The 71,886-nt window shown below is 40.4% G+C and overlaps 2 protein-coding genes across 4 annotated transcripts; both read right to left on the bottom strand.

The window, feature by feature from the left end:
- Window positions 1–545: 545 nt before the first annotated feature.
- NACA (nascent polypeptide associated complex subunit alpha) lies at window positions 546–13,519 on the bottom strand. 3 transcript variants are annotated; one of them, XM_072655087.1, is made up of 8 exons: window positions 12,850–13,519; window positions 12,335–12,406; window positions 3,574–3,659; window positions 2,514–2,591; window positions 2,056–2,202; window positions 1,575–1,703; window positions 1,014–1,136; window positions 546–670 (listed from the first exon to the last, which is right to left on the bottom strand). In XM_072655087.1, exons 2-8 carry the CDS (start codon window positions 12,402–12,404, stop codon window positions 656–658), a joined length of 648 nt encoding a protein of 215 aa, XP_072511188.1. In that variant the 5' UTR covers window positions 12,405–12,406; window positions 12,850–13,519; the 3' UTR covers window positions 546–655. The 3 variants fall into 3 exon arrangements, with proteins under 3 accessions (XP_072511188.1, XP_072511189.1, XP_072511187.1); XM_072655088.1 differs by having other exon boundaries at window positions 12,689–12,863; XM_072655086.1 differs by lacking the exons at window positions 12,335–12,406; window positions 12,850–13,519 and adding an exon at window positions 4,908–9,958.
- An 18,314-nt stretch (window positions 13,520–31,833) lies between these two features.
- Window positions 31,834–51,982, bottom strand: PRIM1 (DNA primase subunit 1). The gene is made up of 13 exons (XM_072655089.1): window positions 51,745–51,982; window positions 47,101–47,258; window positions 39,499–39,605; window positions 39,349–39,422; window positions 38,423–38,559; window positions 37,889–37,947; window positions 37,383–37,492; window positions 36,694–36,785; window positions 36,146–36,284; window positions 35,088–35,157; window positions 34,798–34,892; window positions 33,503–33,601; window positions 31,834–32,931 (listed from the first exon to the last, which is right to left on the bottom strand). The coding sequence occupies exons 1-13, from the start codon at window positions 51,845–51,847 to the stop codon at window positions 32,912–32,914; spliced, it is 1,263 nt and encodes a 420-aa protein (XP_072511190.1). The 5' UTR covers window positions 51,848–51,982; the 3' UTR covers window positions 31,834–32,911.
- Between the last annotated feature and the right edge of the window lie 19,904 nt (window positions 51,983–71,886).

Here is a 71,886-nt window from a genome sequence, read left to right on the forward strand (position 1 = left end):
TTGTTTTTAATAAGTGATTATAGTCTAATTAATTAGTATGCTCCCAAAGATCACTTTACCTTTACTGTACAATACCTCTAGTGCCTTCCCTTCACCATAACAGCAATAAAGCCCTTGGTCCTCAGAGGATGAGACCACCAAAGAATTGTTTGCAAGAGAGAAAACAGGGCATACTTTACAGTCTTTTAAGACTATGAATTAAATGAAGGTTAAGGGACTAAGAACACTTCCCCCAACCCCAAATGATGATTCAAGGCTTGCTGGTCAGATGTTTAACTAGAGGAGCAAAGAAGTGGGAAAAAAATCTGAATAGGCAGAGGAAAAAACATTGTCTAGTAGGAAGACGTGTTCACTTCAAGAAAAGAAAGCCAAATATTCCAGGTGTCTTACAAAAAGCGGGAGGGCCTACAATATGAACAAAGAAATTGAAGCCTGCATTTCTCCAACTGGGGCTGATTCAGAATACTGGTACTAAAGTAATCTGTGTCAGGCTTCTGAAGTCTCCACATTCTTGTGGGGTACGCGCAGAACAAGCAGCTACTGGGTTCATCCAACAAGAAGCCACAACTTTATTGATAGAAACAGTACAAATTTCAAACCAGGTTGCATTTAATCTTCTCTGAAACACTGAAAAAATGTCTTTGTTTCCAGATTGTTACATCGTTAATTCCTGCAAAAGAAAAATGATAATCAGAAGAAGGGACAGACAACTTTGAAAACTTCAATCAACAGGGACTAGATACTAACAGCAAATAATGGGCCTGAGGATGAATGCTTTCCTGATGAACAGAGATCAAGCAGAGAGGCTAAAAGGTGAAGAGGGGGTTGGGTGCTGCCTAGACAGGCTGCTCTGCTTTCAAGGATACCAAGAGGGTCCAAAACCACACAAAGGTCGCTATGTAGTTCAAAATGTCTCAAAACCTCACTTCTTTAAGGTTAATGGCAGAATTTCTAAGTGAAAGCCTTCACAAAGAATCAGGGTAGAGTGAAAGAGAAAGGACATCAACACTTACCATAATTGCATTTACAATATCATTACTGTTGTTCTTTAGTGCTCGGACAGCCTTTGCTCTGGATACATTTGCTTGGGACATGACCAACTCTATGTCTTTAACTTCCACGCCTGTTTCGTCAACCTGGGGATAAGAGAAAACTCAAGACTATACCCATGGGCAAGAAAGAACCTGGTCCAAGAAGCTTCTGAGCTATCAGACAGATCCGATACCAAACTCTTCACTCAAAGTTAATACTAGCTAACTGGAATAGTAAGCCCTCAATAATGCTAAATGAGAACAGCTCTTCACATAACATGGGCCTAATTAAGGCAAGGCAATCATAGATGTAGAATAGGAAGGGGTCATCTTGTCCACATCTTCCCCTCTCCATTTTACAAACAAACAAACTGAGGCCCAGAGAGGTTAAAAGACCTAACTGCCAGTCCAATGCTCTATGTGCTTCGACACTGGGAATGGACTTCTGAGAATCACCACCACCACTTACAACAAAGCAGCTCATCAAGAAGGCTACTTTACAAGATCATTACAAAGACATGATAACCCCAATCCCGGTTATACCTCTTCCTCTTCACTTTCTTCTTGTACAGTTGGAGTCTGTGTGTTTTCCTGTATGTTTGAAACAGCCTCACCCTGAACTTTGAATTTTTCAGCAGCAGCTAGCTGTGCCTGCTGAGAGAGATCCTCAATCTGCAAAATGAGAAAACACAAAGATACTCATCAGTTCAGGCCATCCATCTAGAGCATTCAGGGGATCCTAGACAAGTCCAAGGGCCAGCTCTAGATTGCTTGCCCAACCCCATAGTTCTTTTTTTAATTTTTTAAAAATTAATTTGTTTTCAGTTTTCAACAAGTCTTAAATTCCACCCCTCCCCCCATGATGGCATGCGATTTTATATGGGTTCTACACATACATTCTTATTGAACACATTTTCACATGAGTCATGTTGCACAGAATTAAAATAAATGCCAACCCCACAGCTCTGTGACATATGAAAGGACAACTTCAAAACCTCTGGCTCAGTCACGGAGCCCAGCTCACCTTTGCTTCCCCAAAGACTATATAGGTATCTGAAGCTGGGCTCTTGTAGACATCTGGCTTTGTGATTACAAAGAGGATATTCTTAGATTTCCGGATTGTGACTCTAGTGACCCCTGTCACTTGTCGAAGTCCCAGTTTGGACATAGCCTGCAAAGTGAAGGAAAAATATGGAAACCAAAATTCTCAGCTCAAGAAGGGAGATGTGGGTGTAACACATATTAGAAACACAACATCTAAGATACAAACCACCTCTCTGGCACAAAAGACCTTGCCAACTGCTGAGAAGGAAAGGTTTGCCAGGATCTCTGGATTCTTTGGTTACCTTTGCTGTACGTGAGGCTAATTTTCTCTAATGTTAGAATGTCAGAGATGGACCCCATCACATCAGATGTGCTAATATCATTCTCCAAAATAATTTCAAGAAAATCCCTATTCCTTTCCTTTTGGCTCCTTCATACCTTTCGTGCTTTCTTTTCACTTCGACTCTGTTTTGCTTTACTGACTGGTTCCTCATCGATCTCTGCGGCTGCTGCCAGCTGGTAAAAGAAAAGTAAGATTTGAGTGAACTCCATCAAAGTCCTGGCAGTCACATTCCTCCAGAGGATGGTCAGTCCCTCGACTTGAGGGTCAGAGTTTTCTCAAAGACTCCTTTCCTCCAGCTCTCTGAGCTTAATTCTATAACAACCCTATTCTTCCAAGAGGAAACTTTTTATCCCTAGTAAGTTTTTATTGATATTTTCAGTTTCTTACATCACAACTTACATTTCATTACACCCTATGTTTTCCTCCCCTCCCCCTTTCACAAAGAGCTATCCATATGAAAAGGAGCCTTTTTTGGAGAGAAAAAAAGTCAGCACAACTGACTGATATATTGAAAAAGCCTGAAAAGATGTGCACGCTGTAACACCCATGGACTCCCCACCCCTATGAAGAAGTGAGTTGGGGGGATATCCTCTCAAATTTCTTCAATTAAGTCTTGCTTGATCTTTATAATCTTATTACATTTACTTTTGATTTTTTGGCGTGTAGTCATTCTTTCCATTTATTTTGTAGTGGATATTGCATACGTTGGTTTCTTGGCTTTGCTTACTTCATTCTGCTTCAGTTCATATAGATCTTTCCATGCTCTTATGTATTCATCACAAACATCATTTAACATTCCATTCCACTCATGTACCACAATTTATTTAGCCATTCCCCATCAATGGGCATCTACTATGTTTCTAATTCTTAGGTATCATATACAAAAAAGTGCTGTTATAAATATTTTGGCCTTTATGGGAACTTTTTTCTTCTATGGTGTATAAGCCCAGTATTGGAGTTTCTTGTTGAAAGGACATGGACATTTTAGTGACTTGATTTCCATCATTGCAAACTGTTTTCCAAAATGGTAGTACCATTTCACAGCTTCACCAACAACTTAGTGTGTTGCCCATCTTTCCACACCCCTCCAATATTCTTTGACCACTTGTCATTTGATCACTATCAGGAGGGATCTTTCAAGGGAAATGTGCCTACCTGGGCCTGTTGCGTGGTTGCCTGTGTAGAATCCTGTTCCTCAAGCTCTGGTACTGATTCATCACTGTCAGATTCTGTTCCAGATCCTGTGAAGACAAAAAAAAATCATTATTTTCTAATAATTACTTTGAAGAAGGTACCTGAAAAGGTGGTGGGAGGTAGCAGAAATCACTTACCATACCCAATAGACTAGCACATCATGCTGTTTCTTATGTTAGAAGCTGACTCCAAATGAGCAGATTTCTAGGAAGCCAGTTAGGCAGACCCCGACATAACTACTGTGGGTGTGCACACACAGCTTCATACATAAAAGGCTCTCAACCCCAAAGATGAAGGCAATCTGATAGATGCAATCAGTGATTGCTTTCCACCCCTTTATGTTTCTCACTTCTTGGCAAAGCCCACTTTATGTGTTCAACTCCAACCTCACCACACCCCCCAACTATCCTGAAACAAGTTTTGCAAGCAAGGTACAACCAGTGACCAAGTGAAACATGTGAAGCAAATTTAGTCTAGCTATACAGTAAGGAGGGGGGAAGGGGGAACAAGCCAGGCAGGGCATTTCTCCCTCTCTTCAAACAGGCAAGGAGTCATAAATAGCTGGTACAGGAGTTTGACAACTTTAAAACAGCTTTTCCCTAGAAGTTTGTATTAAATTAGTTAAAATTTCTCAGCAATGCCAAATTACAGTCTGATTAGCAACACCTTCACTGATACTGAAATCAATATATTCTTTCTCTTATGACTCCTGTGAAACCCCCAGTATTTTAAAGATAAAAATTTTCCCAACTGAAAAGCAAATCTACTGTACCATCTCACAGAGTAAAAAACTACTGAAGAGCAAATCTGCTGTACCATCTCATAGAGGGAAAGATAATTCAAAAAGTCCTAAAATCTAATATAGATTTATAAGAGTCCCTGGGCCTCAGTCACTGACAAATCTTAATGTGACAGAAAAGAAATCGAGGTAGCTAGAGACCCCAAACTATCATACAATCCCAGGCCCAGGGACGTGGTTAGTGATATGGGTAGAGATTAAGCAAATGACAGTGTGGTGGGTCTTGGTTTTCAAAGTCAGACTAGGGAGGCAAGGAAAGGAGTCTAGTTTAGTGACCATACCATATGAAGTTGCATGGGGCAAGTCCGAGGTGATGAAAACCAAGAACCCACACCATTTCCCCAAAGTCTTTGCATTTTAAAATACCATTCTATGATCTATGTTCAAACACAAGCAAGGATAGGGGAGAGTGGCGCATCCTAAGGTTAGTATTGGTGGGTGGCCCTGAGAAGGGTGCGGGCGACACACCATGCACACGGCAAACCAAGGCGAATACCCTTGTTGTTCTTCAAAACGGGCTGCTTGGCAGGAGGGATTGGGGCAGGGACCCCAGTAGGTTTGGGGGTGGGCATGTCCACCAAGACCGGCTGGAAAGGCACTCCCCCTGAGGGTGGTTCCGGGGGGATCAGAGGCGGCAGCTCGTCCTCATCAGCTGGGGCTTGGGGCTTACAGGGTGCTTCGGGCACCAGCCCAGGTGAGGACGGCAGAAGAGGCTGCTGTTTAGGGAGCAAAGGAGGAGGGACTGGGGAGGGAACAAGAAGCAAAGAAACTGGTGGGATGGGAGCTGGAGAGAGAGAAGCTGACTCAGCCTTAGTAAGGTTGGATTCAGAGGCAGCAGCTACTAAGGGAGAGGATGGGACAGGAGTAGGTGCTGTGAGATTCTTTGAAGGGGAAGTAGGATCTTCCTCCTTTTCAGCAACAGGAGGACCTTTAGAAGCCTGGGGAGAAGCACCTTTTTGCCCCAGAGGGGCTCCTGTAGTACCAATTTTAGTTGAGGGAGCAGGGGGAGCTACTGGGGAAACAGAAGTCCTAAGGGGTGAAGTTGCGTGACCTTTCTTGACTGATGGGCTTTTTGGAGTTGGGACAATAGGTGTACTCTTGGGAGCTGTAGGGGCAGCAGAACCCTTCTTTGTTGGTGGACCTTTAGGAGAGACATTGGCTCCCAAAGGTGAGATCACTTCAGAAGTGTGATTAGTGGCCCCTTTGGGGGTTACAGTCAATACTGTGGAAGGAGAAGTTGATTTGGGAGATGAAGGAACAGGGCCATCTTTGGGAGGTGGAATCATATCTGACAACGTAGGAGCCTCTTTGTGAGTTGAGTCAGGTAGAGCAGAACCCTTTTTGGGTAGGGACCTTTTAGAAGTTTGAGGAGAGTCGTTTATCCCCTTAGGGGATAGAGAAGTAGCAGCTGGAGGACTGGGGGCACCTTTAGCTACTGCAGGGGAAGTAGCTGAGCCCTTCTTGGCTGGGGACCCTTTAGGAGTCTGAGCAGAGATGGTGGTCTCCAAAGGTGAGGAATCAGAAGTGACTTTGGGGGACAGAGAAGCAGACTCTGGTGGAGCAGGGGCACCTTTAGCTGCTGCAGGGGAAGTAGCTGAGCCTTTCTTGGCTAGGGACCCTTTAGGAGTCTGAGCAGAGATGGTGGTCTCCAAAGGTGAGGAATCAGAAGTGATTTTGGGGGACAGAGAAGCAGCATCTGGTGGAGCAGGGGCACCTTTAGCTGCTGCAGGGGAAGTAGCTGAGCCCTTCTTGGCTGGGGACCCTTTAGGAGTCTGAGCAGAGATGGTGGTCTCCAAAGGTGAGGAATCAGAAGTGACTTTGGGGGATAGAGAAGCAGCATCTGGTGGAGCAGGGGTACCTTTAGCTGCTGCAGGGGAAGTAGCTGAGCCCTTCTTGGCTGGGGACCCTTTAGGAGTCTGAGCAGAGATGGTGGTCTCCAAAGGTGAGGAATCAGAAGTGACTTTGGGGGATAGAGAAGCAGCATCTGGTGGAGCAGGGGCACCTTTAGCTGCTGCAGGGGAAGTAGCTGAGCCCTTCTTGGCTGGGGACCCTTTAGGAGTCTGAGCAGAGATGATGGTCTCCAAAGGTGAGGAATCAGAAGTGACTTTGGGGGACAGAGAAGCAGACTCTGGTGGAGCAGGGGCACCTTTAGCTGCTGCAGGGGAAGTAGCTGAGCCCTTCTTGGCTGGGGACCCTTTAGGAGTCTGAGCAGAGATGGTGGTCTCCAAAGGTGAGGAATCAGAAGTGACTTTGGGGGACAGAGAAGCAGCATCTGGTGGAGCAGGGGCACCTTTAGCTGCTGCAGGGGAAGTAGCTGAGCCCTTCTTGGCTGGGGACCCTTTAGGAGTCTGAGCAGAGATGGTGGTCTCCAAAGGTGAGGAATCAGAAGTGACTTTGGGGGACAGAGAAGCAGCATCTGGTGGAGCAGGGGCACCTTTAGCTGCTGCAGGGGAAGTAGCTGAGCCCTTCTTGGCTGGGGACCCTTTAGGAGTCTGAGCAGAGGTGGTGGTCTCCAAAGGTGAGGAATCAGAAGTGACTTTGGGGGACAGAGAAGCAGCATCTGGTGGAGCAGGGGCACCTTTAGCTGCTGCAGGGGAAGTAGCTGAGCCCTTCTGAGCTGGGGACCCTTTAGGAATTTGAGGAGAGACAGTGGCCTCCAAAGGAGAGGTAATTACAGCTGTAGTGGGGACCCCTTTAGAGGATGGAGAAGACACAGCTGGTGTAAGAGGAGCCTCTTTCAGGGTTGTAGACACAGCTGGTGTACTATGGGCCTCTTTGGGGGCTGAAGGCACAGCTGGTGGAGTAGCAGGGGCCCCTTTGGGGGATGGTGGCACTGAAGTGGTGGGGGTCCCATTGGGGGAAAGTACAGCTGCAGCTTTTGGAGCAGTAGGGGCTCCTTTGGGGGTTGGAGGAAGCACAGCTGGAGGACTGGGGGCCTTTTGGGGGAATGGTGGTGTTGCAGCTGGAGCAGTGGGGGCCTCTTTAGGGGCTGAAGGAGGCAGAGATGGTGAAATAGTGGAGGCCCTTTCGGGAGATTGTGGAGGAGTCACAGTTGGTGGAGTAGGGCCCCCTTTGTGAGGTGGAGTCACAAGTGGGGAGGTAGGTGACCCTTTAAGAGATGGAGAGGCTGAGGCCAGATCAGAGACAAGAAGGGATCTGTTAGGAGTGACAGTGGTCTCTAAAGGAGAGGTGGCTGGGGAATCAGAAGTCTCCTGTGCACTTTGGGGAGTAACAGAAGCTAGAGTTAAGGAAGCAGGGATTGTAGTAGAGTCTGTCTTATTTGGGAGCACCTCTGGAGACTGAGGAGTGACAGAAGCCCCGACAGGAGAAATAGCTACAGCTGAGGGAATATGGGGACTTTCAGGAGATACAGGACCCTTTTTAGCCACTTGGCCTTCTGGAGCTGCAGAAGACAGAGGGAACTCCAGAGGGGAGAGAGCTGCAGTTGGAGTAATGATGGTTTCTTTGGGAGCTACAGGGCAAAGAGTGAGTGGAGTAGCAGGATTTTTCTTTATTGGGAAGTCCATTTGAGCTGAAGAGAAAAGAGGTCCCTGAGGAGAGGGCACTAGAGTTGGGGAGGTGGGGGCTAGGCTAACAGAGCCAGGGGGGCTATCAGAGACTACAAGAGGAGAGGCTAAAGGAGGAGAAGAAACATCTGTTTTGGCTACAGGGACTTTTGGAGTGCCAGAGACCCCTTGAGTAGAACTGTCTGCACTTGTGGTTGGAACAGTTAGTACTGTCAGAGAGGGGACTAGAGCAGGAAGAGGGGATCCCATAAGATCTTTTTTTGTTGAGGTGGTTTCCTGAGATGGAGAACCTGGTGAGGATGTCAAAGAACAAGTTGAGGGACTCTGGGGAGCCACATGGGCCAAAGGTAATGTAACAGGTACTTTCTTGGTTGGAGACTCTGTTTGGACTGGAGTAGAGAGCCCAAGAGGAGACACAGGGATAACCTGGGAATCTTTGAGATCTTTCAGAGTTGGAGAGACAGGGGTCTTAACAGGAGGGGCTGCAACCTGGACAACGGAAGCATCTTTGGGAACCACAGTGGCCAGAGGTAAGGCTGTAGGGATAATGGTATGATCCTTTGTGGGCTTGGATACTCCTGAATCTGAAGGAATAAAAAGGCTATCCAATGGACAGTTGCCTCCCTCAAGGGAAATGGGTTCAGTAGCAGTTACAGCAGGGGGAGCCAGCATGGCAACTTCTGAGGTTGTTACAACTGGAATAGGGGTTCCTTTTTGGGATGGAGTCCCAAGGGAAGGAGCTTTGGGTCCTAAAGACAGAGCAGGTGGAGACAAGGGGTAAGCAGGGAGAACTGGTGGAGAAGCGGCAACAAATGGTGGTCCGGAAGACAATTTAGGGGCTATGCTTATGGAAGAGGGATCTTTCTGAACAGGTGGCATGAGTAAGGAAAAGGGGCTCCCTACAGGCGAACTGGATATGACAGGAGAAACCAGAGGGTCTTTTGGAAATAAAGTGACAGGGGATCCTAGGGTTGTAGAGGAGGTAGTAGGTCCCTGGGAAGAGATACCTAGAGGAATGGTGATTGGAGCAGGGCTTTTAGGGTTTAAGAAATTATCAGAGTCTACTATCTGGGCTGCAGCTTCAGAGTTGGGAGAAACAATCTGTTCTGCATGGGAGACAGGAGGGCCTAGAAGAGGAGTGAAGGCAGCAGAAGGGGCTTTTGGAGCCATGGTTGTCGGAGAAGGGGTTGCCATAGGAGCAGCCTGGACTGAAATAGGTAAGGCAGGGGCTGTCTGGAGAACGGTATTTGACTCAGAGGCGAGGGGAGTTTCAAGATGTGGTGGGAGAGCAGTGACTACATCTGGAGGAGTATAAGTGCCTTTTAGGTCAGCAGATTCCTGAGGGGTAACTGTGGCAGAGGTGGAAGCCACTTTAGGAATTGGAATTCTAGGATTAGTAGGAGTCAGCAGAGATGTGATTGTCCCAGGTGTAGCTGGGCTCACTGGATTGGGTGAAGCACCCAGGCTCTTTTGAGCAGAGGAAGGGGCCAGGGCCACCAGAGACAAAGGAGCTGAAGAGGAAGGGGCACCTTTCAGGGCTGGGGAAATCATAGGGGAAGCCAGAGCTAGGGCGGCTGGGGAGATGGGAGGTCCTATAAGATCTGGGAGAAAGGCTGGTGTGGTTATGGTGGAAGATGGTGGCAAACTATAAGTAGCAGGAGCTTGGGAAGGACCAGCCCCTATTGGCAGGGATGCCAAAGGGGATGCCTGGGAAAAGGGTGCTACAGGAGGAAGAGAGAATGGGGAGGGTGGGTCAGGTGTAGTCAAAGGACAAAGGGGCTGGGGAATGGGAGAGAAAGAAGAAAGGGTAAGAGGGGGAAGGGGAGGAACAGGTCCAGGCTGTGCCAAAGCAGCGCTAAAAGACACAGGGGGCATAGCTGGAAGGAAGACAGAATAAGAGGGAGAGGAAAGGAAAAAACAAAGGTGAGTTATCCAATCCCATTCAGTGAAACATGCCCTCACAGAAAATACTTTCTGTTTTACCCCAAGTATTGAAGTCATTTCATACAAAAACTCATTTAGATAGGAGCAACATACATCACCAACTAACTTTCTCTAAATATAAGAGCACCATAGGGATTTTCCATAAGGATTTTGCCAAGTCCCTACAACGGAAACATAAAGTCAGGGGTGGGGGGAGCACTTAAAAAGTGGTTTTACAAAGTTAGCGTGGCATGCTGGGACTCTAAAGTCCAGAAGGCCTCTCTCTATTCCCCAGTTCTAAGGGCCCCTGACAAAAAAGCCCCCTTTCTTACCAGTCCATTCTTTCATACTGCCTATCCAAGGATCATAAACTAATAAAATCATGTTCATGTACCTGCTACTTGGTGTTCATAAGACGAATGAGCAAGAAAAAGTTCAGTACAAATCCAAGGACACCACCAGATCAGGAATCATCCCTCTGACCCACCCCAGGCCACAGATCCCCTCAAGTCAGCAAAATAGGAAGTCTAAAATCCTCTCTACTCCCAATTCAATACAGAATAGTGTGGAATTACTGAAAGAATATGGGAGCCTTGGGTTCTAGTTGACTGCTATCATATGGTCATGGAAAAATAATCAGTTTTTTTGGGCCAATATTTTCCTTTACAGAACACAAAAAAGTTGACCTAGATAATCCTTTATGTCTCCTTTTCATCTCTGGGATTCTATACTTACAGACAAATGTGCTGGGAAGGGGAAGAAAAAAGATATATTCCCTCGTTTGGCAATGTTAGCTCTTTACAGGTATGAAGATTAATCAAGACATTCCAGGGGTTTAATCTTAGTCATAAGGGTGTAGGCTGTCATATAATTTTGGCTCAACCTGTCCAACCAGACAGACTTCAGTTTGAAACTAGGGTAGGACACAGAAAAGGGGTGGGGGTAAGGGTGCAAAAGATTTAGAAAGGGAAACTGCATCCCCTAATTATTTGATGCTCCCCAGCCTTGAAATGAGGAAAAGAAGGTTAACATCAGGGACAAAGTCAGGCTCAGTCAAAGGATTCCTCTGAATACTGAACTAACACCAGTATTCAGGGAAGTATAAAACTAGACTAACAGAATACCTTACCAAGAAATCAGTTTACTCCACATAAACATTCAACTCAACCCAAAAGTTTCTACACAAAAATAGGGCGCTCCAACTAGTCCTCTCTGGAAAGCCTGTAGTTCAAAGCTTTTAGGCTTATAATTGAGATGCATCCATGTCCAACAGGAATGCAAGACAGAAACCCAAAACAAGAAAGTGCCCAACTCCTGCTTTAGCTTGAAATCTGGCCAGTAATACAGTCTCTGGACACCGGGATTGGTCTTCACTTCAGTGACTGCACCTGCATTGTTTAGTCATACAAGTCACAGCACCCCTCAACACTGAAAACCTTTTGTTCCAACTCGAGTCTCTTCACATTAGAATTAAGGTGCCTCCGTAACAAGAACTGGGACAGAAAATCCTGGGCAAGAAAACTAGAAGTCAGTTTTCACTCTTAATGAATGGGAGTTAGAGTAACCCAAAATTTGAGGAACCTATGAACTTGACAGCTCAGATTTCACAAATGCCTTCGATTAAATTCCATCATATGCTTCTATGGTGATATTTAAAGGACAGTAGATTGATTCTTCTGAGAAATACTGAAATCATGTTTTCTCATAGGCCTCCCCTGAACCCTTCCAACCAAGGACCCCGCATTTCTTCCCAGGAATGGTGGCAGCTGCACTTAATCCCTTCAGCTGTTGAAAGTCAGACTGGAGGAGAGGGAGAATTTTACCATATCCCAAAGAGCTCACTGCGTAAGACACTACAGGTTAGAGGGTCATATGACCCTTTCTTAACCAAAAATCCAGAAGCTCACTTTATATCGGACTGTGAAGTAGGGCCTGTAAGAAGCTGCAGGCACGAGAAACGGGGTGCACTTCACTCAGCCTAGTCACAACAAAATCATTCCGATTTCTTTGGCCTGCACCTCCCACACAGATACACACACCTGTCTATAAACCGGAAAGTAAAGAAAAAAGCCTCTTTATGGAGCCCGGTGGATATCGCGTGCCCAAGTTTCATTCGCAGCCCTAATCCCGGGGCACATCTTCAGCCCGAGGGAGGTCTCGCCATCTGTGGGCATCTAATCCAGACATGTGACGGAAGGCACCACGCCAAGTGACACCTAAAACCCTGATGCCACTTCCTGGCTGGAGCGTCACCCAAGCTTGGGAGCCACTTCCAGCAGGGGGAGAATCTTGGGAGCCTCGTGGGGGGAGGGGTCACGACAGCTCCTTCGGAAATAGGGGTGATCCCACCGGGGTCCTGAGGCCTGGAATGCTCGGGAATCTACCCTAACTCCACCCACTAGGTCTGTCGGAGTCGGGCCACCCCCTTCCCGGTCATTCACCCCACGGTACCGAGATCCCACGGGGGGCCTACCTGTCTCGGCCTGGGGCTGGGGCAACTCTTGCTCTGTGGCTGGGACGGTTTCTGTCGCTTCGCCGGGCATTTCTGGGGGGAGAGAGACCTCGAGTTACCGGGGAACCCCTCCTTCGGCTGCCCCCGCTAGCTCCCCACTGGGTCCGGCGCCGACTTCGCGCGAGCGGCCCCCGCGGACCAGGGGAAGCCGCCGGTTTCCAGCAGCGGCTGCCCGCCGACCCCCAGGTCCGCGGCGGCGGCGCCGTGACCCTAACCCCCTGCTTCCACGGCCGAGCTCCACACGCCGCGGGGGTGGGGGGCGGCTCTCGCTCCCAGGCCTCCCCCCCACCCCGGGCCGGCCCAAGGCCTGCAGACCCCATTTTGTCCGGGAGGCCCCGGGCCGCTCGCCCCGTCCCGCAGTCCCGAGGGACTCCTCCGGGCTCCCAGTTCTCCTTAGCTCCGTCCCCGGCGGCGGGGGAGGGGGCCTGACCCTCGGGGGAGGCGGATGGCGGCGGATAGACACAAGCGGCACTTACTGTAACAGGAACGCGGACCCAAGATGGCTGCAGAAAGAGATCTGGAGTGAGCGTGACCGGCCCCTGCTGCGGCGGAAGCCAAGCGCGAGAAGGGGCGGGGCCAGCGCGTGCGCTTCCGGTTCAGCTGCTTCTAGCCGCGGGCCACCTGATCAGGGAGCGCCCTCTAGCTGCGGCTGTCGTCGTCATCCTATGTCTCGGTTCATGCATATTAAACGCCTGCCGTGTGCCAGGCGCTGCGCTGAGTGCAGGAGACAGAGAAGGAGAGTCACAGACAGTCCCTGCTCTCAGGGGTCTCGCAGTCCAATCCACGCAAGCCACCCCGTACAAACAGGTCACTCTTTATAATAAGTCGGAGACCACAGAGGGAAAGCCCTGGAATGAAGAGGGACTGGGGAAGGGTTCCTGTGGAAGTGGGAGTTTAGCTGGCCCTTGCAGGAAGCCAGGGAGACCAGCAGTCCGGGGAGGGGAGGAAGAGAAGAGTAGGCGTGGGGGACAGCCAGAGAAAGCCCCGGGAGTTGCCTGATGTAGGAGCTGCCATGGAGTACAAGGGGTGGGGTTTGGGGGTGTGTGTGTGTAAAATATAATAAGAAAGGAATGAGGGGGCTAGGTCAGGAATGCTAGACAGAGCATTTTAGGTTTGCTGCTGGAGGCGATAGAGAGCCACTGGAATATACTGAGCGGCAGGTGTGTGTGTGTGTGTGTGACGTGATGGGTCCTGTACTTCAGGAAAATCCCTGTAGTGTCTGAATGCCTGGAGCATGGGCTGGAGAAGGGAGAGACTTGAGACAGGCAGATCCGTCAGCAGGCTGCTGCCACAGTGAGGGGTTCGCTGCAGAGGGCCTCCTCCAAAGCCAGAAGTGGCAAGGGTGAAACTGACAACGCTTGGTAACAGACTAGATGTGGGGGTCAGAGACAGTGAGGAGTGGAGGATGATTCCTGGGCTCCTAGCCTAGGGGACCTTTGCCAGTAACAGGGAAATTTGGAAGGGAGAAAAGTTGAGGGGAAAGGTAAGTTCAGGTTTGGACATACTGAGTCTAAGAAGTTTACTGGGCATTCAATTCAAGATATCTCATGGGCAACTGGAGATGTGAGACTGAACAGGGTAGGGCTATAGAAATAGATTTGAAAACCATCAGCACAGAGATGATAATTAAATCCAAAGAAGCTGATAATGATGGATGCTTGGGTGCATGTGCTTAGACCCCAATTCTAAAGTCACATTTCTCTTTAAATATCACATTTCTCCCTAGCCTCAAAACACTATCCCAGGCAGTTTCTCCTCAACCCAAGGACATAGCCTACTCTAGCAAAACTTTTATCTCTTTTTCTGATACAGTAGTCAGTTGCACCTATAGAACTTATTATTCTGAACCAGCTGTGTATTGGCTGAACTAGCTGGGTACTGGATCATAATGACATTTACTACTCACTGATAATCATATGTATCCTAGACTTAGACATACGTTTATTTCCTTACATTTATCTTGCCTAACCAGACATTAATGAGAGCAGCCTGGTATTCCTTAGTCAGTCCTGACCACTAGTTGACTTAGTGACATTTGAGGCCTAAAACCACACCTCCATGTAGCCCCTCCTTGGGCTATATCCTGATGAACTCTGGGTAAAAGAGATCGCAGTAGATACCAAAAGTGCATGTTCCTTTAAGAACTAACCACTCTTTAACCACTCCTTAATCCCACCCTGAATCACCTAGTTAGCATATTTGGCACATGTTTTACTATAGACTATCCTATATAAACTTTACCTATACCCTTCTAAGGTTGCAGGTTCCCTAAGAACTCTTGCTCACTGAAAATCGTAATAAATCTTTACCACTTTGACCTCAACAATGCTTGAGTCTATGAATTCTTTCCCAGATGGGCCACACAGGTAACTCCGGTCTTGGAGTTCCTGTACCTCTGTCTCTCCAGCCCTCATCAATAAGATCACCAAGTTAAATAATATGAAGGGAGAAAAAAAGTAAGGGCCAAGATAGAGCCTTGAGGGACACCCACAGTTAGAGGTTACCCACGGTTAGAGGGTGGGACTAGGATGAAGGAAACTGAGAAAGAGCAGTCAGATAGGTAGGAGAAGAACTAGGACAGAATAGTGTCATGAAAGCCTTAGAGAAAAGAACTTACCTGGTAGAAGAGAGTGGTCCACAGTATTAAAGGCTGCAGAAAGAGCAAGAAGGATGAGGACTGAGAAAAGGCCATTAGATTGGACAATTAGGAGATTGTTAGTAATTTGGGAGAGAACATTTCAGTTGAATGATGAGTTAGGAAAGTTGGAAATAGATAACAGAATCAGAGGAAAGGAAGTGGAGGCACTAACTGTAGATAGCCTTGTTAAGGAATTTAGTCTCAAAAGGGAGGAGAGCTACAGGTTGATAGGCATGGATAGGTCAAGTGAGAGTTTTTTAATGATGAGGGAGATATGGATGTGTTATGGACATATTTGTAGGCATTGGGGAAGAAGCCAATAGATTAGGAGAGTCGGAAGAAAAGTGAGAGAGTAGGGATGCAGTGATAGAAAGAGTAATAACCTGCTGGAGAAGACAGGATGGAATGGGATCACCTGTATATGCAAAGGGTCTTGCCTTGGCAAGAAGAAAGGCTCCCTCTTCATGTGAGACTGGGATGAGGGAAAAGATAGTGGCAAGAAGGAATTTGAGTGATAAGACATGAGGAACAGAGGAGGGGGAGCTCTCAGCAAATGGCCTCAATTTTTTTTTTTCAGTGAAATACAAGGGGAGAGACAGAGCTTTGGAAGCCAGAGGTTAAACCATATCATGATCGCTAAATGTGTGTTGACTAAATGAATCCTCTATAAATAAATTAAAAAGTACTCTTTTTCTTGGTGTTGAAAACAACAAATCTATCTCCTCCCACTCCCCTTCTTCAAACACACCCTCTCACTCTGCCTGTTTGAAGCCAGGCCAGGACTGGAATGAGATGAGACACTCTAGATAACCAAGAAGCTGAATCTATCACCTTAGAGCCTTAGTGCCCTGGGTTAATTAAGTCTTGAGAACAATTTCATTGCCTTTTTGGGAAAAAGACTAATCTATGTGACCTTCCATTTTTACTGTCATAGGTCCCAACCAGATGTTACTCCTATTACATCTGTCAATCTATATGCTGTAATCCAGTTAACATGCAGTGTTTTGCATTCTTTTTGTTTTTGCAATGTGAATAGTTAGCCAGATATCTCTTGATCCATTATGGTCTCATTAAAGTGACTCTGTGTTCCTAGGACCAGTGACATTGCAAGGTAACTTTTAATCTCACCACTCAACTGAATCTGCTTCCTCATAAGAACAAGAGCCATTCTCTAATACATCTTCACAGGATAGGAACAGAGAGTTCTCAAATGAAATTACACATCACTTTCCATAACCACCTGTGAAGTAGTTTAAGTATTAATCTCATTCTATACAAAGGTTCATGGACATTAAATAATTTATGGTCATGGTCACACAGTCTGTAAGTAGCTGAAATGTAAAAAACCCAGAACCTTCTGATTCCAAATCTGACTTTTTTCACTATGCCAGATTCTAGTTTCCTTTCTCTAAACAAAAGGTAATAGTAACTAAGTGGGGATTGATAATTTATTTATTCACAAAGTAGACTAATCCATGGGAAGATGAGTTAACTCTCATTCTTGAAATGGAAGTGATCTTAGACATCATATAGTCTCCTAGAGAGGTGCCCACACTAATGAAAGTATAGACCCTTGAAATAGTTTCCTAACACCATATGGAATATTGTCCTCATTCTTCAGTTAAGGAAACAAAGACCCAGGGAAATTAAGTTAGTTTTAGTTAACACAGAGTAATCTGAAATTGGAGTGAAAAGAGCCAGTGCTCCTAATAGTCCACAAATCACAAGTCATCCAGAGCCCATAAAGGGCTTCCATACCTTTGAGTTATTTTAAATTGGAGAAAATGAAATAAGAATGAAACTTGATATATATTTTGTACTTGCAAACAGGGGTGGTCAAGAGGACAAACACTGCTGGTGGGAGGGCTTCCTGAGACTTTTTCAGAGCTGTCCATCCACTTTTGGTGTCCACCTGATTCACTCAATTCTCACCTGTAACTCCAAGAAGCTGTGACATGCATGGTGGCCACACCTAGGTTGAGGGTGACTGACAAGTCTCAGACCTGTTGGTGAGTTAGGGGGATATCTACCCCAAGCATGTGAAGACTTCCCCTGACTGAATGGGTAGATGAGAACAATTTGTTCCAATGACCACGAAGGCTGCTGAAGCAGGTGCTGTAGAACCCTTATACCTTGGTCAGATATTGAAGATGCCATGGTCATCCACAGCAATTGTCTTGACTTTCATCCTGCCACTGAACTTTGATGACTCAGGAAGAGTGAGTGAGGCTGACAACTTTACACAACTCTGCTTCAGTTAAATCCAATTCACAGGCAAGTCAAAACATCACTCCATGATATCATTGGTCCTTTTTGAAATAACTTGCAAACAAAGAACAATGTTTACTTATCATGCCCATATTTTTCTTACATTAGCAGCATGGCTTTATATTACCTAAGGCTACTTTGTATTTTCTTTATTGGAAAAATGAAAATTTTGTCCTCTATTTAGAGGGGAAAAAAGATCATTCTATGGAAAAGAAATTAATATACCTCTCAGGGGTGTTTAATCCTAGGTGAGAAATTTTCATGTAATTTTATATTCCTCAGTATTTATTTTTGTGTGCAGACTAATTTTTAAGGAGTTATTTTCTTCAGTGAGCTTTTGTATGTCCTCTTCCATTTATCCAATTCTTTTTAAGGAATTGGCTTTTTCCAGTTTTTTGTATGTCTTTTTCCAATTTTTTGTTTCCTTTACTAAGCTGTTGACTTTTTCATGATTCTTTCGCATCACTCATTTCTTTTCCCAATTTTTTCGTCTACCTATCTTATTTTATTTTAAAAATCCTTTTTGAGTTCCAGTAAATTTTTGGGGGGTGAGGGAGAGGGCTGAGACCAATTAACATTTTTTTTGAAGCTTTGCATATAGCTGTTTTGATACTGTTGTCTTCTTGAATTTGTGTTTTGATCTTCCCTGTCACCATAACTTTCTATGGTCAGGTTCTTTTTTCTGTTGCTCATTTTTCCAATCTATTTCTTGACTTCCAACTTTATGTTAAAATTGGGCTCTGTTCCCAGGGTGGAGGGGGCATTGTCCCAAGTTGCAGGTTTTTTTCTGCTGCTGTTTTCAGAGCTAGTTCTTGGAGTCTATAAGTTTTCAATTCTTCCAAAGTGGAATGAACTAAGGAGAGATGCATTCACTGCTCTCCTGGCCTGTGCTATTGTTTATGAAAGACCTTAAGCATTCTTTTCTTTCTTTCTTTTTTTTTTTTATTTATTTTCACACAATTTTGGGTTACAAATTTTCTCCCCTTTTATCCCCTCCCCCCCAAACCTGAGCTTTCTAATTGCCCCTGTGACCTATCTGCTCTCTCCTCTATCCTCCCTCCCTGCCCTTGTCTCCGTCTTCTCTTTTGTCCTGTAGGACCAGATAGCTTTCTTGACCCCTTAACCTGTATTTCTTGTTACCCAGTGGTAAGAACATTACATTTGGTCCTAACACTTTGAGTTCCAACCTCCTTAGCTCCCTCCCTCTCCACCCCTTCCCCTTGAAAGACAGGCAATTCAATATAGGCCATATCTGTTTAGTTTTGCAAATGATTTCCATACTAGTTGTGTTGTATAGGACTAACTATATTTCCCTCCATCCTATCCTGTCCCCCTTTACTTCTGTGTTCTTATGGTCCTTTCCCTCCCCATGAGTGTCGACCTCGTATTGCATTCTCCTCCCCATGCCCTCCCCTCCATCCTCCCCCCCATCCTGCTTGTGCCCCTGTCCCCCACTCTCGTGTATTATGAGGTAGGTTTTCCTATCAAAATGAGTGTGCATTATGTTCTTTCCTTTAGTGGAATGTGATGAGAGTAGACCTCATGTTTTTCTCTTGCCTCCCCTCTTTATCCCACCACTAATAAGTCTTTTGCTTGCCTCTTTTATGAGAGATAGTTTGCCCCATATAACTTCTCCCTTTCTCCTCCCAATATTTCTCTCTCACTGCTTGATTTCATTTTTTTTTTTAATATATGATCCCATCTTCTTCAATTCACTCTGTGCACTCTGTCTCTATGTATGTGTGCGTGTGTGCATGTGTGTGTGTGTGTGTGTACTCCCACCCAGTGCCCAGATATTGAAATGTTTCAAGAGTTATAAATATTGTCTTTCCATGTAGGAATGTAAACAGTTCAACTTTAGTAAGTCTCTTATGATTTCTCTTTGCTGTTCGCCTTTTCATGGTTCTCTTCATTCTTGTGTTAGAAAGTCAAATTTTCTTTCCAGCTCTGGTCTTTTCATCAGGAAAATTTGAAAGTCTTCTATTTCATTGAAAGACCATTTTTTCTCCTGAAGTATTATACTCAGTTTTGCTGGGTAGGTGATTCTTGGTTTTAATCCTAGTTCCTTTGACTTCTGGAATATCATATTCCATTCCCTTCTATCCCTCAATGTAGACGGTGCCAGATCTTGTGCTATCCTGATTGTATTTCCACAATACTTGAATTGTTTCTTTCTAGCTGCTTGCAATATTTTCTCTTTCACCTGGGAATTCTGGAATTTGGCCACAATGCTCCTAGGAGTTTCTCTTTTTGGATCTCTTTCATGCGGTGTTCTGCGGATTCCTTGAATATTTATTTTGCCTTCTGGTTCTAGAATCTCAGGGCAGTTTTCCTTGATAATTTCATGGAAGATGATGTCTAGGCTCTTCTTTTGATCATGGTTTTCAGGTAGTCCCAGAATTTTTACATTGTCTCTCCTGATTCTATTTTCCAGGTCAGTTGTTTTTCCAATAAGATATTTCACATTATCTTCCATTTTTCGAATCTGCGCGGTATGTTCTGAGATATCTGTCTTTCTCGAAAAGTCCTTAGCGTCCATCTGTACCATTCCAGATTTGAAAGATCTATTTTCTTCAGTGAGCTTTTGAATCTCCTTTTCCATTTGGTTAATTCTGCTTTTGAAAGCATTCTTCTCCTCATTGGCCCCTTGCACCTCCCTTGCCAGCTGAGTTAGGCTAGTTCTCAAGGTGCCAATTTCTTCAAGATTTTTTTGGTTCTCCTTTAGCAGGGAGCTGATCTGCTTTTCATGCTTCTCCCTCATCCCTCTCATTTCCCTTCCCAGTCTTTCCTCCACCTCTCTAACTTGATTTTCAAAATTCCTCTTGAGCTCTTCCATGGCCCGAGCCCATTGGGTGGGCTGGGACACAGAATCCTCGATTTCTGTGTCTTTGCCTGATGGCAAGCATTGTTCCTCCCCATCAGAAAGGAAGGGAGGAAGTGTCTTTTCTCCGATAAAGTATCCTTCAATAGTTTTATTTCTTTTCCCTTTTCTTGGCATTTTCTCCAACCAGTGGGCTGACCTCTGAATGTTCTCCTCACACCCACCTCGCCTCCTGGTCCTCCCAGCCAGCGTTTGGGGACTGATATTCAAGTGCTGCTTCCTGCCTTAGGATTTTTGGTGGGGGCAGGGCTGCTATTCTGTGTGAGAATTAAGTTCAGGTGCTGAGGTCAGGGGCAGGGCCGCCTCTCAGGCCCAGTTCCCTCAGGGGGTTTATGCACAGACCTTCCACAATGGATCCAGGCTCCTGCCCGTTTGGTGAGACCCCGTCCACACCCGCCTCTCAGCCCCTACCTCCCGGGGGGGCCCGAGCCATGGGGGCACCCCACTCCCCTCTCAACCCGCCAAAGAGACTCTCTCACCCACCCCCATCAGTCACCTGTTGGTGGGGAGGCCCATGCCGCTGCTGAAGATCCCGCCTCCGGAGCCCTCTCAGATCTGTGCCTCTCGGAGCCGTGGCCGCCGCCGGCCGCCGCAGGTCCGGGCTGGGTTCCGCGTCTGCAGCGCAACGGACCTTTTGTGAGAGGTTTGCAGGTCCCTCTGTGGGTGGGGGGACCCGCGTGGCCGCTGGAGATCCCGTCCCTGTAGCCCTCTCGGATCTCCTCCCCTCAGTGTCGCGGCCGAGGGCTGCACTCCGCTCCCCGTCCCGGCGCCCAGCCCGCGGTGCGAAGGACCCCCCGTGAGAGGTCCGCAGGTCTCTCCGGAGCAGAAATCTCCCTCGCTCCAATACTCCGTGGTCTCTGGGTGCAGAATTCGCCCTGGCTTGGTCCCCTCTAGCCGTTCTGTGGTTTGTGTGTTCGGAGCTATGTGTATGTGCGTCTTTCTACTTCGCCATCTTGGCTCCGCCCCCCTTAAGCATTCTTTTCTATCCTGGAACTCTAAACAGGGTCCCCATTCCTTTGTGGCTTTGAACTCTAGTATGCTAATTCTCCTTCTTGACCTGGGACTGTGCCCATGCCAGTGTCCCACTTCCCTCTATGGGCAATGCAACCGAATCCTGCATCTAGTGCCAGCAAACTGCCCTGTGGTTTCCTTCTGACCAGTTGTCCCACCCCCTTAACCATCTGAGGGCTATGAGCTCTGGAAGTCACCACCACCCATTCAATCATCCCCAAAGCCTACAGCTGGCTTGCCAGGGCACTGCCAGTGCTGGACTGCCCTCTACTCTCACCCCAGTGAACAGACTTTTCCTGTCAACCTTCTAAATTGTCTTGTGCTCAAATATTGTTTCACCTTGTCTTTTTGTTGGTTCTGTTGCTCCTGAATTTGTCCTGAGGCATTATTTTAAAGTTGATTGGAAGGAAATTTGGGAGAACTCAGGTGAGTCCCTGCCTTTACTCTGTCATCTTGGCTCTTGTGTGTAGTCTAAAATGGAGGTTCCCAAACTTATTTGGCCTTGAGTTCATTTTTCAAAAAAAAAAAAAATAATAATAATTCAGCACCCACCTGTGTTAGGTTAGCCCTTATTTTTATTCAACGACCCCTAAATGCACTCAACACTACTACATTCTAGCACCCCACCCCCCCAAAGGGGTGATATCTTTGGGAACTCTTTGGGAACTTATGGAAATCAGGAACCAATAAAAATTCACACAAGAGACTAGTGCATTTTAATTCCTCCCCATATCACAATATAATGCACTGACCTTCCTGCTCTAGGAAAGGAGGTGATTCACAATGTCTCTTGGAAATGTGATCCTTAGACCAAATATATATGTATTTAAGGGTATATAATGTATTGTTCAGTTGTGCCCAACTTTCAGACCCTGTGGACCATACATAGCCTGTCCCTTTTATACTCCACTATCTCTTGAAGTCTATACAAGTGCATTGCCTCTATGACACTTTTTGCCTTTAGTCTTTCCTAAAATTAGAGTCTTTTCTAATGAATCCTGCCTTCTTATGTGGCCAAAACATTTAAGTTTCAGGTTCAATATTTGAACTTCCAGTGAACAGCCTGAATTAATTTAAGACTGATTTTTTTCTCCTTTATGTCCAAGGGACTCTCAAAAATATTCTCCAGCACCATGGGGTATCTGAAAGGGGCCAGAGCCAGCCAGATTCCTACCTCGAAGCTACCAAGTAACTATTTCCACTGAGAACATAATTGATAGGAAAGAATACCAACAGATTCTTTCTTAGAGCAAAGAATTCTCTTATGGAAAAAAAAATATCTATTATCTGTCATTTTTGTATGGAGGCTCATCTATAGTGATGAATTTTAAATTCTCACTCTGGGGATGAGGATAATTTCTAATTCTCTAACCAAGTATCTAAGCTTTCAATGAAGCTACAGTAGGAGTAACATAGCAGGGACTAAAGTTTTGGTACTCCCATGTAGGCTAATCTTTTTTTCTCCAAAAATGTAGTAAAGTTGTCCTTGAGACTTCATTGGTCCAGTGAACTCAGGTGCTGGCTGGTGTGACATTTCTTGTTAGTCTAAATACCAAATAGAGCCCATGAGGAATCAGGAGTCTCTCCTGTAGGCTTAACCAATGTTCTTACATGACCAGCACAGACGCAGGGGAATCCTTGTTTGCTCAAATAAATGCTTGCTGAATCATTCCTTTCTATACTATGGTTAAGTAAACCTCTGTTTATTAACTATTAGATGTCTAGCTGTGCCTCATTTTGTTTTAGTCCTGAACCCGAATCACCAGATTGGTCTGAAGAAAGCTTGGCTTACAATAGAAGCCATTTTATCTAAGAAAAAATTTTTTCCTTTTAATCTTCAGAGAGGAAAAAGACCATAGGTGCTTTCTTTGCTCCATCCCATAAATCAAAACCCTTCAAAATAATTTCTCATTCTCTCTTCTTTTGATTCAGTCTCTAGTGACGAGGAGGCTTTTCTTCTCAATAAGATAGCCCCTTCTATCTGTCCCTTTTATTCCATTCCTCCCAAGACCTTACCCCTTGGATTATCTACTCCCGTACCCCATCTTTAACATCTACTGGCTCTTACTTTGCTATCTAAAGACATCACCAGATTTTTCACCATACTTAAGAATTTTTTCCTCTACCCTATCATCCTTTCAAACTCCCATACTATAGTTTTCTCAGCTATTCCCCAATTGATGGGCACTTACTTTGTTTTCAGGTCTTTGCTAAAACAAAAAATGCTGCTGTAAATCCTTTTTGTACATATGAGATCATTCCCTGTCTTTGATCTCTTCAGGGTGTATGCCCAATGAAAACACTGATTTTCTGAGTACAGTTCCAATTACTTTCCAGAATGGTTGGTCCAATTCATAGATCTTTCAGTAATACATTAGTATGCTTGTATTCCCATAGCTCCTGTATAATTTTTTCAGATCTAAACAGTAAAATCTTCTATCATTATTCTTTGTATATCCAGATGTTTTAAATTGATGATTAAATTCAAAATAAAAAAGAAAAATTTAAAAAATATGAGTTATGATCATTTAGGCTATACAAACTGTAGTAGACAAATGCAATGGAATATAGTGTCTGAAGAAAGGAAAAATATGAAGAATTCAGACTCTTGTACGAACTGACACAGAATGAAGTAAACCAAACTAAAAGAACAACTTACATAAAAAACTGCAATATGTAAAGGAAAACAATATAGAAGGATAGTATACTTTTGATTAATGCAGTGACCAATTTCAACTTCAGAGGAGTGAGGGGAAAAATGCCCCTTTTCTCTTGGCAAAGAGGTAGGACACTCTTGATGCGAAATGAGGCATGTTCTTTTAGACATGATTGATAAATCAGTTTCTTTGGTTTCCAAACTTGTTATAGAACACATTACTTGGAAGTGACAGAGACATAAAGGATTTAAAAAAAGCATTAAAAAGCTTTAAAACAGAAACTACTGTCTTCAAGGTTACCAATGGTCACTTAATAGACAAATCCAATGATTTCATCTTTTTTTACCTTTTCTAGTATTTGACATGTCCTCCTTCTGTATGCTATTTCTTCCCATATTTTTGAAAATGAATTTGTTTTCAGTTTTTTGCAATCACTTCCATAAGTCTTAGATTTTCTCCCTTTCCCTCCCCGAGATGGCATGCAATCTTATATGTCTTCCCATATTTTTGTGACACTATTCCTTCCTACTTCTTCAGTCTGACCACTTTTGCTGGACCACATTCCATATCCTATTCTTTAACCATAAGGTGTCCCACAAGGGTCTGTCCTATGTAAAGTACTGTTCTCTAGTGATCTTATCAGCTTCCATGAGTTTAATTATCATCTTTATGCCTACAACTTATCCATCCTTTATCTCTCTCCTGGCTTATAGCCCCTACATGATTATCACCTGTTGGTTAATTTGAATTGGATATTCCATTGACAGACATTTCAAACTCAATACTTATTATCTTTTCCCCTAAGCCCTCCTTTCTGAACTTCCTTATTTCTTTTGAAGGTACCACCATCATTCCAATTACTAGGTTTGCAACCTCAGAGTCATCCTTAGTTCCTTCCCTTCCATATTTAATCAGTTTCCAAGTCCATTTTTGATTCTACTTCTATAACATCTCATAATATCTCATATCTACCCACTTCTTTCTATTCACCAACTACTACTGATTGCAACATTCTCCCAGTTGGACTTTTGGTTTATAGTTTCTTCCTTCCAATTCATCCTCTGCACACCTATTAGTTCATATGGGACCATGTCACTTCTCAAGAAACTTTAATGTCGCCTTATTGCCTTTCAGATAAAATTAAAACTCCTCAGCTTAGCATGCATAGTATGGGTCTGAGTCTGTATTTCACATTACCGTTCATGCATTGTTTCAGTTAAAATTGGCTGATCACTGATATCCAAATGGAGCCTTCTGTATGCCCTGAATACAGTCCTTTTTCACCTCTACTTTTTAAGAGTTCCAGTTTCCTTCAGGGCTCAACCCACATGTCACCTTTTATAATCCCTCTTTCTTTTCTTTAGCTTTCTCTTCTTCATAAGTCATTATGTATATCCTCATTTGTTTATATGTTCCATGAGCTCAGTGGGACTTATTTTTGTTGTTGTATCACCAGTACTTAGAATAATTTCTCACACAGAGTAGGAACATAATAAATGCTTAATGGGCCTGTCTTCTCATTTGTAATTACCCAAAGAAAAAGCCTCAACCTTCGAGAAGACTCTCTTTGATTCACTGTTTAAATGGATAGCTAAGGATAGATGTTCAATCTTTTTTTTTAGGTATCATCAGCACCTATTAGGTGCCAAGGTACAGTGCTAAAGGCTGGGAGATACAACAAAAAGCAGAAACTGCTCCTTCCCTCCTGAACCTTCAATTCTAATTAGGAAGAGGGCAAACCTGGGGAGTGGTGGCCAGGGAGGGGCACTTTAGTCTGAAAGGTACATAGATAGTGATTGTGATCAGGGTGGAATAGATTGACATACCCCATCCAGGATAAAAGGCACAGTAGATTTGATCTTAGGTGGGGAAATGAAGGGTGGAAGAAACCTCCAAATACTAAAGGATTTCCTAAAAAGATTAGGGGGTAAAGAAAGGTTATTCTTGTTTCCATCATTATTTAATAGTGTTAGAAATGCTACCTGAAGCAATAATGCCAGAAAAAGGAATTTAGGGAATATGCAGAAGCAGATAGGAAACAAAATTATCACTACGTGTAGACAATATGACGGTTTTACTTAGAGAACCCTAGAGATTGAATTACAAATTAAATGAAAATAATATCTTCAATAATGCAGTGCATATTAAAGAAATCTACAAAAATCAATAGCCTTTCCATTTATTACTTACAAAACCTAGTAGGCAGAAAGAGAAAAAATATAATTCAAAATAAATACATGATATGTAAAATATTCTCTCTGCCAGTCCATCAACCAAGACAACCCTAACACGTATAAAAAACCAGCTAACCAGTATTTATTAAGTGCCTGTTATGTGCCAGGAACATGAATTAAGTGCAAAAATCTGTTTCTACTCTCAAGGAGCTCACAGTCTAATGTGAGAGACAACATACAACCATCCATATACAGAAGGCATGAAGATTAAGGATTTGGAAAGGTATCATAAAATGAGACTTTAGATGAGACTCTAAGGAAATCAGGGAAACCAGGAGGTAAAGATGTGGAAGGGACAGGGTTCTAGGCAGGGAGACAGCCAGTGAAAACACTCCATAGATAAGGGAGTGTCATGTGTAAGAAACAGTAAAGAGGCCATTGTCACTCTATCACAGAGTACACGGAGGTGAGTATGGTGTAAGATAGATAGGTGCTAGGTTATGAAAGCTTCGGAAATCAGAGAATTTTGTATTTTATCCTGGAAGTAAAGAGGGAATCACTGGAGTTTAATGAATAGGGGTTGATAAAGTCAGCTCTGTTCTGACAGCTAAGTGGATGTTTGATTCAAGTGGGCAGAGACATGAGGCAGGGAGATTAACTAGCAGGCTATTATAATAGTCCAGGAGTGAGGTGATGGGGGCCTGTATCTAAGTGATTACAGTACCAGACAAAGAGAGTTATATAAAATGTTATGGAGGTAAAATAGAAAAGATTTGGCAATAGATTGTATATGGGAGAAGGGAGAGGGGTTGAGAGTTTGTTTTTACAAAAATAAAGGAAGATTTAAATGAGCGGAGAAATATTAATTGCTTGTGGTTGGGCTGTGCCAATATAATAAAAATGATATTATAGTACCTAAATTAATTTACAGAGTTGGTATAATATCAATCAAAAAACTAAGGGGTTATTTTGTAGATCTAGACAAAATAATAGAGGAACAAATGGTCAAGTATTTCAACAGAAATAATGCAAAAATGAGGAGGCCCCAGATCTAAAATTATGTGACAAAGTAGTAATCATTAAAACAACTTGGTACTGGTTAAAAAGTAGAAAAGTTGGTCAATGGAACAAACTGAGTAAATAAGACCTAGAAACAACTGCATATAGATATGGTGCTCAATAAACTCAGGGATACTAACTGCTGAAGTAAGGACTCCCTATTTGAAAAAACTTGCTGGGAAAAATGAATAGCAGTTTGACAAAAATTAGGTTTAGATCACAGCCATATACCATATATTACAATAAATTCCAAATGGATAAATAACCCAAATATAAAAAAAATCATATCATAAAAAACTTTGAGGACAAAGGAAGGAGACGTTACAACTATGAAAAAGATTCGTCAATAAACAAGGAATAGTTATTATCAGAAAAGAGAAAATGAACAATTTTGAACAAATAATATCGAAAACTTTCTGCACAAGTAAAATAAGTGCAGCAATGATCTAGAAAAGGATTGGAAAAAATGGAAATCAGAAAAGAAATGGAAAATCTTCATAGCAAATTTCTTCAATGAAAGTCTAGTATCTGGAATATTAAAGAGTTGACACAAATATATTAGAATCATTCCCTAATAGATAAGTCAAAGAATATGAATAGTAATTTCTAAAATGAAGCAAGCTATCGACAACCATATTAAAAAATGCTGCACACACTAATTATGAAGAATAAGACAACTTTGAGAATCCACTTCACACGCATCAGATTGGCAAAGATGATAAGAAGAAAATGGCAATTGTTGGAGCAGTGGTGGAAGGACAGGCCCAGTGTACTGTTGCACTGTTAATGAAACTGAACTGGTTCAACAATTCATATATAATATCTACAGATACAGAACATTTATATAATTTTATATATGCATATATGTACATGTGTGTGTATTTCTCTACACACACACACACACACACACACACACACACACATATGTGTATATATGTGCTAGGCAGGGCAGTTGGATAGAATGCTGGCCCCGGAGCAGAGGACCTGAATTCAAATGTGGGCTCAGACACTTACTAGCTGTGTGACTCTAGGCAAGTCACTTGACACTGTTTGCCTCAGTTTAAAAGGACAGGAATGAGTAAATTTAATTTGGGTGATCATTACATATAGTACTGTGGGCAAAAATGCCTTAGAAGAAATGAAGTAGCCCTCATAGTCAATAAAAGGGTGAGAAAAGTAGTACTGAGTTATAATCTCAAAAATGGCTGAATGATATCTATTTGAAAACAAGGCAAACCATTCAACATTACAGTAATACAAATCTGTGCTCCAACCACTGATGCCAAAATTGATCAGTTCTATGAAGATCTACAACATATTCTAGAAATAATAGCAGAAAAGAGATGTCACATCCATCATATGGGATTGGAATACTATAGTAGGGAAGTCAAAAGATAATTAGAATAACAGGCAAGTTTGACCTTAGTATACCAAAATGAAGCAGGGTAGAGACTAGCAGAGTTTTATTACAATAACTTGCTAGTCATAGCAAACATTTTTTCAACAACCCACAAGGTGTCTCCACACATGGATATCACCAGATGGTCAATTGTGAAATCACATTGATTCTATACTTTGCTGTCAAAGGTGGAGAAGCTCTATATAGTTAGTTAAAACAAATCTTGGAGCTGACTAGAAAAGATCATGAGCTTCTTATTGTAAATTTCAGACTTAAATTGAAGAGGGGAAAACCATCAGACCGTATAGGTATGACCTAAATAATATCCCTTATGAATATGAAGGAGAAGTGATGATTTAATGATGTGAGGAAAATAGATTTAAAAAATTAGATTTAGTAGATAGAATGCCTCAAGAACTATGGACAGGGGTTCACAATACTGTACGGGAAGCAGTAACAAAAAAAAAATTCCTAAGAAAGAGCAAGAAAGCAAAATGGTTGTCTGATGAGGCCCCACAAATAGCTAAAGAAAAAGGAAAGCAAAAGGTACAAGGAAAAGGGGAAAGATCTACCCAACTGAATGTAGAATTTCAGAGAAAAGTTTTTTCTTAAATAAGAAATAGAAGATTAGAATCAGAAATTGGAGAAAGCAATAGAATAAGAGAAAGACAGATCTCTTAAAAAAATTAGAGCTACCAAGGGAAAGTTTCATGCAAAAATGGGTATGATAAAAGACAAAAATGGTAGGGACTTGACAGAAACAGAAGAGATTAAAAAGAGATGGCAAAAATATACAGAACTATACAAGAAAGATCTTAAAACAACCAAGGTAACCATGATGGTGTGGTAACTGATGTGGTACCAAACATGCTGGAGAATGAGGTCAAGTGGGTCTTAGGAAGTATTGCTAACAATAAGTCTTAGTAGAGGTGATGGAATTCCAGCTGAGCTTTTTAAAATCCTAAAAGATGTTGCTGCTAAAATGCTGCACTAAATATGCCAGCAAATTTGGAAAACACTAGCGGTCATTGGATTGGAAAAGATAAATTTACATCACAATCCTAAATAAGGGCAATGCCAAAGAATGTTCAAATTACTGAACAACTGCTCTCATTTCATAGGCCAGCAGGGTTATGTTTAAGATTCTGTAAGCTAGGCTTCAGCAATATGTGAACTGAGATCTACCAGAAGAGCAGATTTTCAAAGAGGCAGAGGAACTAGAGACCAAATTGCCAACATCTGTTGTATTACGGAGAAAGCAAGGGAGTCCCAGGAAAAAAAATGTTTCTGCTTCAACTGAGTACACTAAAGCCTTTGACTACGTGGATCACACCAAAATGAGACAAGTCCTTAAAGAAACGGGAAGTGCCCGATCATCTTACTGGTCTCCTTAGGAACTTGTATGCTGGCCAAGAAGCAACAGTTGGAACAAATGAGTGGTTTAAATTTGAGAAAGTGGCATGACAAGGCTGTATATCGTCACCTTTACTTAACTTATATGCAAAGCATGGCATGTCAAATGACAGGCTGGCCAGATCAAAAGCCAGAAGTAAGGCTGCTGGGAAAAACATTAAGCTCAGATATACAGATATTTCCACTCTGATGGCAGAAAGTGAAGAATTAGGAGGCCTCTTAAGCTGGTCTGGAGCTTAACATCAAAAAAACTAAGATCTTGGCAACCAATTCCATCACTTACTGGCAAATAGAGGGAGAAGAAATGGAAGCAGTGTCAGATTTGATACTCTTGGGCTCAAAGATTACTGCAGATGGTGACTGCAGCCATGGAATTAAAAGATGCTTTCTCCTTGGAAGTAAAGCTATGGCAAATCTGGACAGCATACAAAAAGGAGAGACAGCGCCTTACTGACAAAGGTCCATATAGTTAAAGATATGATTTCTCCAGGAGCAAATGTATGGCTGTGAGAACTGGACTATAAGAAAAACTGAACATCGCGGAATCAATGCTTTCAAATTGTGGTTCTGGAGGACTTTTGAAATTCCCTTTAGATGGCAAGGAGATCAAATCAATCAGTACTTAGAGAAAGAAAATAACTTAGACTATTCACTGGAAGGTAAAATATTGGAGCTGAAATGCTTTGGCCATGCAATGAGAACACCGTGCTCATTGGAAAAGACCCTGATGTTGGGAAAGAGTGAAGGCAATAGGAAAAGGGGACAGCAGAGGACGAGATGGATAGTGTCCTGAAAACAATGGCCATAAGCTTGGAGAGACTTTGGGAGACAGTAGAGGACGGAAAGGCCTGGCAAGCTATGGTCCATGTGGTCATGAATCAGACACTACTGAACACAACAAATGTGCCAGCCACTGTGCTACATGCTTAGGATGTCTTGTTGACATCTCATTTCCTACCTGGCTACTTTTGCCGTGGACTTTTTTGGGTTCTCCCATGCTCCCAGTAAACTCACTAGGACATCTCATTATCTTGTAAGATCCAACCAGCCTTGTTTCTCATACTTCTTTAGTACCTTCTGCCCTTCTGACTGGAGAGTAGAACCCATCAATTCCTCTACTTAAGGAGGGGAATAAAACTGATGTCTCATTTCTCACTTAGCAGTGCTCATTGTGGACTTTGGCTTCTCCACCAGTCCATGCGAGTTTTTTCACCATCTCCTTTCAGTGTTGTTTTGTATGGTTTTCCCTGTAGTAGATTGAAAGCTCCATGAAATATTTAATATTTGTATCCCTAGAACCTGGAACAGTGCCCGTAAGCACTTATATATTCACTGATTGGCTATTTATTGACTGACAAACATGATAGAGAAGAGACAGAACAGAGTTCCAGAATCAGATGTACATTTTTTGGATATGAGGAATACTTTGATATATTTTGCCTGATTATATAAATTTGCTATAATGGAGGGCTTCCACTTGGGGGCAAGGGAGAGGTGAATTGGTAGGAAGTATTAATATGAAAAAAGAACATTAATAAGGCATTTTAAAAGTTTAACAGTAAATATGGGAAATCTGTCACTTGGGATCATATTGACACAAAATTAAGTACCTGGATGAAACCAAATTAAAAACATATTTTCAAAGTAAAGTACTTGGCTACTTTAAAATGTCAAGGTAGTTTTTATAACATAACTAATTCTTTCACAGTAAGGTTAAGGTTAGGCAGTATTTATTTCTAGACTGTTTCTTAATTTTAAGAATTTCAGGAACATGGGAACAAGAAGTAGCTACAAGTAGTTTCTTTGGAAAGAGCCTTGAAGAATACTCTGTTTAGTATCAATAGTACTAAACTAGCAAGGAAGGCTAAACTTTTAAAAATGGAATAGAAGACTTTTAAACATTTATGAAGAAAAGACCATCACTGAATAAAAATACCGAAATGAAAACTCAGAGACAAGAGAAAGCTAGAAGGGTAAATTTAAGAATTCTAATCAATGCAGTTAACAACCATGTCTGCAGAGGTGAGGCATACTGTCCACCTTCTGACAAAAAAGTGATGGACTTAAGGACAGAAAGAGGTATACATTTTTGGATTCATTTTGTTTGACTTAGGTGTAACAATGTTTTAGTTTTTAATGGGGGGGTAGAAGGTGGAGGCTGGAAGAGAAAGCAGATTAGCAATTACAATGCCAAATAGTGGATCATCTAAACATTTTTTTAAAAATGCATAGAAGAGAATAGAAACAAGTATAGATAAGCAAGTTGGTTTGAAAAGCAGCATGTAAAATTTATCATTTTAGAAAAGCATGAGGTATGAAGCAGAGATTCAGTTTCATAAGCAATTCCCTGTGTTCTGTATGGAAAGGCTCATTTATTGGCGGGGAGGTATTGTTTTAAGTTAAAAATTTTTAAAAAAGAAAAAAAGGTTCTATGTGCTATTTAAAAATTAATTGTGAAGGCTGGGCACTGGGGGTATGAATGGCTGACCACAGAAACTCAGAAAAGTTGTTGTGACTCAGAACATACATGTCAGTAAACTTAACTGGCTGATACTTAATAAGGACAAACCCTTCCTTTACCAGGAAAATCTCCTGATTGTTTCCAGTGAACTGAAATTAGCATACTGAGTATGTTATTGCTCAGATACCCTTAATAATATTTTTGCTAACAAGGTGAAAACTTTTGCTACTAAAAAATATTAAAGGAATCCACTTTGGTATAAACAAACTGTATCAGAAAGCTAAGAAACCGGCACCTGTGAAAGCCTGATTCCTCCTCTCCAAAAAAAAAATCTACTTTGAAAATGATATCAGATTCAACTATCACCAAATTCTCTTTCTGTCAGATGTCTTACATTTGTAAATATATTTTTAATAGCGTTAGTAACCTTTCCAATATAAAGTGCTATTAACATTTGTAAGCTATGATCCCATAATTACATTGTTTATGGTCCAGAATATTATTAAATAGTTGGATATAATGAGCTATTAGTTGAAGGTCAGAGAAATCCACTTTGGTATAAAGGGAGCCGTTGTCTTCAGAAGTCTCTCTGTGCATCTAAAATAGAAAGTTATATTTTTTTTTTAGCAGCAAACCAATATCAGAGGACAATAAGAAACAACCAATCATTTCTACACTTAAATATTATCTTTCAAAGAATTCTCAGTCCTGTTAGAGACTTACTGTTATGTTTACTGAAACCTACATTGTAGGTTGGTACAGTGTAATAGGAATTCTTAGAACTTAATATTAATAGCATCTAATCATGGCATTTAATGTGGTTTTCTACTGTGTTCATTCTTTCAACAAATATTAATTGATTTTCTGCTATGGATATGTGTATGTACATACTATATTGGGTTCTGTTCCTTAAATTTTCATACAGATGCTTCAAAAGGAAGTGAGAAATCTATACTTCCATAATACTGCCATATACTTCTAGAGAAAATGATTACAACTTTTAAAAACACTTTAAGGATATCAAAACCAAGTCAATAATTTGGGGGAATGCTGAGGTTAGAACCTGAACATCTCTCTTCTTCCTATACTTTACTCCTTCTCCCACACTTAGCTGCGACAGATTAAAGGAGGAGGGTCATGGAAACTCTGCTAATTTTTGAATGCTTACCACTCTTCCTCAGAAGTTCTCCTTTTCTGGACTTATCCAGTTCTTCCAAAAACTGTTCAAAACTTCTCACATAGGGAGCCAGTCTGGTCTTCTTATAATCTGAAGGACAAATAAAATGTGTTCAACTCAACCTTTTAGCATCAAAGGCATCATGACTGTGGTTATGAAGCCTGTGAATGTTCTTTAATGTACCCCACTTCTGTTTGGTTGTCTTATCTTTTGCAGGTGAAACATTTCCAATTTCTTCATCTACTACTGTATATGCTTTTCAGATTATTCACTATAGCATAGTTGCCCATATTTGAACACATTACAATTGTGTGTCTGATTTCCCTAGGTTGGCTTTTTTCTCTAAGAGTTGAAAGTCAATTAAACTAGCTACTATGGAGATGTCATTTCTAATGAGACAAAATGATCTACCATCTTGCCATAATAAAAATCTGGATAGTTGAAGCAATACCAGGCGGAATCTACTGGCCCATTTAAAATTTAGACTTCTTCAACACATACCATTACATGTTAAATGTATTAGAGTTGCAAAGTAAAGTGCTATGTGAGGTCTACAGGGGAAAGCCATTATTAACCAAAGGGAATAAAGGACGATTTTATAGAAGAAATGCCATTTGTCATTGAGTTGTGCTTCAAAGAATGACCTAGAACTTAAAAAATACAGGGAAGTCACTCTAGGCAAGGAGAATGGTATCAGTAAAGACAGCAAGATGACAGTCAAGAGTTGTCTAACTGGGCCCCAGTGTGGAGTATGTGGAAGGGAATAAGGTGAGATAAACCCAGATGTACAGGCTGATGCCAGATTGTGGAAGGTCCTAAATATAAAGTAGAATAGTTATTTGATAGGCAGTAGGGAGCCACTGAAGATTTTTGAGGAGTAAGATCATTGGAGATTTCTGAGTACACAGAGTTATTTTAAAAGTAATACCAAGGACAGACTGAAAAAGGGAGAATGCAAGGTAGAGAGGCCTATTAGGAAGCTACTTCAATAGTGTTGGTGGAAGACCAGGATGCTGAATCGACAAGGTGTGATAAGTGACTGGTTATTCAATAACACTATTTAGTGATGTATTATGGTACAATCTCCTTGATTCTTTCTTTCTGCTTGTATCTCTGGTGTATAGCACTGTGGATGGTATATAGCAGGCACTTAAAAAATGCATGTTTAAAAAAATGCTTGTTGATGCTATGATAGCATTATGATTGTTATTAAGGATTCAGACTATGTAGAACTCTATTATGGGCAAAGGGAGTTACAGTAAGGCACCCATATATTACTGACCTACCTCTAGTACGACGCTTGGTATCAGGTTCAGCTTCATTCTCCTTGTCCCCATCATCTTCGTTAGTGGAGACCATATCTAATTCATGGCAGATCTGGCTACAAATAAGAGAACTTCAAAGGTGGGTCTAGGTTGTTATTATAATATAACTACTTAATTAACAGCTATCTTACAAATTATAGTGCTCCTAAATACCCACAGACACATTTTAGGAAGGGATCCAAATAAACCTACTCAGAACAAAGGTTTCTAAGGAAATTCAAATAAAGGGCAGCCATTGATATGTAACACACCTTATGGTAGGAACAGTGAATGGGTCAAATTGATCCACTTTCTGCAAATCAATAGGAACAGAAATACGGCCTACAAGGACAAAAATAAACAAATAACTTTAATTCTTTGCTGTTAACAGAGGGCAAATCATTTCAATTTTTCTGTTATAATAATTCAATAACACTTTACTAAAAATAAAACAGGGGGGAAAAGCTGTACCAGAAGCATTTTGAGAAATGTTTATAAAATCATTCATAGTCTGTACAGAGAGAACACTGACTTGTTCACCAACTCTCTGAACCATAAAATGAAGGGAACCACTTTGAAGTTAAGTTTCAGGCAACTAAGGAGAAAGTACTATTTAAATTCATTACCCAGAGATGGGATAGGCTGAAAATAGCTTCAAACAATTTAGATAAAATCATGAGCAACAGAGCCCTAAGGTGTTACACCAAAGGAAACAAATTGAGGATGTACCAACTCCAAGGAGGAAAACCACATCCCACTAGAACATATCCAATGATGGTTCTGTCAAAGGTAGAGCATTGTGCTGGGTAGGCCATAGCTCTTCCCCAATATGGCAATCTTCATTTTCATTCTAAATTCACACTTTGGATTCATTAAAATAATTTTAAAAAAAAGATCTAAAAATGTATTTTACAACCACTATGAAAGTGACAGGCACAGAACTGGGCTGGGAATCTGAACTCTGCCCCTAATTAGAATTTTAACAGTGGACAAATAACTTAATCTCTCTAGGGTTCCTTCCAACTTGCGAATTCTGATATTAATACTGTGAATAACAGACTCATTTAAAAATTATATAGTTAGTGGTAATTGTTTAGTGGATAGTTCCTGGCATATGTTATAGGTACATGTTTTTAAAATTTTAATTTGTTATTACTTAATTGACTATATAGAAAGATGTTTAACTCAGTTACCTTATGGATTACTGACCAGATGCCAACTCTTCAACCTTTCTATCTCAATAGAAGATACTCCACCCATTAAGACTTTTTTGCTAAAATAAAAACTTTTAAGAATTTTCATTTCCTATTTGTGTTTATTTAAACTGTACCTGTTTTAGGATGAACACTGAATGGACTCTTCAGTAAATGATTGATTCCTTTGCTAACATTAATATCCAGTCGAGGAAAACAGTACTGTAGCATGATCTCCCACTCTACCCAGGGTCCAAACTTCTCATTTTTGACAGCCTTTTAAAAACAAACAGAAGTCCAGTGTGATAAGCAGCAGGGAGCCTTTTAAATTATTTTTTCTTTTTTGTCCGGTTCTATGATTTCGTTGGTACAGCAAAGTCCTGGTGAAGAAACTCTCTGTACCAGTGCAGATGGGCATCTGGTCTACAACTTCTGGTCTTAAAAGGCCTGTGTGGGGCACTTATAAGGTCAGCTTAAGGTCAAATATTAAAGTCACAGGCCAGGAATGCAAAAGGAGGACTCAAACCTGATCTTCCTGACTGAGACCAGTAAGACCATGATGCACCTCTATTTCTTTTTGCAAGGTAAAAATGACTGGCCATTTTCAACATACTAAGAAAAAAGTGAGTACTCAATAAATTATATTCTTTCCCTTTCCAAAACCAAGTATTTTAGTGAAACATACCCGATTTTTGTTCACTACTTTCTTCAAATGTTCCCAGCGCTGGACTGAATCATGACACTTCTGGAATCCTTGCTGAAGGTCAGCATGAATAGGTGACAGGCAGTTAAGAAACTAGAACATTAGCTTCTGGCACAAATAAGGTAAATTCCAAAGTTGATTCATGCAATGGATCCTCATTAGAAGGCTCAAAGTTTGCAGATATTTTTGGGGGGAAATACTTGCTTTTTAGAGCCACAATTTTTAAAAGAATCTTTAACCGTTAAACCCCCTTGACACAACATAATGATGGCATGTCAGAAAGCCTTCCTAATGAAACAGCAACAACGTAATCAGTCTTTATTCCTAAACAAACTGCAATAAGAGGTTAGGATAAATTCTCCTGGACCTACATTTTCTTAAAACTTCATTTAGTTATATGGAAGAAGCAGTACTGCTAAACAGCCCTAAATTCTGAAGGAGTGGCAATTTCCAAAGAAAGAATATTTTTAAGTTGACTAGATTTTTCTGAATGTCAATTTTTTTGTTACTATTTTTGCAGTTTCTTAGGAAAAGGAAAGAAATCCATAGGGCAAAAAATTACATTAATAGACTTAAAGAATAAAAGGACTAAAATAGGGCAGAAAACAATTATTCACTTATTCAGAGTATCACAGATGAAGACAGTTTAACAATCTTTTTAGAAAGGATATATTCAGGGACAAGGGTTAATATTTTATCCCAGTTCTCTTTATTTTCAAGAATATCTTGATCAACCAAGGCATATTCTTCAAAATATTTTTCTATTATATTTATTGATTTTCTGTAGGAACAAAACCCACAAATCCATTATGAGCAACATACACATATGAGAATTCTGTTATTTATTGGGATAGTTGTTCGATTCATCTATTACTCAATTTTCACTGAACTGATATTTAGATATGCAAATGTTAATTAAACAAATGTTAATTAAAGCCCACAATACTGTAATGTCAGGAATAGCCTCAGACAGGATAGCAATCTAATCAGAAGGAAAATAGAGCAGAATTCATAGCTTTAATTTCAGCAACCTGGTTTAATCACATAACAGCATTTTAAAAGACAAAAGTAGAAATTGGCAAAATAAAAATAAAAAAGAATAACATATATGAAGTGTGTTTCTATGAAGTATGGATAAAAAAAAAATCTTTGAATTACAATGTCTTTTTGAACAGACCTGACGAAAGGGTGAATCTTTGTACTGAGATGAACCTTCTTTCTCATCTCTTCTCCACCCTGAAAAATAATAAAAAAGAACTGTTTGTGAATTAAATAGCACATGCAAATTAAAAAAACATTCAAGATATTCTATTATTATTTGTAACCATTAAGGTTAAAAAAATACACAAAATGTTGATTATATTCTTTCTTTAAATGTGGATGTTTGGAAGCTATTTAATACGCCGTCCCCACATCTGCAATTTTATATGGTAATTTTACTTGGCAAAAATGAATAGGAAAAACAAATTAACTTCCATTCTTACTATCAGGGTAAAAACTTAAATGCAAGTTTGAAATATCAAATTGTCCCTTAACAGTTTCCAAATAAAATCAGCTATCATGATTAAAGTTACTCTAAAATGGGATAATCTAAATGATGTACTTATAATAAGCATAATACCAAGTTTTCACGTTCTGTACTACTAAATAATCCAGAGTTAATAATGTTTGGCATACAAGTAAATTTCAATTGTAGTTAAGAGTACCATACCTTTACAAGACTTAGATATTCTACTATTCCAGAGCGTACTGCTGAGGATAATTTTCTGACTGCTTCATCACAGACCCAGCAATGAACACCTCTTCTTCCAGAATATACCCAGAGGCAATGTTTAAATCCAAAGTCCTCTGTGGGGAGAAAACTTGGGTGTTTTTTTTCTCTCCTAATAAATCCAGATATACCAACTTAAAAAGAAAAGCATCTGTATGATGTTTGCAAATGGCAATTACTGTAATACTCCATTTTTCTATCACACGTTTAAGGATAAGCACATCTTGAGAACTAATGAAAAAAAGATGCTATAGTAGTATAAGGATGCTAGGTGGTACAATTGAGCCTGGGGTCAGGAAAGACTCATCTTCTTGAGTTCAAATAGAGCCTCAGACACTTACTAGAGGTGTGACCCTGGGCAAGTCACTTAAACCTGTTTGCCTCAGTTTCCTCACCTGTAAAATGAGCTGGAGAAGGAAATGGCAAACCACTCCAGTATATGCCAGGAAAAACTCCAAATGGGGTCATGAAGAGTTGATACCATTGAAATGACTGAACAACAACACAGCTGTATAAACTAATTCTCAGAAGAAAACTATTAATCTAAATTAAGAAGTTTTCTCTTCCATATGAAGTGAAATGTAGTTCCAGAACCTTCCACCAAATGGAACTCAATGGTTATATTTCCTTGAGCTGTGCTGAATAAATCTAATCATTTTTCCATATAACAGTCCTTCACATATTTGAAAACAGCCTGGTTTATTCTGCTTCAAGTTAAGCATCCTTACTTCCTCTAATCATTCCTCACATGACACTTTTGAGTCCTCTAACTATCCTGGCTGCCCTTCTCTCTACATGCTACAGCTTGCCAGCATTGCTCCTAAAATACAGTGTCTAGAATTCAGAACCCATGCAAGATACTTTACCTTTTAGAGCTCTGTCTATGATGCGGATGGCCATTGTCATAAGGGTCCAGCATTTAGAACATATATCTGCAGAACTGAAGCAGAGTGACCCTTAGTGACTGACTGCCGACAGAATCCCCCCATCCAGCTCTGAGGTGTTTATGTCCTTACCTACAACACCTCCTCACATCATCATAGTCTGTCATGTCAATGTCAAACACCAGCTCTTTTTCCTGAGCCTGAAAAGCCCCTAGCTTCACTGTATTATGCTGAATGGGCTGTGGACAAGAAAAAAAAACCAACTATTAATTTCAAGAAAGCATTTTCATTTGCTCTACTCCTAACTACCACATACAGAACAGTGGTCAAAATGAAGAAGCCACAAATATTCAGGTTAAATCTGTAAAATCTCACTAATTTGGATCTTACAAATTAGGAATTTGTGATAATTTAATGAGGGTTGGACTTGTCTACTTTTCTACTACCTATTAAAAAGAGGGTTTGAGGAAAATTATAAATGTTGGACAAGATATGGGAAAATCAGAAAATTAATGTGGAGTTGTGAACTGATCCAGCTATTCTGGAGAACTTGGAACTATACCAAATGGGCTATAAAATTGTGCATACCCTTTGATCCAGCAATATTCTTATTAGGTCTGTACCTCAAAGAGATCATAAAAAAGGGAAAAGGACCCACATGCACAATAATATTTATAGATACTCTTTTTATGGTGGCAAAGAATTGGAAACTGAAGGGATGCCCATCAATTGGGGAATGGCTGAACAAGTTGTGGTATATGAATGCAATGGAATACTATTGTTCCATAAGAAATGGTGAGCAGGTGGACTTCAGAAAAACTGGGAAAGACCTGTATGAACTGATGTTGAGTGAAGTGATCAGAACCAGGAGAACACACAGTAACAGCAACATTATGCCATGACTAACTGTGTTGCTGTATTTATTTATTTATTTAAATTTATTTATTTAAGTTTTCAACATTCATTTCCACAAAATTTTGGGTTCCAAATTTTCTCTCCATTTCTCCCCTCCCCCCACCCCTAAATGCCGAGCATTCTAATTACCCCTTTCACCAATCTGCCCTCCCTTCTAACATCCCTCCCTTCCCTTATCCCCATCTGCTCTTTTGTCCTGTAGGGCAAGATAAATTTCTATACCCCATTACCTGTATTTCTTATTTCCTAGTTGCAAGAACAGTACTCAACAGTTGTTCCTAAAACTTTGAGTTCCAACTTCTCCCTATCCCTCCCTTCCCACCCATTCTCTTTGGAAGGCAAGCAATTCAATATAGGCCATATCTGTGTATGTTTGCAAAAGACTTCCGTAATAGTCGTGTTGTGTAAGACTAACTATATTTCCCTCCATCCTATCCTGCCCCGTTTCTTCTATTCTCTCTTCTGATCCTATCCCTCCCTAAGAGTACTCCCTCCTCCCACTGCCCTCCCTTCCATTATCCCCTCTACTCTCCTTATCCCTTTCTCCCCCACTATCCTGTATTGTAAGATAGGTTTCCACACCAAAATGAGTTTGCCTTTTATTCCTTCCTTTAGTTGAATGTGATGAGAGTAACCTTCAAGTTTTTTCTCTCACCTCCCCCCTTTTTCCCTCCACTGAAAAGTTTTTTACTTGCCTCTTTTATGAGAGATAATTTGCCCCATTCCATTTCTCCCCTTCTCCTTCCAATATATTTCTCTCTCACTGCTTAATTTCATTATTTAAAGATATGATCCTATCCTATTCAATTCACCCTGTGCTCTCTGTCTCTCTCTCTATGTATGTATATATGTGTGTGTGTGTGTATGTAATCCTACCAACTACACAGACACTGAAAGAAGTTTCAAGAGTTACAAATAGTCTTTCCCTGTAGGAATGTAAATAGTTCAACTTTAGTAAGTCCCTTATGACTTCTCTTTGCTGTTTACCTTTTCATGCTTCTCTTGATTCTTGTGTTTGAAAGTCAAATTTTCTTTTCAGCTCAGGTCTGGTCATCAAGAATACTTGAAAGTCCTCTATTTCATTGAAAGACCATTTTTTCCCCTGAAGTATTATACTCAGTTTTGCTGGGTAGGTGATTCTTGGTTTTAATCCTAGTTCCTTTGACTTCTGGAATATCATATTCCAAGCCCTTTGATCCCTTAATGTAGAAGCTGCTAGATCTTGGGTTATCCTGATTGTATTTCCACAATACTTGAATTGTTTCTTTCTAGCTGCTTGCAATATTTTCTCCTTGACCAGGGAACTCTGGAATTTGGCCACAATGTTCCTAGGAGTTTCTCTTTTGGATCTCTTTCAGGGGGGATCAGTGGATTCTTTCAATATTTATTTTGCCCCCTAGTTCTAGAATATCAGAGCAGTTTTCCTTGATAATTTCTTGAAAGATGATGTCCAGGCTCTTTTTTTGATCATGGCTTTCAGGTAGTCCCATAATTTTTAAATTATCTCTCCTGGATCTATTTTCCAGGTCAATTGTTTTTCCAATGAGATATTTCACAGTATCTTCCATTTTTTCATTCTTTTGGTTTTGTTTTGTGATTTCTTGGTTTCTCATACAGTCATTAGCCTCCATCTGTTCCATTCTAATTTTGAAATAACTATTTTCTTCATTGAGCTTTTGAACCTCCTTTTCCATTTGGCTAATTCTGCTTTTTAAAGCATTCTTCTCCTCGTTGGCTTTTTGAACCTCTTTTGCCAATTGAGTTAGCCTATTTTTCAAGGTGTTATTTTCTTCAGCATTTTTTTGGGTCTCCTTTAGCAAGGTGTTGAGCTGCTTTTCATGCTTTTCTTGCATCTCTCTCATTTCTCTTCCCAATTTTTCCTCCACCTCTCTTACTTGATTTTCAAAATCCTTTTTGAGCTCTTCCATGGCCTGAGACCATTGAATATTTATTTTGGATGTTTGGGATACAGAAACTTTGACTTTTGTGTCTTTCCCTGATGATAAGCATTGTTCTTCCTCATCTGAAAGGATGGGAGAAGATATCTGTTCACCAAGAAAGTAATCTTCTATAGTCTTATTTTTTTCCCCTTTTTTGGGCATTTTTCCCAATCAGTTTACTTGACTTTTGGGTCCTTTGTCAAGAGTAGGGTATATTCTGGGAATCTGTAAGATCTCAGTTCCTCCAAGGTGGCATAATCAAGTGTGTACTGGTCTGGGTGCAGAGAGGAATTTTTGTGCCCAGAATCTTAGCAGAGTTTCCTCTCCATAGCCACCTGGCCTCCAGTTCCGCCAAGTCAGCACTGGGGGGCTGATTTTCAGATAAGCTGGATGGGCAGGGCCGCCATTCAGTATGAGACAAAGACCAGCTGCCTCAGGGCCTCTACTCAGGGCTAAGGTAAGACTCAGCTCTTCAGTGCCCCCAAGGGTTTTTACACTCCAACAATGGAGTCCGCCCCTGAGGGCTGTTCACAAGTCGATGGCTGTGGCCAAGGCTGGGCTAGACTCCACCCTCCGCTCTGCAACCGGTGCAACAGATGTTTCCCGTGGGCCTTTCAGGTCACCCTGGGCTGGAAATCTCCTCCACTCTGTTGTTCTCCACTTCTGCTGTTACACAATTTGTTGAGAGTCCCTCTCTACAGATTTTTTATGGGCTGTGTGGGGACAGCCTCCATATCTATGTCTTTCTACTTTGCCATCTTGGCTCCGCCCCTCCATGACTAACTTTGTTAAACTTAGCTCCTCTGAGCAATGCAATGATCTAAGACAATTTCAAAAGACTCATGATGGAAAATGCTATCCACATCCAGAGAAAGAACTATGGAGTCTGAATGCAGAGCAGAGCAGACTACTTTTTCTTTCTCATGGTTTTTCCCTTTCATTCTGACTCTTCTTGCATAACATGACTAATGTGGAAATATAATTAATATGATTGTACATGTATAATCTATATCAGATTGCATGTCATCTTAGGGAGAGGGGAAAATTTAGAACTCAAAATCTTATAAAATAAAAAGAGGGTTTACTAAATAGTTGATACAGGTACTCAATATATACCGACTGTTAGCATGTTTAATCTTAAGATAAATGTTTTCAAAAATATAAACAATGTGCTAATTATAAATTATCACAAGAATTTCTATTTCAATATGAAAAACACTTATTAAGTGCCTATTTTATTAGAGTACTCTGGTAAGTATTGGGAGATACAAAGTTTAAATAGACATAGTCTCTGCTCTCACAGAATTTATAATCTAATAGCTTATATATGATACCTATGTAACTATAATATGAGATAATAAGGACAACTTATGTTTATATAACTCTTTAAGTATTATAAGTACATTCCTAACAACAATCCATGAAGCAGACAGTGCAAGTTATCATAATTTCCATTTTACTAATGAGAAAACCAAGGCTAACTAATGAGAAAATGAGACAATGTGGTTTTAACTCTGACCATTTTACTTACTACCAACATGACCCTGGGAAAGTCATTTAAATCCTTCGCATCAGCTTTCCTCTCTGTAAAATGTGGATGTTAAATCTTACATAATCTTTAAAGTCCTTTTTTTAGTTCACAAGTCCGAGATCTCTTCAGTCATAATGCTAGGTAATGTAGTAGTCAGGATTTGAATAGAGGTTGTCTGACTTAAAAATCTAGTGCTCTGACCACTCTACCATGCTACCTTTCAGTTCTCACTTCTCAGTCTCTTAAAAATGGGCTTTCAACTCCACCTGCAGGTTGGATGACTCTTTTTAGGGTTGTCCCTTAACTGCTAAATTCAATGCTCTTTTCTGTCTTCATTCTCCTTGACTTAGCTGAAGATTTTGGAACTACTAATAAGCCAATCCTCCTGGCCACACTCTTTGTCCTTGATTAAGATGACATTACTTTTTTTTTTAGTTCTCCTCTTGGCTTTTTGTCATTCTCCTTCCCAGTAAGTTTGGGCACCACCCCACAAGGGTGTTTTAGCTCTTTCTCTCTTCTCTTTGCTTTCTCTCTTACACAAACAATCCTCTCTCTTTTTTCTCCTCTCCTTAGTAACCTTATCAGCTGCCTGAGATTCAATTATCCCTGGTGACTCTAGGTTAAAATATTATTTCATCTTTATCTCATTTCTTTTTAAGGATTTCAAAAACCATCCTGATTTTTTGTGTAGTTTGTGTGTATGCAGTTTTAATAATATGCTTAACTATTAGTAGAGCAGTATATATATATATATATATATATATATATATATATAAAATGTACAGATAAGTAAATATATAGAGAGAGCACACACTCAAAAAAATTGTTTAGTGATAGATTATGTGCCCTCAAGAAAGTCTGGAGACCTCTGGTCTAGGCAAGTGGTGATGGTCTAGCTTGGGTACAGATTGTGTGGGTAGAGAGAAGAGGATGGATGTGAGGTGCAGAATCAAAGGACTTGGGGACTAAATGGATTTGTAGGGCAGAAAGATGGAACAATTAAGGTTGACTCTAAGGTCAGGAACCAAGGTGATGGGATTAGTAGTAGGAGAGTGCGGGAGGGGATGGGGAGGAGATAATTACATTTTGGAAATGTTGAGTTTAAGGTGCTTACTGGACATCCTGGAGGAGATGTCTAAGAAGCAGTTCATATTGTAAACCTGGGTTTATTAGATTTGGGAATCAAACACAGAAGTGATAATTGAGGTGCCCACGGCTAGGGCAGGTCAATGGAGGGAGAGGGCAAAGTGAGAATGTTGAAAGGTATGGAAGAAGGGACAGGGCATGTGTATGTAAGGTATAGCCGTATTGGAGACAAGTCCTCATTTGACTATGGGGGTAGGGGGTGGGGAGGCAAGTGGGAAGAGGGTAGCATGTGACTCATCTTTCCACTCTCAGATTAGTTGATCACACATTCCTTGGGGTTAAGTCATGGTTCTCTCAGAGTCATTACACAGCCTCTATATTGGTGACCACTGGCCTAGATTATTGAAATAGCTTCTTAATTGGTCTCACCGCTTCCAATCTCTCCCCTCATCAAACTATCCTATACCTGACTGCAAAAGATATTCTTAAAAGATAGCAAATATCTTTAAAATATTGTAATGCAAGTGCTTTAGCCTGTCACTTAACAATCTCTACAGTCTGATTCCTGCTTCTTTCTCCAGTTTTATTTTATATCACTCTCCTTCACTCAATCTCTTTTTCCAGCCAAACTGTATTGCTAGCTGTTCCCTACACACATTCTATCGCTGGCCTCCATGCCCTTGAACAAGTAGCCCAAAACGTCTGGAGTGCAGGAGGTGGGGCTCTCCACCCTACCAAGAATCTCTCAAAGTACAGCTGAGACATCACCTCCTACTTAAGGCATTTCTTAACTCTCTGTTAGCATTGTCTCCCTCATGAAATTACTTTGTATTTATTCTCTTATGTATATCTTTTATTTTCTCAGTAGAATGTAAGTTTCTTGATTGTAAAGATGGTTTTATTTTTATATCCTGAGCCCCGAGTACAGTGCCTTACACATAGTAGGCCCTTAATAGATGTTTATTGAACAATGTAAGTGCACTAGAGAGATGTAAAATGATAAAATCTATTCAAAGGCAGCAGGGACCAGGAAGGGATCTGCATAGGAGGGAGCACTTGAGTTAATGCTATTTGATTACTGTACATAAAAGTTATCAAACAGCATTTCTTTAAAAATATTTTAAAATTTTTACCAATTCAGATTTAGTATGAGGAAAACAGAGTTCCTTTTCTTATCCCCTCAAATGCTATGGTTTTTGCAAACCAACCTTTCATTCAACTTTAGTAAACAAGTGTTCTGTGGTTATCTACTATGTACAACTGAGGCAGTTAGAGAATATATAGAGCACTGGGCCCGGAGTCAGGAAGACCTGAGTTCAAATCTGACCTCAGATACTTACTAGCTTTGTGATCCTGGGCAAGTCACCTAACTTCTGTTTGCCTTGGAGGCAGCTAGATGGCTTAGTGGATAGAGTGTCTGGCCTGGAGGGAGGAAGTTTTTGTTAGTGAACTGTTTCAGTTGTGTTCAACTCTTGGCTCTTTGTCACTCCTTTTTTGGGTTTTCATGGCAAAGATCCTGGAATGGTCTGCCATTTCTTTCTCCAGTGGGGCAAATAAGGTTAAGTAACTTGCCTAGGAACACACAACTAGTAAGTAAGAGTCTGAGGTCTGATTTGAAATAATGAAGATGAGTCTTTCTGATTCCAAGCTCAGTGCTCTAATCACTGAACCACCTTGCTGCCAGAGTTAGGAAGATTTGAGTTCAAATCCAGCCTCAGATACTCACTAGCTGCATCACCTTAGGCAAGTCATTTAACCTGATTGCTTTAATTCCACAGAAGGAAATGGCAAACTAGCCCACCAGTATCTTTGCCAAGAAAACCCCATATGTGGTCATGAAAAGTAAGACTTGACTAAACAACTGAATAACAACAGCAACAACTACACACAACACACTGAGACTCAAGTGCCAACTTCATTGAAGGGAGTACTCAGGTGGAGTTTGTCACGTCCCACCTACTCTGTGACAGCCAATCACAAGGGCCACACCTATCCTGACCTGTCTAGTTTAAGCACTTATCACTTCTTAGCCTGACTGCTGAAATAGTTGTCCCCCGGCTTCAGGTCTCTCCAAAATGCAATTCATCCTCCACAAAGCTACCCCACAACATAGGTCTGACCATGTCACTCCCCTTCTCTGTCAATTCAGTTTAATGAACTTGTAAAACTTGCTTGTAGCATCACTGTAAATATGTCCAAAGGGTTTACTTCAAGAAGGCTGCAGGCCCCATACAATCTTAGTAAAAATGTGCAGATACTTACTCTGTGGGAATATACTGCTCCAATATCAATTTTGTATGGATTCAATTTCTGTATCTCCTTTTCCATCTCATTTTGGTTGTTGAAAGACTGGTAGCGAATGTATATATCATCTTTCAGTGTGAATGAAAACTCCCGGTGTTGAAAATAATTCTTTACCACTGAAAAATACAAATTTCACTTTAAATTTATGTAGTTCTTTTAATCTTTCAGGTCAAAGCAGACATGACATTAATGAGTCAATAAACACTGAGAGTTTACTATTCAATTTCATTCAACAAGTATCAGTTAAAAGTGTGCAAAGCACTATGCTAGGTGCTACAGAAGCAAAAATGAAAAAAGAAAATTCACATGTAATAGACTTGTGGTTCCCCTGATTTGGGGAAGAGAAGGAGGTAAGAGAACTTACGACAAGGTAAATGCTCCAGAAAGAACTACTTATAAGGAGACCTCAATTAAGTATTCCAGCATGTTTACTGAAGTATGCCTACCTCTAGATTTTAGACAGTGGACCTAGTAAATTAAAGAGACTTGTTCAATCAGTCATTATTTCTAATCTAGATTTCTAATAACATTACTTCCTTCAGCAGGTAGAATGCAGTGCTACACATCAAGTCCTTCTCACCCACCAGTTTTAAGATTCAGGTTCCACCTAGTCCCAGGATTTGTTTATAGAAAACCAAGTGCTGATTATCAGGATGTAAGAAGAACGAAGTATGATTGATGCTTATGTGCATTTGGGAGAAACAAATTATGAACGCTAATAAAATGTATTTTAAATATATAAAAGGCAGAAATCAAGCATCACTAATATATAATATAAGGATTGACACTGATGTTTTCATTTGATCTGTCAGATGGTTGTTTTATTTCAATATACAAGGAAGATCAAGAATTTCAAGATGCAGAATGGTTGACAATGGCACCCTCATGTGTTCTTTTACTTTCAGTCATATTGTAACAACTGCAGCATCACAAAATATTAAATCAAGCTTTTTAAAAACAATAAAGCATATTCAATCACTCTTGCTCTGACTAAAAATGTTTTCAAGATAGCAAAACTATTTTATGAACTGTTAATAAAATCAAAATTATTTGAAATATTGTTTATTCCACCTTTACCTCATTTTTAAAATAAGTACCACAGTTATGTAATTTATAAATAATTAAATATACATACATGGGGAGAGGGGAGATTTCACCTCTTACACATACCTGCCACCTCTGACACTGGGCAACATAATTTCTAAATTCTCTAGGCGACTCCCTCAGTCTGATTGTAAGCCCTGCATTGGTAGAGGGAGCTTCCTCACTTGGGAGTTCATTATAACAATGAAAGTACAGGCCCAGTCCCTATTCCTATCCCCATATTAGGGAGTGCTCAATTTTTTTTTTGCTGTGAGGGATGCATGATTTAAAAAAAACTGGAGAACACTGATCTAGAACAACAAACAGAGGAAGGAATATCTGAATAATTCTCTTTTCAGAAGATGGAAAGACAATAAACACACCCATTAATCCTTAAAAATAACAGGGGCAAAACCTGAAAATATACACATGGTTTTGGAAGATCATTAGGGGAAAAATTTGCTAAAATTAACACACCTAACTTAAAAACAAATTGCAAATAACTTGGGTTACATCAATTACATATGCAATGGTTTATGTAAAATCATTCTTATATTATTTATTCGAATGTTTTGGTTGATATAAAAAATTAAAAAAAAAAGCTATCTTTTCAGTCCCTCACTCTGGGGCTTTCTCAGGATTAATATTTCCGTTTCATAGGCTGTATTAGGTAGAGGAATAAAGATGTTAAGTCTTGTTTCTGGTAGAGTGGAAAGAACCTTGAATATGGAGACCTGGGATCAAATCCTGGCTCACCTGATCAACCATTTGACTTTGGGAAAGTCACTAAACCTCTCTGGGCCTCAGTTTTCTCATCTGTAAAATTAGAGGGTTGAATTAGATGATTTTGAAGGTCCTTTTCCCTTCTAGGCCTATGAAGCTCTCTATGATCCTGGAGAATTCATAGATCAAACATCAAGGGATCCAAAATTCCATGCCAACCCTCTCATTTTCTCAGTGAGCTAGCAGAAGGTAGATTAGAACCCAGGTCTCCTGGTTCCCAGAGCCCTAGGATTTCAAAGCTCAAATTGTTAATTTCCTTTTTCCCTAGCTCTAAGCAGTGATACTCAAAAGACTGGGAGGGGAGAGGGGAAAAATTCTCAAAATCTCAGAGGTGGATGGGACCTCTGAGGGCATCTGGGCCAACCCAGAACTAAAACAAGAACCCAGTCTACAACACAATCAAGTACTCATCCAGGGTTTGCTTAAAAGGGCCTTAAGTGAAGAGGGCTTTCTCAAAGGCTATTACTTTTGGAAATACTTTCTTTTCATTCCAGGCTTCATCTTCCTCTTCAACTTTTACCCATTACTCCTAGTTTAGTACTCTGGAGCAAGCAGAACAAATTTACTCTAATGCAATCCAACCAGAATTCATTAAGTAACTTAGATGTGGAAGGGGTGAGAGGAAGCACTGAAAAGAGAGGAGAGGAGCCATCCCCAGAGAAGACCTGGCTCCTCCTCATCTTGCCTGAAATACTTTAACCTCACTGATAGTAACAGTAATGAGGATGTTTACAGAGTCCAACAACAATCATGGCGATAACTTTTATATGGCGCTTCAGCATTAATGTCGATGATGGCTAACATTTACACAGCATTTCAACAGTAATGAAGATAACTTTTATATAGCGCTTCAACAACAATAAAACGATAGTTGATTTATGGAGCGCTTCCACAATAATGATAACAAACATTTATGCAGCGCTTGGACAATAACGATAACTAATATTTATATAGCACTTCAATAACAATAAGGGTGATATTTATGTAGCACTTGGACAATAATGATAAACTAGTATCTATGTAGCGCTTCCATAATGATAGCTAACACTTATGCAGCGCTTGCTTGCACAATGACGATAGCTAACACTTATGCAGCGCTTGCTTGCACAGTAATGATAGCTAACACTTATGCAGCGCTTGCTTGCACAGTAATGATAGCTAACACTTATGCAGCGCTTGCTTGCACAATGACGATAGCTAACATTTATGCAGCGCTTGCTTGCACAGTAATGATAGCTAACACTTATGCAGCGCTTGCTTGCACAATGACGATAGCTAACATTTATGCAGCGCTTGCTTGCACAATGACGATAGCTAACATTTATGCAGCGCTTGCTTGCACAATGACGATAGCTAACATTTATGCCGCGCTTGCTTGCACAGTAACAATAGCTAACATTTATGCAGCGCTTGCTTGCACAATGACAATCGCTAACATTTATGCAGCGCTTGCTTGCACAATGACGATAGCTAACACTTATGCAGCGCTTGCTTGCACAGTAATGATAGCTAACACTTATGCAGCGCTTGCTTGTACAATGACGATAGCTAACACTTATGCAGCGCTTGCTTGCACAATGACGATAGCTAACATTTATGCAGCGCTTGCTTGCACAGTAATGATAGCTAACACTTATGCAGCGCTTGCTTGTACAATGACGATAGCTAACACTTATGCAGTGCTTGCTTGCACAATGACAATCGCTAACATTTATGCAGCGCTTGCTTGCACAATGACGATAGCTAACATTTATGCAGCGCTTGCTTGCACAGTAATGATAGCTAACACTTATGCAGCGCTTGCTTGCACAATGACAATCGCTAACATTTATGCAGCGCTTGCTTGCACAATGACGATAGCTAACATTTATGCAGCGCTTGCTTGCACAGTAATGATAGCTAACACTTATGCAGCGCTTGCTTGCACAATGACGATCGCTAACACTTATGCAGCGCTTGCTTGCACAATGACGATAGCTAACATTTATGCAGCGCTTGCTTGCACAATGACAATCGCTAACATTTATGAAGCGCTTGCTTGCACAATGACGATCGCTAACACTTATGCAGCGCTTGCTTGCACAATGACAATCGCTAACATTTATGCAGCGCTTGCTTGCACAATGACAATCGCTAACATTTATGCAGCGCTTGCTTGCACAATGACGATAGCTAACATTTATGCAGCGCTTGCTTGCACAGTAATGATAGCTAACACTTATGCAGCGCTTGCTTGCACAATGACGATCGCTAACACTTATGCAGCGCTTGCTTGCACAATGACGATCGCTAACACTTATGCAGCTCTTGGACAGTAACAATAACGGCCCAAGATGATGGCTAACTTTTACACACAGCGCTTCAACAAGAACAATAACGATGATGGGTAATATTTCCACAGCATGTCGGCGATGATGGGAGCTACCATTTACATAGAGTTTCAATCTGACAACAATAAGGAATACAGTTAACTTTTACGTAGCGCTTCAACAGCGATAGCCGATATTTATGTAGCGCTTCAACAGTAACAATGACGATGAGGATGGCTAACGCTTACAAAGCGCTTCCTAGGCGCTGGGCTCAAGGAGGCCAGGCCCCAGAAGTGGGGTGACTGGGTCACTCTCCCCACCTGGAGAGGACGGCACTCCTATTCCGTGCGCCCCCAAGGCTCTCCACGCCTCCCCCCGCCCCCTCCCGCAGCTGCTTTCCCCTCCCGGGAGCCCATTCCCCGGTCACCTCCGCCATAATTGAGCCAGCGATAGTACTGGGAGAAGGGAAAGAGCCTCCGGTAGTAAAGCTTGAGCAGCTCAGGCAGCTCGTTGGGGTCAAACGCCGCCATGGGCCTCGGGGATTTTGTCTAGCGGCAAGAGAAACCCCAGTCTCACAGTTTGGCGGGAAATGGGAATCCCGAGTCTAAGTCACTGCACAGGCGCGCCCGCGGCGCGACGGGAAAGGGTCTTTCGCGGGGCCTTCTGGGACGTGTAGTTCTTCGATAGGGCACTGTAAACTGGAGAGAGCACTTTGTGCTCAGGCGCGCGAGAAGGAAGAAGGAAGTACTGATTTACTTCTGTATCCTCCATAGGGAACTGGAGAGACTCGTTAGAGGCCGGAAGACGTTGAAGATCACGCAGTCCCGCCCCATCCGGTCACTGAGGAGAGAAGTGAATTACAGGAATCCTTAACCTGAATATGGAAATATGCTTTGCATGATTTCCCATGTATAATTGATAGCATATGTCTTACCTGGGCGGGGGAGGGGCCGAAAAGAGGGAGAGCATTTGGAATTCATTAAACAATGAATGTTAAATTAAATTAAGGGATAATTCTTAGTTAAAAGAAAGAGAAGCATTAGCCTGACTGACTGACCTTTGAAGTGAGTTTGAACGAGACAGGAAGGGAGATCGTCCGCAGTCATCCAACATTTATTATGCACCTGCTGTGTGCAAGGAAGCAACTTAAGCGCTAGGGATACCAAGAGGGAAAGCAAATAATCCCAGCCTTTAAGCGACCCGTGTTGTATGGGAAGATACAGCACAAGAATAAATACAAAACTGGAGGAGAGGCAGACAGGGTAAAAGTGCTGGTAAATGTTTCACAGTTGACTGGGATAGGGGAAAGGGTTGTATGCTGGACACACTTTTAAGTTAAATCTGTATTATTAACATTTTCTCCATTACTTTCTTGCAAATCCAGCATTCTTGTTTTCAATTTCTTTTTTTTAAAATTAATTTATTTTTAGGTTTCAACATTCACTTCCATAAGTTTTAAATTTTCTCTGCCTCCCTCCCTTCCACCCTCCCTAAGGCAGGCATAGGCTTTCATATAGGCTCTACATGTACGTACCTTCTTATTAAAAAACTTCTTATTATTCACATTCGTAATATTGTATAGAAGAATTAGAACGAATGGGAGGAACCATGAGAAAGAAAGAACAAAACAAAACAGGGAGTAAATAGTATGCTTCTATCTGCGTTCAGATTCTATATTTCTTTCTCTGGATGTGGATGGTATTTTCCATCATGAGTCTTTTGCAGATGTTTTCAGTCCTTGCTTTGCTGAGAAGAGCTAAGTCTATCAAAGTCAGTCACTGAACAACATGGCTGTTACTGTGTAAGCTATCACGTTCTTAAATCTAGAGTCTTGGTCATAAACAAAATAGTAAATTAAGCTAACTGGTAGCTTGCTGATTTCTGAGGTGTAAAATTCTCACAATGAAAATTTAGCAGTTGACTTTCGTGAGTCTCCAGCACACCTTGAGAAAAAGCAGCAATTGCTTTGGTGAGGGATATTTTCCTTCAAGGTTCAACTTAATTACTCCCTCCTTTACAAAGCCTTCTTTGATTCCCACCCACCCCCAAACAATAAATCAACCCCCAATTTGTAGCTTGCTGATTTTCAGGGTGCAAATTCTTGCAATGAAAATTTAGCGATTGGCTCTTCCAAGTCAGGTCTCTATCACACCCCGAGGAAAAGCCCTAATTTCTTAAGTATTTGATCCAAATCTTGAAGGAAAATGTCCAAAGGTGAGAAAGCTTTTGTGAGTCTGAGCATGTCTCTGGCAGGAGGAAATACTGGAGAAGGTGCTGAAGTTCTGCCTGCCAGAAGGGCAATGAGAGAATGTCAACATGTTCAGAGAAGGTGTAGAGAGGGTTGAATGGGGCTTCCTTTGCTCTGGTTGAAGTGAATGAGCATCCCTACTCCCTACCTTGCTGGAAAACATTGACCTATTCTTTCAAATGTATTCTCAAAATATTCCCAATAAATTTCTTTCTGTTAAAAAAAAAAGAGAGAGGGATGGATGCATTCACAAGGAGTTGGGAGAAGATGTGGCATCCCCATTTTTGTTCTAATAATTTACCTTTATGGGGTTGGAAGAAAGTCGAGCGCATTTTATCCACAGATCACAAGTCAGACTTCCCTTTCAGTCAGCAGAACTTCATCTACTCATTGATTTCTCCCATTCAGAGAAGTACCTAGGTGTGAACTAGCCAGAGACCTCCCCAAACCTCCTTGACCCCCGAGCCCCCCAGCTGAGAAAGGCCTAAAACCTGGATTGACCAATCAGGAGAAAAGCATTTTTTGGCCCACTTTGAACTTAACCTACCATAATGCTTTTCGGGCTGTAGCATAGCAGACATGCTTTGATCAGCTCTCTGAGTGAACCTAAAATGCTCCTTCCTGTGTCAATAACTACAAGGCTGGATGAAACTGTCCAGAAACATTCCTGACTGCCAAGGACAACTCACCTTGAATGGGATGCTATCTTGAATAATGGCACTTTTCTTATCTTGGCAGTTTATGGACATATATTATGTTACATTATATTATATTTCATTATGTTATATTAAATTACATTGTTATATTATATCATGTTGATGATAGAAGAAACACAGACATTTTGGACTGGAATTTTAATTGACATTTTGACCCTTCTTTAATATTATTGTATGGGCAATCTATCCTACTAAGAAATTCCTTTTTCATATTATGGTTAACACATATGGAGACTATAATTTTGTCTGACACAGGTATCTTGAGCAGGGAAGGGAGGGAGGAGTGAGAGGAAATTAAATTGCTCTGAAGATATAAGGTCCCCCTTTTCCATTCTTCCTTGGACTCATTTTCACAACGAACTCTCATGTATATCTCTATATGCATGATTTGCCAGCTTTGAGAGAAATCAGCTTGCCCATTGATAATCATTTAATATCAATTTAATAACCTCAATAAGCGACAGAGCCTGAACTAATCAACCAGAAGAAGAGCCTGGAACTAACAGCTTCTTTGTTCTCTGAGAATACCTCTCCTATGTCAACTTGACCTTGGCCAGATGGGACTGACTTAAGAGCATTCTTTCCTCTGTTTACAACCATTAAGGATGAGACCCTTCACCTGAGACACTATCTTGAATAATGAGACCTTTTCTTATCTTAATATTTTATGGATGCATACTATGTTATGACATGTTAATGGTAAAGAAAACACAGATATCCTAGGTTATAATTTCAATGGACACTTTATCAACTCTCTTATCTTTTGTATTTACCATCTATTCAATTAAGAAAATTCCTTTGTCATAATACGGCTAATCATATATGGAGATCATAAATTTAAGTGACACAAACATGCTGAGTTGGAATTGTTCTAAAACACATTTAAGCATGGTCATTCTTTCATCAGACAGTCAGAACTTAGACTCTGGCACTTTGTATGTACAAGCTAGCTAGCTTAGACTAGCTTTAAGGGAACAAACAATATAGATTTACTTATCACCTAGCCTGTTTGCCTCCTTTAACCAAATTTTCAGGTTGACACCTTGCAGCCTAATTTTGTTTGTTTCTTAGAACAAACTATAATGGTTGACATAGGTTACATAGTTTTTGTAAGTAGCCTGAAAATCTGGTTTCCAGAAGTAGTCCCAGGATTCTCCTTTTGCTGGACTTCCACAGCTAGGATTGTTTAAGATAGTCAGGATTTGGCAGCATTTGAAAAGCCCTTGTCATTCTTCCAAGATCAATAGCTGTCTCCAAAGTTATCAACTGCTAAATCCAGTAACCTTTTCTCATTCTTCATTCTGTTTCTTTGCAACATTGGAAGCCCTGTGTTGATTGGGGGTTCTTAACCATTTTAGTGTCCAGGGTCCCTTTGGCAGTCTAGTGAAGCCTATTAGAGCTCTTTTCAGAATAAATGTTTTTAAATGTATGAAATAAAATAAAATACATAGGATTACAAAGAAATCAATTATTATATAATATGATTATCAAAATTATTAAAAGTCCCAAGTTCATAGATCCCCTCTTGAAATCTATGCAAATAGATTCCAAGTACCACCTGAGGGGTATTTGGAACCCAAGTTAAGAACCCCTCATCTAGATCAAACCTTTCTGGAAATGCCATCTTTTCTTTTCTTCTGTGACACCACACTCTCCTCATTGTTTTTCTTCTGTTTGATCTTTTCTTCTGCTTTGTTGGATAATCATCCTCTTTCTTCCTCCTAAGTGTAGTTGTTCTCCAAGACCATGTCCTGGGCACCCTTCTTTATATTCTCTTCCCTTAATGATCTCATCAACTCTTCGTAGATTTAATTGTCTCTATGTCCCATGTCCCAGGCTCTCCCCTTAATTTCCTTTAATAACTTCAGGTTCACACAAAGTGGGTCCAATCCTGGAAGCTGACCCCAGGAGGGTCAGTTTTTCTCTCTTTGACTCACTCCTTATTGCTAAAATTTGTTCAGGAAATCTCCCCTCAAAAGTGGGTTTCTAGCTCCCATGTAAACTTAGCCGTCAAGTGCATATGAGGACAGTTTAAAAAAAATTCCTAGAAAATTAAAAAGATGCAAAAACTCACAGGAACTCATAAGAGAATACAAAAACATACAAAACACTCAAATAATTCATCATCACCTCCTTACACTCTCATGATTTCCTCTTTCACACAGAATTCCTGCCAGAATTATAGTGATTCTGAGAAAAAGAATTCCCCTGAAGGGACAGCTGAATATGAAACCTTTTCATATTGGTGTTGTACTGTCTGAGTAAACTTATTGGCTTTGTTAAGTAGGACATTGTTTAGGAACTATGTGAATTTTCTCTGAGGCTACATCGGGAAATTCTTTCCTCTCTTTAGAAGGCTCCATCTCTGAATTCTTGAATAAGTCCCCCAGATTGGTGGTAGTCAGGATTTTGATAGCCACCAATTTTTTCTTAAAAACAAAAACCAATCACACACATATATCAAATAAATGGCAAAACATCAGAATTGAAAGGGTTGAAACCAAGGGGGAGGGGTGCCCATCAATTAGGAATGATTGAACAAATGATATTTTGTGAATGTAATAGGATACTCATGCAAAATGAAATAAGAGAAGAGATAATTTCAGAGAAAATTAGGAAGATCCATAAACTAGTATAGAGCAAAGTGTGCAAGACTAGAAAGACAATTTATACAATAACAACATAGTAAAGACAAACAATTTTGAAAGACTTAACACCTCTGATCAGTGCAATGCCCAATTCTGAAGGACAATATCTGCTTTCTGACAGACAAGTGAGGGACTCAAGATACAGAATGAGACATATATTTTTGGGCATGGCCAGTCAGGGTATTTGCTTGGCTTGACTATGCATATTTGCTACAAGGGTTTGGTTTTTGTCAATTTTCATTTGGGTGGAGGAAGAGAAAATAAATGCTAGCTAATTGAAAAAAATTAAAATTATTGTTTTTAAATAAATAAAAAGGTTACAGGCAAGGTAAAGAAAAATCTGAGAACCATTTTTGGTTGGTAGCCCAGGAGGGACAGAATAAGCTTCTCTCTCTTTATGGATGGTTTGGATAGTTCATAAGTGACCAGTCACCCACCAGGGGAAGAGGAGGGGAAAATGAAGATGTCAGTGATAGTGTGTATGATATACACCAGTCCATAATGGACTCTTTGTAGATCTATGGATTCTAGTTACCATCATCTATAACTATAGTCTGAAGACATCTCACTGTACAAGCCCTGAACGGTTTGGGGAAGGTATCTGTTGCCAGGGTATGTCCATATAACACCCCAAGCCTGTTCTAGCTTGTGCATGACTTTTCAAACTAGATTTTCATTGCTTATAGCTTTCCCAGAGTTCTCAACTCTGAGTTCTAACCTCTCTATTTCTGTAACCTTGGATAAAAGTCTACTGACCTACGTACTTCTGACACCTTTCATCTCCCTGGAAACTCTCATTGATTATTAGATGGGGTTACATTTTTGTAATTAATGCCCATCTATTATCCTCTTTATTTGAACAGTTGCTGAGGATTCTGGGAAGATGGTTTAGTAGGTCAGAAAACTCCAAGGTCTCAGGATTTCCCCTCACAAAAGATAAAATAGCACTTCAGGGCAAAAATTGAGGGTAAAAATAAATGAAAGTAAGGGCAGAACAGAAAAGTCCCTGGATGATATTTGGTCCTGGTGAAGAGTAAATATCTCCAGGCTTGTTCTGTTCAAACAAGAAGGAGCAAGCCCTGGGTTTGAGAGGTTGCTTCAGCCTGAGATGAAGAAACTTTTATTGCAGAGACAGTGAGAAGACTTGGGTGTCTGTCCCAGGGAAGATAAGGGAACCTCTGTTGACAAGGAACACCAGACCCAGCTGTGCTGAGGGGATACAGCAAGGGCAAGACGGAACCAGCACAGACCTGGTGAGTACAGAAGCAGTGGGATGCTGCTGACTGTGAGCACTTGCAAGAGGTTGGAGTCTTGGTTCTAGTTTTGGGGCAGAAGAGAGAGTTGAGGAAGAATCTGAGGTCAGAGGCACCATCCCCCACCCCACAGGACTAGAGATGATTATAAAAACTAAGCTACTAAAAATTTAAAAAAAATTGCACAAGCAAAGGAGAAAGAATATAACCATAGAGAGTTACTATGTAAGTAGAGAAGATCAGGTTTTATCTTCAAAGGAGGATATGAGGAACAAAGAAACCCTCTTCTACCCTAAAGAGTAAAGTCAAGTGGTCACCTGCTCAAAAAGAATTCATAGAAGAACTTAAAAAAGATTTTAAAAAATCAAATGAGAAAGATTGAAGAACAATTCAAGAAAAACAGGATAATAAAAAGAAATACAAAAGGAGAGCCAGAATTGTAAGAAAGAAAATGATTCCTTGAAAATAAGAACTAAGGGAAAGCCAGCAAAGTTATAAGAGATCAAGAATAATAAAACAAAATATAAAGAATGAAAAATAGAAGAGAATGTGAAACATAAGAAAAACAACTGATCTGGAGAACAGATCAAGAAGAGAAAACTTAAGAGTAATAGGACTACTTGAAAGCTATGATCAAAAAAAAAGAATCTTGATACAATAATAAAAGAAATAATTAAAAAATATTATCCTGAAGCATTAGAACTAGAGGGTTAAGTAGAAATGAAAAAAGTTCATTGATCACCACCTGAAATGGATTTTATGAGGAAAACCCATAGGAATATGATAGTCAAATTCTGAAACTCCCAGCTCCCATAATTTTGAAATTGTCTCTCCTAGATCTATTTTTCAGGTCAGTTGTTTTTCCAATGAGATATTTCACATTATCTTCTATTTTTTCATTCTTTTGGTTTTGTTTTGAAATTTCTTGCTTTCTCATAAAGTCATTAGCTTCCATCTACTCCATTCTAATTTTTAAAGAACTATTTTCTTCAGTGAGCTTTTGAGCCTCTTTTTCCATTTGGCTAATTCTGCTTTTTAAAGCATTCTTCTCCTCATTGGTTTTTTTGAACCTCTTTTGCCAATTGAGTTAGCCTATTTTTCAAGGTGTTATTTTCCTCAGTATTTTTTAGGTCTCCTTTAGCAAGTTGTTGACTTGCTTTTCATGATTTTCTTGCATCTCTCTCATTTCTCTTCCCAATTTTTCCTCCACCTCTCCTCCTTGATTTTCAAAATCCATTTTGAGCTCTTTCATGGCCTGAGATCATTGCACAGTTATTTTGGAGGTTTTGGAAGCCTTAACTTCCTCTGATGGTATGCATTGTTCTTCCTCAACTGAAAGGAAGGAAGAAAATACCTGTTCACCAAGAAAGTGACCTTTTATAGTCTTATTTTTTTCCCTTTTTGGGGACATTTTCAGACAGTTGCTTGACTTTTTTGAGTCCTTTGTCAAAAGTAGGGCATACTCTGGGGACTTGTAAGAGCTCAGCTACTCCAAAGTGGCGCAATCAAGGGATCGAAGTTTACTGCTCTCCTGGCCTACACGCTGGTCTGGGAGCAACCAAAAGTTTTTCTGCCCAGAATCTGCAAGTAGTAGAATTCCCCCTTCACAGTCAGCTCCAGCTCTACCATGCTAGAGCCCCTTCTCTTCACCCCAGGGCCTGGCTCAAGACTGAGATTCAGATCAGTTACTCAGTTTCCCCAGGGGCCTTGGGCAGAGGGCTCCAAAAATGGATGCTGGCATTGCAGTGGCTGCTGCAGAAGGGGGCCAGACTGTGTTCCCTTCTTATCCAGATGAAAAAGCTTTCTCATGGACCTTTGAAGCTTTCTCTCAGTAAGGCCAGACTGTTTACCTTTTATGTATGTAAAATGTAAAACATATGTCTAAGATTGTTAGTAAATTGGGTAGTTTATAAGAAAGATTAGGGTAGACCCGAGTATGATATGACTTTTAAAAGTAAAACCATTTAGGAACAGCTGAAAAGAGTAATTATTTTATACAATAAGGTTTAAGAGGAAGAACTGACACAGAGGAATTAGATGGGGGAGGAGGGCTGGTAGTTCTGGAAACCTACTTTCATTGGGAACAGGTTTAAGAGGGAACAATACATAAATATCTAGTTGAGCATAAAAGTGGGGGGGCAGTAGGTTAAGTAATAGGAGGGCAAGGTAGCAGGTTGAGATAGAGAAGTTTAGGAAGGATAGGAAATAAGAGATATGTGTAAACATAAAAACAAAGATCAGAAGTAGAATTTGTTAAGGAAGGTTTATGTCTATATATGTGTCTATGTATATGTGTATCTATATCTCTATATAAATATATCCATACTTAATTGTAGCTTTCTGGGGAGTGGGGAGGAAGGGAAAAAAAGAGTAAAGTAAAAAGTGTACAGGAGGGAACAAAAGACAGCTAACAAGGAAGCAAAGATGGACAGCTCTCAACACAATGCATAATAATTATTAAATAGGTCTTTTGAAAATAGAAATTTATTGCTATATATTTTAATCCTCTCGCCTTCTGGTGTGCACATGACATGCTTTTCTTCTTTTCTTATTTTTGCATCTGTTTCAATATTTAAGTTTATAGTATATTTTTTTCTTTTCTTATTGTGTATTTAAGTTTCAGTATTAAAAAAAAAAACCCAGCAAAAAAGAAATAAAAACTAGAAAAAGAAAAAAACTAACAATATAAACAAACCATAAAAAGACTCGAATATAATTTAGAAAACCAAAATATAAAAAAACCAAAAAAATAAAAAAATGAATAATTGCTATTGTTCATCTGGGCCCAGAGAAAAATTGGTATGATTTAAAGGAAGTAGGTAGTGACACGGGTGGTAAGAATCATCCTTCCCCTCCTCCCATTGTCTTTCCAACGCCAGGGAGCTGGGGGACACCTATTTGCCACAGTCCATGGGAAATAAGAGAGTAATACTGGATGTACTAGATGTACTGGATGGGATCCTCTTCCCTTTTTTTTTCCAGTTTTTCTTGTGATTTTGGCTTGTTGAGTTGAGTCTATATTGGTTGGAAAGCTATACCAACTTCTGAAAACTTCTTCAGCTAGTGAGAAGGCTGGGAGATTATCCTCACTTCATCTCCCAACTCCTCCCTCCCTCTGTGCTCCATTCCCTCCACCCCCAGTTTTAATTGCTTTCACTGTTCCTAAACAGAACCCAAAGGTGTGTCCCAGAACAGTATTTTTCCTCCCACCCTTTGTTTTTTCTTTTTTCCTATGATATTTTTAGGAGATGACTGACTTGGGAGATGATTGGACAAAGTGCTCCTAGAAAGGTCAGCGCTGGACAATTCTGTGCAATTGTACTATGTGTAATAAACTATGTAGCCAGAGAAAAGTTGCTTCACTGTGTAATATCAACATCGAGTATGAATACTGAACTAGGAATTTCCCAGAAAGTAGGGACGAAAACTCTAGTCTAGACCTAGACATGGTTATAGTTTTATAATCCTGAGCAATGCTTTGTATCACCCCTTAAGTTCATTCTTTACTAAAGTCAGTGAGAGTTTTCTTTGCTGGGCCCTTTGAAGTCAGAAACTTGGTGGGGGTGGACTTCCTGTTCATGGATCTGGTGATAGAATTTTTTGCACCCATATTGAGTGACCAGGACAGAACTGCTGTGCTAGTGCTGAAGTAGCATGCCACCTGGTGGGAAAAATTATAAACTACATTCCCTTGCCGCTCAATGGTATCTATCTTGCCTTCTTGGAAGTCTACTTGAAAACAGGACTGAGTTGATGTAGCTTGCTAAAACCTCCAGGGTAGTTTGTGTCACATGAATACCAAATGAGTACACATGCAATATCATGCCTTGAATACAATTTGTAACTTACATATCTGCATGCTTTATGTGTTCCTCAACAGAACAAGACTTTCTCAAGGTCAAGGATCTGTTCATTGACTGTCTGTATCCCCAGTATCTAGCATAGTACTTTACATAGAGTGAGTACCTAATAAAGGTTTGGTGAATTTAACAATGTATTCCACTGCAGGGTACATTTTCCTGACCTGGAGCAGCTGACCTGAAGACTGAGCAGCTGTACTTAACTACCCATCGTTGACTAGTTTTTTTCACTTCTCCACTCAAATGAAACTCTAGAGTTAATAGGGATCTCTTAGTTGCCAAATCTGATAGGCTTTCTCAGTATTGATCCTTCTTGACCTCTCTGCGCATATGAAACTGTTGACCACCCTTTCCTCCTGGATACTCTCTCCTGTCGGGAATTTTGTCCTACTTGTCTGCATTGGTTCTCCTCCCACTTGTCTGATCATTCTTTTTTTTTTTAAATGTATTTATTTATTTTAAGTTTTCAACATTCATTTCCACAAAATTTTGAGTTCCAAATTTTCTCCCCATCTCTCCCAAAACACTGAGCATTCTGATGGTAATCAAAACTTCCCCTCTTGCCCCACATTGAGAAGACAAGTAATTTGATATAGATTGTATATATTCAGTCATGCAAAACATATTTCCTTTGTCTCACCTAACGTCCTGTCTTCTACAGGAAGTTTTCACCAGCCCCTCTTAATTTTAGTGTCCTTCCTTTTTTTGCCTTCCCTTTTAAAATTATTTCTTCTATGTAGTTTGTACATAACTGTTGTCTCCTCCATTAGATTGTGAACTCCTCAAGGGTAGAGATTGTCTTTTTTCTTTTTTGTATCTCCCATCCCTTAACACAGAGCTTGACACACAGTAGGTGCTCAGTAAATACTTGTTCCCTTCCCTATACTACTTGATAAACTTCAGTGGTTTTCTACTACCTCTACTTGCCTCTACACAGTTTTCTGTTTGAATGTAAAGGTTTCACAACCTGGTTTCAGCCTACTTTTCCAACTTGTTATTCTACCATTATTCCCTATCATGCCCCCTATGATTCAGCCAAACTGGCCTTCTTACCATTTCTCACTATTTTTTGTTCTGTTCCTAGTTTCCTTCAGAGTTCACAGTTCAAGCACTGCTTTCTATGTAAAGTCTTTTCTGATGCATCACCCCCATCCTCTAAGGTCTTCCCCTCCCCCTTAAGATGAGCTTATATTTCTTTTGCATTTTTAAAAAAATGTACTTTTGTAACAATGGTGAGGTGATGTGACAAGTAAGGTTGCTCATTGACTCCTATTTGTCCCCTTTCTATTCTATTGCTGATTTGTTGACCAAATGGGTTTCTCAATATAAATGCTCCTTCTCTGTTCTGAGAAGCTGAAGCAAATGCTCTGTAATGATCTCTGTCTTTTGTAGCCCTGAACCCCCAGACAAACATACCCAGGCAAAAACCTCAGTGTTAGATCTTTTTCTTTTTTTGCTCTCTGGGGAGTCTTCCTTCACTCCTACCCCCACCCTCAATTTTTGTTTCTTATTTGCTGTAAGTACAATTAAATTAACAAAAGTCTGTGTTTGATACTGTGTATAAACATGAAGCAAACATTTAAAGTAAATAAAGGTAAACAGGCTTTCCTTTTTTCATAAAGGAAGGATTCTACAAAGGAGACCAAAGGGAGAAGGAAGACATAGGATCTTAGGAGGAAACAGGATGAAAGGGGAAAGTCATTCATCCTATTTCTTCTTCCTTTCCCTGGTTGTGACTGCAGACTGCATGGCCAAATTTAGAACTATTCTCTCTTTAAGTGGTATTTTTTTACATTTTCTTTATTGTATGCATATGCAATATATGAAAAGCTGGACAAGCTATTCACATCTGTGCCAATTCTACTTATTTAAATTTAAGTAAGATTGATAAGGAAGGAGTATAAAACTGAAAGAGAAGCACATTTAAATTACTGATGTTTTATAAACCCAACTGGGATTTTCAACTTCCTGAATTCTCTTAAGACAGCTGGCATTTTACACTCATTTTGGTATGAAAACCTATCTTACAATACAGGAAAGTGGGGGATAAGGGGATAAGCCCGGGGGGGGGGGGGGGGGAATGATGGAAGGGAGGGCATGGGGAGGAGGGAGCAATTTGAGGTCGACACTCATGGGGAGGGACAGGATCAAAAGAGAGAATAGAAGTAATGGGGGGCAGGATAGGATGGAGGGAAATCTAGTTAGTTTTATACAACATGACTATTATGGAAGTCATTTGCAAAACTACACAGATTTGGCCTATATTGAATTGCTTGCCTTCCAAAGGGAAGGGGTGGGGAGGGAGGGAGGAAAAGAAGTTGGAACTCAAAGTTTTAGGAACAACTGTGGAGTACTGTTCTTGCCACTAGGAAATAAGAAATACAGGTAAAGGGGTATAGAAAGTTATTTAGCCCTACAGGACAAAAGAGAAGATGGAGACAAGGACAGAGAGGGATGATAGAAGAGAGGGCAGATTGGTGATAGGGGCAATTAGAATGCTTGGTGTTTTGGGGTGGGGGGAGGGGACAAAAGGGGAGAAAATTTGAAACCCAAAATTTTGTGAAAATGAATGTTAAAAGTTAAATAAATAAATTAATTAATTAAAAAAAAAAGACAGCTGGCATTGTAAAATGATAGAATTGGTCCTTGAAAGAACAGAAGACTGTAACATCAATGTGATATTCACAGAACCTACAGCGGCCATGAATGTCCCAGCACAATTCTGAATTGCAAAATGCCATAGATTCTCCACATGAAAGAAAAAACCAAAACGTTTATTCAGACACCAGAAAACCAAATCCATCCTAGTAACAAAAATCTAACCACAATAACAATGCAGAGAACAACACCATCCCTAAGCCTTTCCCGTGCTAGACTTCCCGCAAGCCAGTTCCATTAGACAAATTACAAGCAGGCTCTCTTAAACAAAATCACAAAAAAGCTCTTTTACTCATGCTAACCAGCATCCTGCTTGTTTGCATCCTTTTTAGCTCTGACTAGACTCACTACCAAATTTCCTCTCAGCTTTGTTCCAGCTCTGCCTCTTCCTGTTCCACCCATTCAGCAAACTCCTCCCCCAACAGGCTCCTTGTGACTCAGACTCATGTAACTTAGGCTTCCATGTGACCCAGGCAGGTCACATGGGCCTATTAATGAATGAGAAAGATCTTCCCATTTAAATTACCATTACACAGACCCTGACTATTGGAGTTGAGTGTCCCACCCCACACTAATAAGGGGGAGGACACTATAGTCCACTGGTTTCTGAGATATGACCTGCAGGAAGAATGGACTATGGGGCAGTTAGACGTCACAGTGGATAGAACACCAATCCTGGAGTCAGAAGAACCTGAATCCAAATTTGGCCTCAGACACTTATTAGCATGTGACCCTGGGCAAATCACTTAGCCCTGCCTTTTGAGGCCAAGGTATTAATCCCCATTCACTCCCCCAAAATAAGAATGGACTGTTTTAGTACAGTCCCATTTGATCCTCTCTCAACTCTCCTTATTCTATTCCCTGTGCTGAATCATTTGCCCCTTGGAATCCCTGACCTATTAAGGTTAAATAACCTTGGAGAAATATCTCAGGTCTCCCTGAGAATTGGTAAATTTCCTTAACCTTGAGAAAGTTTGGACAAATTCTTCCTAGGGAAGGCTTGGGGAGACTAAGAGATGGAATTGTTGGAAGTGTCTTGCTTTTTATTGTCATGGGAAAGGTGAAATGGTTTATATAATTATGGTGAATGTGAATTTACTTGTGCAAGAATGGAGTCATTACAAGGGTGTGCTGGACCCAACTCAAACTGGCTCACATGAGCTGATTGTTAAATTTTCAGTACAAGCATTTATATTGCTGAAATTGGCAAAGCCTACAAATCAGGGCTTGATTTGTTGTTTTGTTAATTGTCCATACTTAAAGTGATGGAGAAAATGTTAACAATGCAGATTAAATTTAAAAGTGCATGCAAATTTTCTTTTGGAGAGCCAGTTGTTTATCAGGACATAAAAGGTAATTGATTTACTCAATTTCACTCACTTAAACTGATTTGATACCCAATCAATCATGTTCAGATAGACTAAATGTGAAGTCCTTTGAAACTGGAATGACAGTCCTGCTCAGATAGGAGTCATCTATAAATTATTGAACCAGTTGAGAAGAAATTAATTCAAAAGGCAGAAGCAAGTGTGGCATTCTAGTATACCCTTGAGGAGCAAAAGTCTTTGCTGTAATAGAAAATGGAAACATTGAGAAGAGTCAACAGCTTTATAGATGGCTCTTTTGACAACTTCCCCTCCCAGTGCCTGTCTATCCACTGCGATAAAATCTGCTGTTTTATTACCTAAACCTTTCCAATAAACCCTATTTTGTGTTAATCACAAAGAGGCCAAGGTATTAATAAGTAGAGATAGATATAAACATAAAATTAGGTAGAGTACTCTACTCTCTGACTAAATGTTAAGCATTTTCCTTACTGGGTGTTTAGAATGATTGTGACTGAACTCATGACTTTTTTTTTTTTTTAAGTTTATTGATAGTTTCTGTTTTTCACATAACCATAATATCTCATGTACCTCTGATACGACAAATAGTGTTTTCTGGAGAAGAAAAAGAAAAAAATAGCACAACTGGTTAAAATATTAAAAAGAAAAAGTCACATGTGTAATGTGTAACACCTATGGACATTCCTGCTCTATGAATGGGTGGGTGGAGGTGTTCTCTCAAATTTCTTCATTCAAGTCTTGCTTGATCGTTATAATTTTGTTTCATTTAGTTTTGATTTTTTAATGTGTCATTGTACATTCCATTTACTTTGTTAGTGTCACTATACATTTTTCTCATTTCTGTTTACTTTATTCTATATTAATTCATATACTATTCTCTTTACTCTGCATTAATTAATATACTTTCCATGTTTCTCTATATTCCTCATACACATAGTTTCTTACAGCATAGTTCTCTGGTACAAAAAACATGGACATTTTAGTAACTTAATTTGCATAATTCCAATTTGATTTCCAAAATAGTTGTTCCATTTTGCAGCTCCACCAACAATGTATTAGTGTGCTTATCTTTCTACAACACCTCCAACACTGAATGTTGTAATTTTTTTTGACATTTTTGCCAATTTGCAGGGTGTGAGGTGAATCCTCATGGTTGTTTTGATTTACATTTCTCTTATTGCTCGTGATTTGGAACTTTTTTTTTTGGTATGGTTGTAAATACTTTGCAGTTCTTTTGAAAACTATTTGTTCATATTCTTTGAACATTGGTCATCCATATGTGTGGCTATATCTATATCTATATACATATATAGCTATCTGTGTATATATGCATATGCACACACATGTATATGCATTTATTTATACATCTTGGATACCAAACTCTTAACAGAGACCTTTGATACAAACTTTTGTTTCTCCATTTGACCACTTCTTTTTTATCCCAGATGTGATTGTCTGTGCAGAAGCCTTTCAGTTTCAAAATTCCCCTTCTGCTGTAAACATAGCATTGTGTTCCTTCAGGTACTTAATTTTAATCTTTTTAAAAGGTGACCTTGTTCCTACTGGCTCTCTTACTCTCATCCTTAATGCCTTCTTCTCTTTTGATAATTTCCCTTAGACCTTTCCTCTCCTTGAGTTAGTCCTGTTCCTTCATGTTTACATTTGTTTTTTGCACTCCTTCCCAAAAAGGATTTCTCATTTTCTTCATTATTTATCTTCTCTCTCTGTTTACTTTAGATTCTCATTCTCTGATTCCCAACCTCTATAGTTTTCTGATCTCCCTCTTTTCTCTGTATTCTCTATGCCAGAATATCCATTCTAAGCTCTCTCTTCCAGGTACTTTCTGCCATTACCTTGTAGGGCTAACCCTATTGAGTCCCTTTTTCTTTCCCTGCTTGTAGCTTCAGACTATATGACCAGATTTAGAACTATTATCTCTTTAAATGGTATTGTTTTAAGTTTTCTTTGTTGTATGTACATATGTATGTATGTATGTGTGTGTGTATATATATGATACTATATCAAAATCTGGACAGCAGCTATTAATATCTGTGCCAATTCTGCTTATTTAAATATGAGAGAAGAGACTGGGAAAGAAAGAGTATGAATCTGGAAGAGAAGCATATTTAAATTTTTGAGGTTTATAAATCTCATTGAGATTTTCACCCTACTTCAATCCCAAGACAACTGACATTTTAAAATGCCAGAATGGGCTCTTGAAACATTAGTCTGTGGCTATTGGAGTTTAGTGTCCCACCTCATAGAAGTCATGTCCATGACTGATCCCACACTAAGAAAGGGGTTTCCCCTTTTCCAAGGATTTCCCCTTGTCTCGTTTCCAGAACAATATAAATTATTGCAGTTGTCTGAGAGGACACTTTCCCACCAAGTCCCTGTTCATGCAGCCCACCACTGATCTATACCTTTTCTTGTTGATCTTTACTTTACTACATTTGTCTAGAAGTCTCTTCCTTGTGTCCATACTCTCCCAATTCTAGATATTGGTTTCTCCCAGGGGTTCCAATTTCCTCCTTCCAAGACTTTTCAAACATTCAGTCTCTCAGGCCCCATCCATTGTAAGGTCCTCATCTCCTTTCACCAACCATCTCTTTGCTCATAGGAACATTCATTAGTGGAACTCTTCCCCAAAGTAAAACTATCCTTCCTTCCCTCATTTCAATCTTTCTCCCTCCTCTCATTCTCCTGTGGGCGCTTCTCTTTTTGAGACCACAGAAGTCATCTTTCTGTCATTGCTAGCCTCAATTTGACTCTGGTCCATCACTCCTCTCTGTCTCCCTGCTCCTTTCCCCATTTTTATGTATGCTCCCATGTTATACTCCCATGTAAAACAAAACAAAAAATGTTGATTTGCCTATAGGCAGGATGTTGCCAGATTCTGTCCAGAGTGCCTTCTCTCTGCCTCTTCACTTTTACCTCTACCAGATTTCCACTTTCACTTCCTTCTCCTTGTTTACATTTAGAAAAACGTCTCCTACTGGCCTTTCTGTTATCACTCTTGCTGTTGCCATCTTTGCCTACTGCACTCATTCACTCTTGTATTTGTTGTTTGAGGTGTTTGAGAAGCAGATAACCTCCTCAAATCAGGTTTTCTTTCTAATAATGTTTCAAATGCTTCTTTATTTATGAATATCCATCTTTTGTCCAGTATGGTTAGGTTCGGATTTGCAGAGCTGCTCACCTTGGGCTGCGTTCTGAGCTCCAAATGCTTGTCAGAACATTATTCCTTTCCTTCTTCCTTTTTGTAATGGGTGTTATAGTCAGTGTAATGCCAATGTGATACCCATAGCAGCCACTATGGATATGCATGTGTATTTCCAGGGTAAATTCACAAAATATGAACTGTCTTCCTCAAAGATGAAACCAAAATATTTATTCAAATACCAGAAAGCCTAGTGCACCATGAAGTTTGTACTCATTACCAGTAAAGGGACCATAGCCACCCTCAAGTCTTTCCTTCATCAGGTCTCCCCACAAGCAAGCTCCCTTACGCAAAATCACTCCCTGTCTCATTCACACTAGTTGTTTTCCTCTGCCTCTCTCTCTCTCTTAGCTGCACCCTTCCTGCTCCACCCATTCAGCAAGCTCCTCCCACCATTGGCTTCATGTGACTCAAACTGTGGGCTGGGCCAAAGCTCAAAGCAGGTCACATGGGCCTATTAAGGGGCAGGGAAGATCTTTAAATTCCCTTAGCATTTCGCTCAGTCCCAAGATCTTTTATGTCCATTAACAGGTCAATGAGAGTTTAGGGGTAACTGGTATCAACACAACTTCACAACAATATAACAGGGATAACACAAACACATACAAAATCTTAGGGTGGGATCTTGAGCACAAGTACCCCATCATTCACTCCTCAAATGAATAGGACCCAAAATCCCTTGGGGGAAGGGGTGAGGGTCTCTTTTTCTACTTCATGCTGAGATTGGATGTAGAGCTATCCCTGCCTTGACAATCCCATTTGAGAGGACAGTTCTTTAGCTGGTATCTGGAGCTTGGTGAGTGCCTGGTCCAGACCAGTCAATGCCAGGTCCAGGGGTGATGTATTGCAGTCTTGGACAAAAGGTGACATCCAGCTTAAGAAGTCAGTCATCCACAAGTGGAAGGCACTAATCCTGTGGGAGACAAATCTAGCAAGCAAGTTGAACCAACAAAAGCCAAAAAGAATAGGGAGACAATAACCAGAAGCAGGGTAAATGTAGCATCGGCTGTGCTTCTGGAGTCTGTGAACCCACTGGGACTGCACTAATTCCTATCTTCTTTACTGCAGGGTTTCCATATATATGAGAGACCTCTGCCCCAGTATCAATTAGTGCTGTAGTTACAGTATTTGATCCATTTTTCTAGCATATAGTTAAACTGATATGGGGTCTGTAAGCCTGTCTGTGTACTTCTTTAATTTGAGCTAAGGCTTGACTAATTTCCTATTCTCCCTGAAGGTGTGACAAACTTGGATATGATGATTCAGAAGGATCTGTAGGGGCAGTTCTTATTTCCCTATTCCAGCTAATATTAAGTCCCTTTTCTCAGCACATCTTATATACCTTTTTAGTTGGAATATCATCTATTCTTCCAGAATCTATCCCTGCTCTTACTAAAGCAGTAAACAATTTGTATCTTTTTATTTTTTTTTATTTTTAATGTTCTACAATCACTAACGTAAAACTTAGATTTTTCCCCCCTACCTACCCCCCACCACTCCCCTCCCTCCCCAAGACGGCATACAATTCTATATAGGATCTACACATACTTGCCTATTGAATATGTTTTCACTATAGTCATGCTGTGTAGATGAACTAAAATAAATGGGAGAAATCATATAACAAATCAAAACATAACACACACACACACACAAATGATCTGCTACATTCTGTGAATGAATTCCATAGTTCTTTCTCTGAGTGTGGAAGGCATTTTGCCTTAGAAGACCACTGGGAATTTTTTTTTTAATGTTCTTGTGTTGTTACAAAGTTCCAAGTCTACCAGAAAAAACTCTCACGCACTGTGGTCGTTGCTGTGCACAGAGTTCTGGTTTTGTTCCTTTTGCTCAGCATCAGATAATATAAGTCCTTCTAGGCCTCTCTGAAGTCTTCTTGTTCATCATTTCTTATGGCACAATAGTACTCCATTACATTCATATACCATAATTTATTCAGCCATTCCCCAATTGATGGGCATCCCCTTGATTTCCAGTTTTTGGCAACTACAAAGAGAGCTGCTATAAATATTTTAGTACATGTGGGACTCTTTCCCATTTTTATGATCTCTTGGGGATACAGTCCTAGTAGCGATATTGCTGGGTCAAAGGGTATGCACATTTTTGTAGCCCTTTGGGCATAGTTCCTAATTGCTCTTCAGAATGGTTGGATGAGCTCACAGCTCCACCAACAATGAATTAGTGTTCCAACTCTCCCATATCCTCTCCAACATTTATCATTTTCCTGTTCCGTCATGTTTGCCAATCTTATAGGTGTGATGTGGTACCTCAGAGTTGTTTTGATTTGCATCTCTCTAACCAAAAGTGATTTAGAGCATTTTTTCATATGATTATAGATATCTTTAATTTCTTCCTCTGAAAATTGCCTGTTCATATCCTTTGACCATTTATCAATTGGGGAAAACAATTTGTATCTTGTTAATCTATTCTGACTTTGATCCACTGGCTATTTGCTCTTCTTTCTTGAAGAAATTTATCTTTTTCCCATTCCTCTAAGTCACCTAATTATGACTTCATTGTCTCTGAAAGAGGGTGCCCTATTTCCCCAATTAGTAGTCAGAACTAGGTGCTTATAAGCAGGAGGAGTAGTTCTTACTGTTATATT

This window comes from Notamacropus eugenii, chromosome 3 (assembly GCF_028372415.1).
Source record: "Notamacropus eugenii isolate mMacEug1 chromosome 3, mMacEug1.pri_v2, whole genome shotgun sequence".
NCBI classification, from domain to species: Eukaryota; Metazoa; Chordata; class Mammalia; order Diprotodontia; family Macropodidae; genus Notamacropus; species Notamacropus eugenii.

Excerpts from the sequence above, each read along its gene's own strand:
- NACA (XM_072655086.1), bottom strand. The coding sequence starts at position 9,939 with ATGACTTCAATACTTGGGGTAAAACAGAAAGTATTTTCTGTGAGGGCA. Across the intron at positions 1,704-2,055 it reads TAGTCTTTGGGGAAGCAAAG|ATTGAGGATCTCTCTCAGCA; the intron begins GTGAGCTGGGCT and ends CTCATTTTGCAG. Across the intron at positions 1,137-1,574 it reads AAGAAAGTGAAGAGGAAGAG|GTTGACGAAACAGGCGTGGA; the intron begins GTATAACCGGGA and ends TCTTATCCCCAG.
- PRIM1 (XM_072655089.1), bottom strand. The coding sequence starts at position 51,847 with ATGGCGGCGTTTGACCCCAACGAGCTGCCTGAGCTGCTCAAGCTTTAC. Across the intron at positions 36,285-36,693 it reads AAGTAGTGAACAAAAATCGG|GCTGTCAAAAATGAGAAGTT; the intron begins GTATGTTTCACT and ends TGTTTTTAAAAG. Across the intron at positions 34,893-35,087 it reads TTCACTGTTCCTACCATAAG|CCAGATCTGCCATGAATTAG; the intron begins GTGTGTTACATA and ends TCTTATTTGTAG.